The sequence below is a fragment of the Squalius cephalus genome (assembly GCF_949319135.1).
Source record: "Squalius cephalus genome assembly, chromosome: 21".
In the NCBI taxonomy this organism is placed as follows: Eukaryota; Metazoa; Chordata; class Actinopteri; order Cypriniformes; family Leuciscidae; genus Squalius; species Squalius cephalus.
In genome coordinates this window covers 19,120,578-19,183,108 of record NC_137142.1, presented here as the reverse complement: position 1 = coordinate 19,183,108, position 62,531 = coordinate 19,120,578, and the positions used below count along the sequence as shown (strand labels likewise).

At 38.2% G+C, this 62,531-nt stretch overlaps 4 protein-coding genes across 5 annotated transcripts; 3 read left to right on the top strand and 1 right to left on the bottom strand.

The window, feature by feature from the left end:
- Positions 1 to 15,456: 15,456 nt before the first annotated feature.
- gdf10a (growth differentiation factor 10a) lies at positions 15,457 to 19,181 on the top strand. Its single transcript, XM_079856073.1, has 3 exons — positions 15,457 to 15,946; positions 16,687 to 17,594; positions 17,988 to 19,181. Exons 1-3 carry the CDS (start codon positions 15,721 to 15,723, stop codon positions 18,177 to 18,179), a joined length of 1,326 nt encoding a protein of 441 aa, XP_079712199.1. The 5' UTR covers positions 15,457 to 15,720; the 3' UTR covers positions 18,180 to 19,181.
- Positions 19,182 to 23,427: 4,246 nt separating this feature from the next.
- znf488 (zinc finger protein 488) lies at positions 23,428 to 27,206 on the bottom strand. Of its 2 annotated transcripts, XR_013819498.1 has the most exons (5): positions 27,050 to 27,206; positions 26,473 to 26,705; positions 26,005 to 26,236; positions 24,113 to 25,232; positions 23,528 to 24,056 (listed from the first exon to the last, which is right to left on the bottom strand). XR_013819498.1 is itself a non-coding variant. In XM_079854855.1 (4 exons), exons 2-4 carry the CDS (start codon positions 26,686 to 26,688, stop codon positions 24,193 to 24,195), a joined length of 1,488 nt encoding a protein of 495 aa, XP_079710981.1. In that variant the 5' UTR covers positions 26,689 to 26,705; positions 27,050 to 27,206; the 3' UTR covers positions 23,428 to 24,192. The 2 variants fall into 2 exon arrangements, 1 of the variants encoding a protein (XP_079710981.1); XM_079854855.1 differs by having other exon boundaries at positions 23,428 to 25,232.
- Positions 27,207 to 28,082: 876 nt separating this feature from the next.
- antxr1d (ANTXR cell adhesion molecule 1d) lies at positions 28,083 to 60,282 on the top strand. Its single transcript, XM_079855399.1, has 18 exons — positions 28,083 to 28,420; positions 30,876 to 30,947; positions 31,024 to 31,095; positions 31,210 to 31,291; positions 31,383 to 31,413; positions 31,502 to 31,575; positions 31,694 to 31,762; positions 31,883 to 31,963; positions 33,302 to 33,362; positions 45,223 to 45,321; positions 45,504 to 45,573; positions 49,466 to 49,544; positions 49,922 to 50,017; positions 50,984 to 51,022; positions 52,124 to 52,222; positions 52,720 to 52,887; positions 52,991 to 53,071; positions 59,017 to 60,282. Exons 1-18 carry the CDS (start codon positions 28,284 to 28,286, stop codon positions 59,260 to 59,262), a joined length of 1,656 nt encoding a protein of 551 aa, XP_079711525.1. The 5' UTR covers positions 28,083 to 28,283; the 3' UTR covers positions 59,263 to 60,282.
- LOC307149223 (uncharacterized protein) lies at positions 36,884 to 44,244 on the top strand. The gene is made up of 2 exons (XM_079855398.1): positions 36,884 to 36,969; positions 37,410 to 44,244. The coding sequence occupies exon 2, from the start codon at positions 37,671 to 37,673 to the stop codon at positions 43,446 to 43,448; it is 5,778 nt and encodes a 1,925-aa protein (XP_079711524.1). The 5' UTR covers positions 36,884 to 36,969; positions 37,410 to 37,670; the 3' UTR covers positions 43,449 to 44,244.
- Positions 60,283 to 62,531: the final 2,249 nt, after the last annotated feature.

The window sequence follows — 62,531 nt, the reverse complement described above, 5'->3', positions numbered from 1 at the left end:
TTCATCCATTGCTTTAAAAGATATTAGAATTTTTTTAAAGAAAGAAAAAAACAAAGAATTATGCATTTGCTTCTCTTAGGTTCATGAATATATGCAATGAGATCGCAATGTGTAAAAGATGAATGTTGCAGGATATTGCAGCAAACTACAGAACTCGTGATTGCCTTGACCCACAAACAAAAATGTGACAACTGATATAATTCAATGAACTTTTTTTACTTATGCTTTACACATTTCGAGAAAGAAAATGTCCTTCCTCCGCATTTATTCTTCAAATGAGGCCTTATTTCTCGCCTTATAATAGCTTGAGTTGTACACTTTCCAATTTTATGAACTTATGCTTCCCTATTTTCAGCTCCAACCAACTTCTCTAACACCGCAGAAGAATGATCATGATAAAGCTTTCTGACATGTATTGTTTGCAGGAGAGAATTTAAAACGTGGGCCTTTGGCCTCACCTACAGTCTGAGCTGCAACCGCAGCCCTCAGCGGGTGACTGTGACTAATTAGCTAGAGAATGGTATTTATACATGGCAGGGCCATTAGCAATTTTAGCTCATGGGTGGCACAGCGGGGAGAAACGACAGGCATTGTAACCGACCACATCAGCCTTGCTACGTCTTATTCAACCCTAAAGCAAAGTCTGCCATTTCAGAGACCTTAACCATCTTAGTGGGTTAGCAAAACAAGCAACAACAGCCATTACGTGAAGCCGCACTTGTTCTGCTTTGTTTTCAAAAACATCGCTTGGGGAGACAAGAAGTATTAATAGGATAAGAAGCTCTTTTGGTATAGCAATTTTATACAAAACATATTTTAAAATATTTTATTATATCATGATCTTGCTCTACAGTTGAGCCAAACAAAGACTCACCACCATCTCTGAGAAAGGAACTCCACATTTTCAGTGATGGAAACCTGTATTAAATGACTATGACAATATACCCTGCAATGTTATTCCACCTCTACTATGTCTACAACATGACAAATAAAGTGAAGAAACATAAAACAATTCACTATTTTAGTGAATTAAAAACATATAGCGCTATGAGTGTAGCCAGATTTTTGAACGAATGACTCTCGGTTCTTTTAGTGAATCAAAACCATACAGGGCGACCAAAGTAGACAGCTGATTATTAAAGAGCATGTTCTAAAAAGATACAGATTTTATAGTGCGACCACTGTAAAAATGTATAATTAAGTTATGAGAACATATGTTTTTACATTGCTTTAATTGTTTTAATAAAATTATTTTCTTTTTAAAATTGTCACTTTACTTCATTTTTCTTTCCAAATATGTCTTCATCAAAATAATATGGAACCATTAAGGAACCAAAATTCTTAAGAGAAATTGGAAAAGAAATTGGTAAATTTCTTATGATTCCCATAATCATTACAAGCTGTGTTTGCCCCTAACACTCTTAATTGTGTTTAAGCAATTTTATAAGGCACATGTACAGTATAGAATCAAACAAAAGACTGACCACCATCTCTGAGGAAAAAAAAGAAAAAGAAAAGAAAAAACTCCACCTGTCCAGTGATGGAAGCCTAATGGCAGAGTGGTCAGACATGAGTTTTTATGAAAGGTGTAAAAATACCAGACTGGTCCAAGATAAACTCACTGTCCCGAAGCCTGACATTTACCCTGGCCAAAGCCAGAGGGCTTGCACTTACCTGGAGAAAAGCCCCATTGATTTGAGCCATGGTGCAAAACTTCCGCCCCTGTTTGAAGTGTACTGGGCACACTATAGTCTCTGGGAAATACTGGGTTTTTCCATATGCCTCACTTGCAGAAAGTGTGCAATGGGCTACCCTTGTTTGTACAAGTATGGGTGACAACTTTTAAGTGCATGTAGTAAATTACTCATGCTCAATTGGGAATTTGGGAAATCTGTTTTCACATCTGAAAGCTTTCAGATGCACTTTCAGAGCCATTTAAAGAACCTCAGACAGAAGTAGCCCTGGAAGAACAAGATAAATGTTTTTTTTTGTTTTTTTTTTACATGATAAATACTATGACTTAAACAGTAAAATAACACAAGGGAATTCAAATTCTAATGGAGTTTGAAGCATATTAAACAAACCAGATACTAATAGACTGTTGAATACTAAATGCATATGATCACAATGAAAATGGTGCAAAAAAATAACAACTTTCATTCTATTTATTTGCTTTTTGGCCCTCTCAGCATGTGTTACCTCACCCATTGTGTCAGTGTGTTGCTGCAATGAATAGAAAGCACACAGTTCAGGATTTACATGTAAGTCCTGTTTTTTTAGGAGCTGTGCTTTTAGTGGTTAAAACGCAACACCAGAGCAGAGCAGTGACTGAATAAACCTTAAATCCCACTCGTGGATTTCTTTGGCACTTTTTTTTTTTTTTTACTGTGCTTGATGACTTTATCTCCAATTTCAGGTTTATGTATTTATTTTTAATGTCTTTACAGTACCAGACTCCCTGTGGCGTTAAATGGTTTTTCCAGCAATTTAAAAATACCTTGAAATGTTGTTTATCTGGTATAGACTAACAAAGAGCTCCTCCGGGAAATTAAACAGGAACAAACTGGAAACTGTGAAAGTATGTGATCTTCAGTGTTTATTCAGTTACATGTGAGTGCCGTGAAAATCAGGATTCAAAAGTTCAGAAAACGTGCAATTGTGTACGAAACTGAGCACACATACACTACGTTTCAAAACTGTGGGGTTGGTAAGGCTTTTTAAATGTTTTTGAAAGAAGTCTTGTATGCTCACCAAGGCTGCATTTACTTGATCAAAAATACAGTAAAATATTGTGAAATATGATTATTCTTTAGAACTCTTTTCTATTTTAATATAGTTTATAATGTAATTTTATTCATGTGTCGGCAAAGCTAAATTTTCAGCATCATTACTCAAGTCATGATCCTTTAGAAATCATTCTAAAATGCTGATTTGGTGCTCAAGAAACATTTCTTATTATCAATGTTGAATGTTGTTTTGCTTCTAGAAAGTTCAAAAGAACCGCATTTATTTGAATTTGTCAATTTTGTATCATTTTAAATATCTTTTACTGACCATTTTAATCAATTTAATGCATCCTTGCTGAACAAAAGTAAAGAAAAAAGCAAAAAAAGTCAAAAAGTAACACTACTTTAGTTTCTTTTTTCTACTTTTGTGCTTAATTACATGCAACTAACCTAAACCACACCCTAATCCTAATCATAACCCTATAAGTACATATAGTTAATTATTATTACTCAGTACTTAAATGTATAATTACACTGTAACACGGACACCTTAAAATAAAGTGTAACCAAAAAATCATACTACTGACCCCAACTTTCTGAACGATATTGTGTATTGTGTAAATTACTTGTTAAAAAGATCACACTGAAAGAAAACAAATACCATCCACAAACATGAAAAACCAAACCTGAATGTGAGAATAGGACTATAATTCTTCATTTAGACAGATGATTTTCTTTTTAGGGATTAGTACGTGAAGATGAAATATCTTAGAAACATTTGAAGCATCTCTGCCAATTGTTTGCAAAGCATCACAAAGACATGAGAGGATATCCCATGACTGTATCACTGGACACAGCAGGATGAGGTCATGGGTTACAGGAGACCTTGCTTGTGAGGTAAGCGATGAGCCAGCTTTGATCTCACAGGTAAATAGCATTAGACCTGCAGGCAACATCACACCTGCCGCAAAGCCTGCTGTCATTCCCACATCTGATAGCAATTATTCCTCAGTTAATGGCACCACGCTATTAACTTGATGCACAAATCCCAGCAAGGATGACAAGACTCATCAATCTTGTTCTGCCACTTGTCTCAGAGACACTGCTGCGCTGCTAAGTGTTGTTCTTACATCCCAAGAAGCTCTGTGCTGACAGACATGTCTCTGGTTCGCAGGCTCCGCTGACAAGCACTCTTTTATCTTTCAATAATATATGAAACTCTTTTTAGTTCTACATTTACACTCTCACTTTGCTTTGCTTGGAAGTGAGGCCTTTTTTACATCAAGTCTTTCAAAACCTGCTGCAAGGATACCTTTTCAGACGTTTGGCTCTCGTTCTCAAGTGGAGGAGCCCACAACGAGTGTGAAGGAGTCCTTGCGATGTCCCAAGGGCCGTCTCTTGGGTAAGACTCTGACAGAACATGAGGACTGCCATGATTGTACTGGCAGAGACCTTGGTCGTCTCTGTTTTTGCAGAGGCCTTCCCTCTCTCTGCTTCTCATGTCGTGGATGTGTTTTCAGCATGCCCAGCGGGTTCTTGACTGTCCACAAAGGCCTGTTCATTCACAGGCGGAGAATGCCAGCTGGTGTGAGCACTAACCAAATAATGACTCTATCTGCTCCAGCCCACTGACCTGCAGCAACAACACACATGACACCCCGCAATGTTTTGTGGGAAAAAAAAAAAAAAGTTGGATCATGAAGAGAACTAAAAAGGTATTATGACTAAGAAGAACTGGAAGACAGAAGGGCTGGGGGTGTTATAAGGAAGCCAATCAACTGTACACATCCACAAGAACAAAAAGCCAACTCAGCTCAGGGTAAAGCTTATTTTCACTAACCATTTGTGCCAGAGTCATGCTAAATTAAATTAAGATGAAAAACATGACAAGTATTGTCTTTGAAACATTATATAGACATTCCTCAATGAATTCAAAACAGGAAATAAAGAAATATATTATATGATGTTTATATAATGTATTATATTATATATTTTTTACTTTTTGCCTGCTATTTGACTACATTTATACCTATATATTTAATTTTAACATTACGCTTTAAATATTCTGATTAATCTCAGTCACAAATCTATTCACCAAAAGATGAAATAAGGTTTGTTCATTTGAATTCAAGTGAATGTGTGTGCGCGCGCTGCGTGTGTGTGTGTGTGTTTTTACACATATATCTCTGTATAACACATATATTTTTTCTTAAAAACAAAACAATTAATCTTTATTAAATTAAAAACTACACTAAAACTAGGCTATTTTTTATCCCATCATACATTTACATGCGCAACCCATAAGAAACATGACAAAATCATAGTTTCTATGTGTCGTTCCACACTACATTCCCACTCCTCATGTTCCAGTTGATTTAAGAAAACCCATTTGACACGTGAGATTGTTTACACCATCAGTAATGCTGTAAACGCAGACAGCTTAACAGATTTTAGGAGGCAGGGCTTTGCAGGTCAAAGCAGTGTACATGGAGCTTGATGGCCTCACTCACCTTTAAGTGTGAGTACTAAATTACATTGGCCTTTCACCTAGTTAGCTTTACATTATGTAAGGCATTATCAATCATAATATTCACTCAGTCACCTCTGAGGGAGGACTAGTGTAGCTGTCTCTGATTATTTACAACCCGTGTTCGCCTGAGAGAAAAAGCCCACAGGATTACAAGCATTGTAGCCTGTCTTGTCTTGTCTACGAGAAGACTGTTATTGTTCTGAATATTCAGACCTAAATTCAGATCAAAGGCTATATATATATATATATATATATATATATATATATATATATATAAAAAAAATGTAAATGTTGAGCAAGTATGATAAATCCATCTTTTAACCTGTGTTTTTTCTTAACCAGAATCACTACGGTAAGCATGTAATTGTTTATATTTTAGGGTGGGTTTTAGATAGCTTTAGCAATTGTCATTTCATTTCATTCATTACTACTGTAGGTTGTTGTAGTGCTATACTGGATTTGATTTTCAAGAATGGGGTGTGTAAATTATTAATCTAAAGGTTCCCACATTAACAGCATCTTCAGTTGTCTTAGTCAATTTGTGATCCTTTCCATTTACACTGGTTATCTCTTGTTTCCAGTTACTCAAGACAACAGCATAAGAAATGGCACTGCTCAAATGACATGTATTCCATGTATTGCACTTGCAGTTTTGCCAATTACTTTCTTTATTTTTGCTATGCTGTTGAAATTAGTTCCTAATGAATCCAAACAGAATCAAATATTTCGCATCTCAAAGCAACAAACTGTAGCTGTGTTTTGTTCCTAATTGAATAATTGTTTTTTTATTGAATCGGTTGAGTAAATAATTCAATGACTCACTCATAATCAACAGTTTCTTTGCTGATTGAATTAATTGTTATTGAACGATTCTCTGAATGATACAAAGACCCCCTCGATTAGAGACAGTAAATTGTCACCACCTACTGGTGTAACTCCAGAAAGTTAAATGATTAAATATGTTAAATTGCGTAACATGTGACATTCTCAGATCCGCTCAGTGTTCTGTGCTGTATGCTGTTGTGGATAATGTTTGAATGGTTGGTGTAGTATTAGAATACAGTGGATGTGTGTGGATGTGTTTACTGAGGTAGGTGTTGAACATGTATTCTGGAAATGCTCCCAATGTAACACCTCAATAAAATATCCAGCCAACATTAATTCTGGGCCTGGGAAATCTTGCATGGTGGTCCATGGTAAGACCTTTTGAATAAGAGTGGTAAACTGAAATATCACTGAAGATCTATGCATAATTGAATGCTGGTTAATGCATAAACTTCATATTAGGATACCAACATAAAGATTCACAGCAACATTTGGTGTTTTTCAAAATCTATGCAACCAGAGTGAAACTTTTCAAACAGCCAAAGTCCAAACAAAAAAGATCTCTTCCAATTTACAATTTGCGACATTGCCTTATTGCTAGGATATTTTTACTCTAACATGTGCGTTCCATTACTTTTCCAGAACTCCAGCTTGGTGTTGTTTTAGCTGTAAAGCTGATACTGTCTTGATCATGCTAACCGCATTCAAGTTGATCCAGGCAGCAGCCAGTAAGCTGGGATCGGACGTGCCCCTGCGCCACGGCCGATGATTGTATGGCGGGGGGTGACTTTCTGACCTGTTCACATGGCTAATAAAACATTCATAGAGGGAGAGGAATTCCAGTGTATAGTTTTGCCCCGTCTGTGATGTTTGGAATCCTGCAGTGACCCCATAGAGAGCGCCATTCTGTCTGCAGACAAAGGCCTGCTGTTTCTCTCCGTATCATCGTGGACTAGACCAACACTACTGACTGCTCACTGCAAAGCTAATCAAATATTTTTCTTCCACCACAGAATTAGTCTCAATAAATACTTTTTTGCATGATTTTTCACTCTTTTTCCTCGACAAATTCATCATGAACTGCACTGGTGCTATAGTTCATGTAGATGGTCAAGGGAATTTCTTTGTGTGTGTGTGTGTGTGTGTGTGTGTGTGTGTGTGTGTGTGTGTGTGTGTGTGTGTGTGTGTGTGTGTGTGTGTGTGTGTGTGTGTGTGTGTGTGTGTGTGTGTGTGTTTGTGGAGAGAGAGAGAGAGAGAGAGAGAGAGAGAGAGAGAGAGAGAGAGAGATAAGTGGCCTCTTGTGTTAAAGTATAGGGAAAGACTAAACCAAGTTCAATTGCTCTCACAACGACCAGATTTGCCCAAATTGCCTGGCTGATGGGGTGGAAAATTATTCAGCAGATCTCCTTGTTGTTATTTGGTTTTTAATTAGGTTACGACACTGCAATGCTTCACTTTAATTATGCTTCACCTCTGTCAGTGAAGTCCAAAGAGGCTATGAAATATGAATTGCTCTGTCTGTGCACTAGTCCTTAGAGACTGCTTTAAGATGGTTCCCACAATCATTTCTTAATGAAAGAGTCATTCTGAAGTGTGCTAAAGTAATCCACTTGGCACAAGAGGCTGTTCAACAAAACAATTGATGGAGTATTCCTGCTCAATTTATGTCTATCCACTTTCCTGAGCCACAGGCACTTGCCTTCCCTTTTCATCTCACAATAGACACTCTATGTAGCTGTCACTGTCATTGATTTCCATGAATCATTGTGATGGCTATTTTCTTTTTCTTCTGGATAGCATTTAAGTCATCTCTCAGTGTCTCTGAGTCTTACATTTCCCAACAATGAGAAAGGAAAGGACTTCTCATCAAATTCTCTTCATGTTTCGAAGGGAGCCTAATTTTTTCGCCACGCAATCTTTCTGCCACGTGAAAATGGATCAGTTTCCCTCAAATCTATGCTCTGAAATTGGTTTCCTGGAAGAAAAACCTTCCAAAGTTACAGACTTGGTGTTGTATTTACAAAGACGGAGTTATATTCATTAAAGTCTAAGCGGTGTGCTGTCATTTCCTGAACAAGTCCCAGAGGCCCATGACCTTCACCTTCACGGCAAAGTCTTAAACCCCGTGGGTGGCTGCCAGGAAGAAATCACAATCAAAAGAAATCCTTAACTGTTGTGATTTAACAATGGCTTGACAAGGATTATAAAATACATAGAAAGCAATGAGAAGAATAAACTTTTTGTATTTGTAACTTTAATGGTTTGTAAATACAGTTCTTTGGCTTCACGCTGTCGGTCATGGATGGCTTTCATGGAATAATATTTTTACCACCAACAATATTATTTGGTTTTAGAGATTCTTCAAGATTCTTTCAAAGGACAAATAATTTTGTAATTTCAGTTCACATAAACCTTCATTTTTTTTATTTTTGTAACTTGCACTGACAAGGAAAATCCATAATGCCGGGAATTGCTGAGGAGTATTTTTTCAATAATAGAATATTTTGGAATAATATTTGCCTCTTTTGTCAGCTTTCAAGTGGAAAAGTGTGGAGGTGGTTCCAAGCAAAACGTTAATGGAAGTTTTCATCCAACATTTACACTCCATTCAAATTCCAAACTCTCAAGATCCAAATTCTCAATGGCATTGTTTCAACATAATTTGTTGTACTGATCAGCATCTGCTTTTATTTTATTTATTTATTTAATTAATTAATTTTTTTATTCATTCCAAAAATCTCCGTCACTAAATTCCCATCCCATGTGGGAATATCAGGTGTAATTTAAGTCCAATTTTCACCATTACGTTTTTGCAATTTAACCAACCCCATAGTTCATGCTCAACGGTGTTCTGTAGAAATTCCTGGGATTACCATCAAGTGTTTGATCAGTGTGCAACTGTATGAGTGAATTGTGGCCTCTGGCTCACTATGGCTGCCAGCACCCTTATTGCAAACAAACAAATCTGCATTTACCTGGTTATTTTATTCTGCGTAGAGGCCATCAGAGCATTAAAGGATCTGAGTGATATCATTCATATGACATTAAGTCCCCTACATTCAAGGAGGCTTTAAACGGCCACATCATGTTCTCTCTCTGTTAGAGCCATCAACCGCATAGTGTTTAAAGCATTAAAAATAAGGTCTAGCTGATCCTGGGACTCAGAATCATATATACAATAAAAAATGAAAAGGAATTGGCATTGGTTTTTATGCAGGCATAAATAATAAACAGCAGGGCTGGTAAAATGATCCGAAGTCTTGCATTTATCCCCAAGATAGTATTAATTAGATTTATCTGCTGCTCTGGCTCACTCTTCCTGCTACAGACTATATTTTACAAACTCAATGAATCTGAATACCCTGAGGTAGCATTACCCTCTCTCCCCTGGCTCTGTAACCCTGCTAGTCTATATATTTTTATTGGCAAGTGTTTCAAAAGGCCCCACAGAAATGCACACAGGTAAAGAAACGTACTGAATGTGTCTAGACACTCGAGGTCAGGCTGCTTAGTAAGTTAAGATGCTTCGTGCGGCGAGTACAAGCAGATATCTTTTGTGGTATATTGTGTCTGAATGTTTTGGATTGTTTCGAAATTGAGTATTTCAATGGTCGGTGGATTTGGGATTGGTATGTTGCCATATGCAGTATTTAGCCGTGATGTAGACAGTTGTGGAGCTTCTGAACATGATTGCATATGGAGAATGCAGCATGATGTCATGTGAAACTTTGTTCATTATGCTAAATTGAGTTATATCTTCTGGTTAAACAATAAGACATGCGTAGAAAAGGGATTAAGTATAAATAATGGCTTCACAATATCCAATACATCATCTTGACATAGAAAAAATGTGTGCGTGTGATGTTTCTTTCAACAAGCACAATGAAGATATCCCCTTCTCAACCAAATAAATCAATGAATGAATAATATAAAAAGCAGTGTAATAACGTTTAAGACTAACCATTATGTTAAGTCTACAATGGCATTTTAGGAGGCTCAAATTCAGTATTAAAGCTTTTTTTTTCTTTCCTTGGAGCTTTTAAAATATGTATGTCAGCCATGATTTATGCCATATTTTTATGCTCTGATTGGCTTGTAAAGTAAACCTCGGGTTGCACTTGCTCTCCAACAAGAAACACTGTGAAATATATGAGCTTTCTCTTAAAAGGCTGTATCGAATGTCATTTTGACTGAAAGATTTTAGCGATCTGTTTGTGACTCACTCTCTTGCGTCTTACATACACATACAATGCTTAGACTTCATACACTCACCGTTAAGAAAGAATGATAAAAGCGATGAAAAAAACTTGATGTTGACAGAAAGATGAATAGGTGAGTAGAACAGCAGAACGATGACAGTTGCTGGCAGTTGGCAAGGCACTTTTGGAAACAGTCACTCCAAGAAATCAAGTAATTCTAAAACTTCCAATTCACTGTTTTGTTTGGATGCAGATTAAGGTAAGCAAAAAAAAAAAAGAAAGAAAAGAAAAAAAAACAGTAATAATTAAGTAATATCTTAATATGCTGCAATGAGCTGAAGATACATGTTTATAGTATGTTCTTTTCAAACAAATCTGAAGGATAGATATTTCACTAAATATGTTTAACTTTATTAATGTACAATAATATTTTTCAAACCGGTAAGAGTAACTGAGAAAATGTTCAGAGATATGAAGCTTTGAAGTATAAATATGCTTATGGTAGTTGTAAAGGGATTGTAAAAGGCAGAGACGAGCCACTCAATGGTGGAAAAAAGTGTAACACTGAATATAGTGTCTATAGTCTTGCTTCAAAATTAAAAAAGGCAATTTCCTTACTAAGGAGACTCAAAATGGCATCTAGGAAGTTAAAGTCTGCAAGAGTCAGTCATTCATATGCATTTGTGTATTAGCTTAACCAGCCTGATTGTGTGTGTGTGTGTGTGTGTGTGTGTGTGTGTGCCTGACTGCCTGTACAACTATCTTTGTGAGGACCAGTTTGAGTTTTAGACCATTGGAGTGAGGACAAAGAGAGTAAAGTGAGGACATTTTGGCCGGTCCTCACTTTCTGAGACTCATTTAAAGGCCTGTTAGAGGGTCAAGACTTGGTTTTAGGGATATAATTAGGTTAAGGGTAGGTTTAGGGTAAGGGTTCGGATGCAGGTTAGGGTAGTGGCTAGAGATTGCATTGTGTCAATGAATGTCCTCATATAGATAGATGTACAAGAATGTGTGTGTGTGTGTGTGTGTGTGTGTGTGAGAGAGAGAGAGAGAGAGAGAGAGAGAGAGAGAGAGAGAGAGAGAGAGAGAGAGAGAGAGAGAGAGAGAGAGAGAGAGAGAGAGAGAGAGAGAGAGAGAGAGTTTGATTTGAGCTAAACAACAAATAATGTTGTCGGATATTATTATTGCTTTCATAGGAAATATAGTTGCAATACTGGAAATAGCTGGCAACGGGAGTTACGAATCTGGCCGTTGAATGAACTGACAATGCGATTTATGTTGTCAGTTGTGATGGAGGTCTAGAAAAATCATGTGGATGGGCTTTATTGTCATGTCCCATATCCATTTTACACCTAATATAAAAGCTAGATAACTGCTTGTCTTCAGATCACAGCTTAATTATATGATAGAAATGCAGCTCGTACAGCAGCAAAGGAACAGTGGGCTCAGAGGTGACATGTGGCACTCGTGTGAAGCAACTCAAACTCAGCATGTGGCTGTTTTCATGAAGACATAGAGCATAGACAAAGCTGTGCTTGTTCTTAGACAGGACTGTATGGAGTGAGGAGGAGTCGGTATTGAAGGATAACTAATTTTGATTGACAGAGAGTTAAAGATCAAAGCCAGAATGGTCCAGGAGACCTACTGATTCACAGCAGTCAGGAGTGAAATCATGTTAGCTGTAAAGCAACAGCAGTGGGCTTTTGCAAACGGGACAGCATGAGGGAGTTTTATTGCTTCTGGACCAGAACAATGGAAGCATTGCATCTCTTCCCAAAGCCAAGTGATCTCATGCCTTATGCAGGGCCACCATCCAGAACTGGACAGACAGGAGGGAATCTGCCATGTGCATGGGATGCGTACCAGGACCATGGACAGATTCAGATCAGTCTGTTCTGTTCTATTCATCATATTCCTATTTTTTGGGGGAAAAAGATAATATTCCTTTTATTTATTTATTTTTTACAAAACGGTGCTCTGTTTGGTTTAACAAAAATATAGATAGATAGATAGATAGATAGATAGATAGATAGATAGATAGATAGATAGATAGATAGATAGATAGATAGATAGATAGACAATTAGATTATACAATATTTGTTTATTGCAATAATAGCATTTTATCACATTATTACATGATCATTCTCATAAATGCAGAGATTTATTAACCAAAAAAGGTTATAGTTGCCAATAATCTTTTCCATGTCTCTTTGTAAGTGCTTTGCCCTTCAAGAGAGAGACTCAGTCTAACAAACAGTGCTTTTAAAACATTTCAACTCCGTTATTCTGTAAGTATGCTGAAAGCAACTGAAGCCAGGAGAGAACGCACTCTGCCATTAGGTCCATTTGGCGAGATTGGCACATTGATATTGTGCAGATCCAAGAGCACCAGAATTTTGAGAAGTGATTGATCACTCGAGGCACTGCAGGGATAATTGTCATTTCACTTGAGTTGTGAGCCACACATAGCCAACACAAACGGGGGAATAGAAACAACAGAGAGCGGGGAACTACTTTCTTTCTGCCCCTTTCAGAAATCCTGATGCTGACAGATGGCTACTTCAAATGTATTTGTCTTGGTGCCAAAAGACCTGATCCTTCTAATATCAGCAGCCATTTCCTTTTACTGAAGGACTAAAAATAGACAAAAAGAAATTACTCCCTCCATTCATTTTATAAGTGGCAAAGTGAAGAGCTTTTACATGTATGTCAAATAGTAATAAATAATCGTTGTTGAGAAAATGTTCATTGTACTACTTTCATTTTACAGTATAGAATCTTTATTTAAATTGTATTTAGCATAAATTTATTACTACCAGAAACATAGACAAACAGTGATCCTTTAGGGGAGTGAAAGATTAAACTATCAAAATTTCCATTTCCATTCCATTAAAAATGCTAATTTCATGATAATCTAGTATTTGTCACTACAATAAAATTGTAATTAATGCTATTTTTGACAGTTTATTCTTCCCTCATTTGCCTCAGGAAATCAAAGACCCATCTGCCATTTATGAAGCAAACCACATAAACAGTTTAAGTACAGGCAATTGAGTTTAGCAACACTATTTGTTTTTGCCACCCATATTAAATAGCAAATCCATTGAGTTATGAAGGGTTCCCCACAATCAATTTTTATGACAAGCGATTAAAAATGGTATATATCATGATACAATAAGGTTGCAACACAAACATACCTTTAGTTGCGCTTTCTTTCCAAACAATTTCGTCAATAAAAATAAATAATGAAACACAAACATGATGTTTTAAAGTAAAGTTAGTTATGGATGAATTCGATCATAGGAGAACAGCAGGAAAAATATAGATAAATATGGTTAGATTAATCAATAAAGAGAATTATAATTCATTACAGACATTTTTTTGCGTCCTCTATTGCACAGGCATTTCCTACCAATTAACCACTGCTTATTGAACCATGCCTGTAAATTACTTTTAAAGTCCTGCATTAAAATCTAATTGGGATTTAAGCAATGAAATAATAAGAATTTCCAGTAAAACTTCTGCATCAAAGTTTTATCACTCTCATTCACAGAATTCTTCTTTCTTTTTTTTTACCCCTTCCAACCAATGAATGATGTGTTTGGTTTGCAACTAGCCCCATATAAAGCTCATGAATGGGAGGGAAGGGAGGAGGCGAGAAAAATAATACGTGCTTCACAAGACCACAGGACTACTAGCTGTTTCGAAATAAGGGACAAACATATTAAGGGAATTTGTCCTGGAGAGACAAGCCTTTACACAAGACCTTGTGCTTTATTAGCATCGTTCCGTAGTTAGCTTGTTAATTAAAAAATCATTCTCAGTATCCAGACCCAGCAGGATCTGAGACAGAATAGTTTCTCCCAGGTGCTATAGAGAGCAAGTGATGCAGTCATATTGAAGAATCAAAGGTCTCTGTGAACCAGAGTTAATTTGAATTCTTCCTCCCTTGTTCTGTTTTTTATTCATTTTTAAAAGCGGTATAGGATTCTGAAGCTTAATGGCTTCGCCTTCCCACAGTCGGACAATAAAAAGAGGGGTGGAAACAAAGCAGAGCAGAGGTATCTCCTCCTACTCGATTTATTCCGTGAATCACTCAGTAACAGTGTCCTAGTGGGCAGGAACGTCAGATTTTTAATGCAGATTTAAGACACATTCAAGTGTGAAGTAAAAAAGGGGGTCTCCAGTAGGGTCCCCAGGGGCCACAGGAGGTGTTTAATGGCACGCAATGACCCAAACGGCCGGGCTTGTTATGGTCTCTCCACTGGAGCTCCGGGCTTTCACAGAACCAGCATTGTTGGCACGGCACTGCAGACACTCCACACAAAACACAGAGGTGACAGGGCTGTTCCCCCAGTGTGCTTCATGTACTGAATGAAATCACTATAATGAAATCAAGCAAAGGCACTCACAAATTTTCAAAAACCCTTTCTAAGTAGACTTTAAAATGAATGCATTTGCACGTTTTATATTTACTTAGAAAATAAATGCTTATTTGATCAAGAAGGAAAAATGATCTTATCTGTTTTTTAGACTGCATAATTCAACAATCAGTTTTCTTTCCCTCATTTCCATGCGGAATCTTTTGTAAAAAAAAAAAAAAAAAAATTTTTTTTTTTTTTTTTTTTATGGTACTAGATGAGTGACATGAGCTTTGTTGTCAACTTTGTTGTCATCACCAAGACATAAATGGCTGTTGGACTCATATTTTATGGTTGCAGATTATGTATACAACAAAGGTTTTATGGTATATTGAATGCAACACTGAACTATTGAATTACTTTAGAAAGTAAATTAGAACAAAGATGTTTTATTGTTATGATGAGTGTGTAAAATCAAAGTAACTTTATATTTGGGTCATTCAACGCAAAATAAATACATAATGCCTTTATGAAAAATGTGAACCCTGGTATTTATCATCAAGCTTTTACAAAATGCATGACAGCAGCAGTCTGGTTTTATAAAATAAAAAATAATCAACTTTAAAACTAATTTTGAATAAATAAAAAAAAGCTTATTTGAGGGAATGTTGTGAAAAGAAAAAAGCATTTCCAAAAAAAAAAAAAACCTGTGAATGTGCATGTTTTCTGGATTGTCCTCTTGTTGGCCTCCCGCTGGATCGGGTGTAATGTAGCAGCAGCTCCCGTTGGCTGGTGGGCGGATACGTCAGCACCTCACTCCGCTTATGCCTGCTCCCGTGGATTGTGGCGGTCAGAAGAAATAAGTGATGTATCACAGGTTATCCACGAGACTGATAGAACTTCTGAAACCACTTCCTCTCTGCACTGCATTAAAAGGCGAGAAAAGCTTCTATCCAAACCGCATCATTGGAAAACGTCATACTGGAATCCTTTAGTATGTTTTAATATGTGCTAACGCGTTTTTCCCCTTCATCTACACGGAATTCAATCGTCTGGAAACTTTTTTCTTTCTTTGCAACATGACTTTTAAATGTGTCTTTTTGACGCACCTGTTACTGCTTTGGGTTGGATCCGAACCTGGCGCATCTGAAGGTGTTTGGAGAAGGGCGCGCGACAGCACGACGGACGCGCTCGATGCCACAGACGCACTCTCGCAGCATATGTTTAAACTGTATGAGAAGTGCAACATTCAACCTAACCGACTCAAAGAGGGAAATACAGTAAGAAGTTTTAAAGCAAAACCTGGTAAGTAGCCTATGGGAAAAAAACGAAATGTATGATGCAAACGGCATGCTGCCACTGTGTAAAAGCAAACATGGTAGGCTATTTATATTTTAAAAAATCTGCAATTATTACGATTCGCTTAATTGTATATCTTCTAAATGGCTTAATTTTTATGTTCGCTTAAAAATGACAAGAATTACGCTACTTAATGACTTTCTAATGACAATCATTTCTGTCAGTAGGCTAAGTTTTCGCTCTGTTGAGGTTTGTCTCGTGCAATGCAAATGTCTTGTTACACCCCTAGCACATTTGTTTGTACTACCTAAATCTAGTCAAGTGATAAATAATGACAGGATATGATTTGTAGATGTACCGTGCGATATCGGAAGTGTTGCGGAACCACCGCAGACGATCCGCCACGTTTTTTGTGAACTCTCCTTGTTAATGAAACGTTGTTTGAAAACAGCTGTTAAACCGGAACATTAAAATAACATTTGTCACACTCTCACGAAACAATACAGTCTTTTTTTCTGCAGTCTGCTAAAGCATTTAATCAGTGCCGATTAAAAGACTGACATTGTTGCAGGTTCTAACTCTTAAGGGAACCTAAATAAATATTTCCATATGTCTGCTCTAGGAGTAACATGTCTCCTCACTTCCTTGTGCTTTCTTCAACCCCATACACAGAACAAAAAGCCTGTTGTTTGAGCCCATATTCATAATTAATATGTAACTCAGCAGTTTCTCTCGTATCTTTGCAGAGAATGTGGAGCAGAGGGCCTCATACTGGCTGAATCTTACTTCCCTTCAGGGGTCCGAGGTGATTCTCACATCTACGTTTCACTTCTTTTTTGACAAACGGCCACGCCAGAGGTCCTGGTTCTGCAAGCGCTTCAAGAACCCCTCTTGTCGCATCCCGAACTTCCAACTGCTCCCCTCTGTCCGTCTTCTTTTCCGGGCTCCCTCCTTCAGCTCAGACCCAGGATCGCTGCTCGGAAACATCACCGTAGTTCCTCACAGACGTGGGACCTGGCAGAGCAAGGATGTGTCTGTCATTATAAAGGAGGCCCAAGATAAGAATCACCTTTTGATCACTGTGGAGTTTGACTATGGAGAGCAGTATCAAAGGTATCATGATCAGCAATCACCTTCCAGTCTTCCATACTTGCTGGTTTATGCTAATGACTTGGCCATTTCAGAGCCCAACAGTGTGGCTGTGAGCCTACAGAGATATGACCCTTTCATTGCAGACCAGCAGCCAACTCAATCTCCAGACTCCTCGCTCGACATACGTGTGAAGCGGGAACTGGAATCGGACTTCTCTGATCCCATTGAGAACAACGAGCTCCCGGAGGTGGAGTACAACAGCTTCAAACAGCACGATTTGTGGGAAAGTGCTTACTTTGCGCTCAAGCCAAAGCCCTTCAAAAAAGAACATCGGAGGAAAGGCCAGGAGCACGCTGATGGATTCGACAAGTCTCAGGTTCTCCGGTTTGATGAGAAAACCATGAAGAAGGCCCGGAGGAGACAGTGGAAAGAACCTCGCAGCTGTTCCAGAAGGTACCTGAAGGTGGACTTTGCAGACATCGGCTGGAACGAATGGATCTTGTCTCCCAAGTCTTTCGATGCCTTCTACTGCGCAGGAACGTGTGAATTCCCCATTCCAAAGGTCAGAGAACCTCACAGCGAGAATCAGCGTATGCGAATGTGAATCATTTAGACATGTTGAAATATTTAAAAATGACTATGGTTAATACTGCCTCTCTAGCCAGAGATTTTTAAACAAAGAATCCCTTCAGAAAATGTTTCGGTTCCAGCGCAACTAAAGCACACCATCTTTATGTGCAATTACAGTCAAATAGTTGTACGCTTAATGGGGGTTTTAAGCACATTTTGGACACATTCTCTTTTGAAAAGAGCCAGTTTTAAAGTTCCTCTGTTCTGAATAATAGAAGGGTGTTGTAAGACATAATTTCCTCTGCTCCATTAAAGAAAGCAAAACAAAAGTTGCATATCTAAACGCTACCATACCTCATTATCCTCTCTTTTCTGCTCTTTTCAGGTGGTCCGCCCCTCCAACCATGCAACCATCCAGAGCATAGTCAAGGCCGTTGGGATAATTCCAGGTATCCCAGAGCCCTGCTGTGTCCCAGAGAAGATGAAACCACTCAGTGTACTGTTTATGGATGAGAGCAAAAACATCGTATTGAAGATCTACCCCAACATGTCCGTGGAGACGTGCGCTTGTAGATAGACTTTCTGCTCAGAGGGAAAAAAAGACAAATGGGCATTGTTGTGGTTTTGAAACCGAATTTACCTTGAAGAGGCATATTGTCTTTAGTTTGCACTTCTTAGAAAGTGCATACATTTTTAAGGACTGCATTTCATATTTTATGAATGCTTATCTACGTTATTTTCATTTCCTCTGTTTATTCATGAGGGATCTGTCGTAAACCTTTTTCATTGAGTAACATGAGCACTTACTCTTAAACTTATTGCTTAAATTGTCGGCTTTTCAGCTCCATGACATAAGTGGCTGTTGGAATAATACTTGTAGATTACTGGATATACGAATAAGGCATACTGAATATAACATAAACCCTTTCTTTTGGCAGAGCTGCTGAAATACATTGGAAAGTAAATTAGAATAAATAATTATTTTGTTATTGAGATGAATGTTGGATGTAGTGGCAGGTTAAGTTAACGTCTTTGTGTATATTAAAAATGTAAGTGTAACTTGATATTTGGGACATTTAAAACCATACATGATGAAGTAGCCTACATGTGAAAATGTGAACTCTTAATCTTTTTCATCAAGCATTTACATCAAACAGTTAGCATGTAAGTAACATGCTCATAGTAAGTAATCTGAGCTTATTTTTATATATTCAAAAGTCTGGTCTGTTAGAAAACTAAGAAACAAAATTTTAAAGGGGGGGGGGGGGGGGTATTCCCAAATGGTGCTGTTGCTAATCACTAAGGTCATTGATAGCTAGTGTTGACTAGTTTTTCCTGTGCATTTGTTTTATTTTAAGAGAAGTTACACAATGTTCCTCTTTCCTTATTCAGACATGTTTGACGATCTTGGTGTGGTGCCATATGTAAGGAGTATTTGGGCCAAATGTGTCTGTGTGTATAAACAATTGTTCATTTGGATTCAATATATTATATTTTAGAGAATGTATTTTTGTAAATGTGTGTTTTAAATTATGACAACTAGCCTTATAAGTAGAATAAAATATATGTTAAACCACCATTTTCTGCTGCATAAATGCATTTTTTCTGCATTAAATGTGTTCCTATTCTTTACTAAACTAAGAAAATGAATAAAAGTATAAGAATGTCAACTAGATTTGACATCAGAAACCTGCTTGGTACATTATTTTTTGACCTAGACATCAAAGACATCTCTAACCCACAGTTCCCACCTTCAACCCACTTCAAGAGCATCAGGTCACAAAGTGCAGGAAGTTCCAGCTCTTACTTCAACAGATGATGTCACTAATTCGATGTAAACCCTTTTAATCCCACTAGCCCATGAATGAAAACGAGAAGTGTGTTCTCAGAGAACAGAACCCAATTACTGTCTGATGTCTTTCCTTTGCATAACAAGGTGCGTTGAATGTCTTCTCTGTGCAGTCAGTGTGTGAAGAGACGACACTTGAAGATGTCAGTTGTATAGGTTAAAGAGTTGTGAATGTGTTTGCTGCTTTTACTGCTGTTTAGCACTAAAAACACGAATACAAAAACAGTCACAAATGAATATTTTGTGTGTTGAAAAATGTAATTATATATAAAATTATTATAATTAATACAAATATTTTGCTGAAAATAGAAACTAGTTTAAACTAGTCTCCCAGTCTTACCAGCTTACAAACCCTTCTAAAACCATGTGGCTAAAGACCAGTAGATTTATCAACCTTTGACTAATTTATTAGCATATATATTCGGTGGCAACAAACTAATGAGATGATAAATGTATGGCCTCCAATGTAATCAAAAGTTGTTTTCACCTCTCAGGCTAGTTTTGACAGTGTCAACATGTAATTGTCTCCCACTAGAATGTGAGAATGTAATGCCAACATCCACTGAAGCCACAATGAGGGTTACTATCCGGTGAATCCCCTCTAGAAATGATCACTTTAATATTTAAATCAGTTGTATAAAGGACACCAGCAAAATGTGTGTGGCCCACCTCAGAGCCTTACCCTTGCTTCAATTCTGGCCCAGTTCTGGCTGGGTCCTCGGCCCAAAACTGGCCCACACACTGAAAACAGATACAAACATTTTCCTCTGGCCCAGATGTGGCTCACACCCTGTAAAATGACTCTAATTTATTGATATGGCCCAGGTCTGGCCCAGGCACTGTAAAACAGATCTGGCTGAGAGTCGGCTGGTACCCCGGGCCAGATGTGGCCCAGAAACTGACATTGAAACACAAATTCAACCATTTACAAAGATTAAGGGTTTTAAAATGAACAAATACACTTTAATTTAAACATGTATTAAAAATGAACAAATACACTATGATAATAACATTTATTAACAACACACTTTTTAAATCGCAAAATAACAAGTAAATTAAATTTACTCTATTAAAAGAAAAACATCATTCTCTTTCACACAAATAAACTCTCTTTCACTCTCTATAATACTAAATAATTCCCTTTTGCAAATGTCAAGTCACTATAATATAATATAGCACTATATAGCACCTTTACAGGGATAAACTGATCAATGATACAAACAGAGTTCAATTTGGCTGTAAAGCTGCTCTAAAAAGAAAATAGTGTCATTGTTCAGCTGAATTCAGTGTTGATTCAGTTCTGTTCAATAACTGTATAAAGTATATCAATTCTAAAAAGAGTACATTCAACTATTGAGCAGCTCTGGAGATAACAGTTATGTCATCGTCCAGCTCAGTTCAGTTCTCACATAATGGTGTCGATGCAGGCAGATCAATAATATTAAGAATGCATGTGATGTGAATTTGCGAACTTGTACAATAAATATTTGTAATTGTATGCTAAAATTTACACTCACAGCTCCAATGTGAAAACCTGTTGAATGTTGAGATTTGCACTCACAGATAATAGTCACAAACCTGTATTCTGAAATTGAAGCTGCAGACAAGTAGTCACAAATGTTAAAATGCCATTCAGACATTCACTGTACAGCCTCAATTAGGCATTTGCAACTTCTTTTTACTTAAAATGAATCGCTACTTTTTCAAAATTAATCGATACTTTTCTTAAAATGAATCGCTACTTTTTCAAACTGAATCAATACTTTTCTTAAAATTAATCGCTATTTTTTCTAAAATGAATCGCTAATTTTCTTAGAAAGAATCGCTAATTTTCCTTAAAGTGAATCGATACTTTTCCTTAAAGTGAATCGATACTTGGCTAAAATTAATCTACACTTTTTCTAAATGAATCGCTACTTTTCTTAAGAAGAACTTTTCCTCAAAGTGAATAGATAATTTTTCTTAAAGTGAATAAATTAATTTCTTAAAATGAATCGCTACTTTTCATAAAGTGAATTGCTACTTTTCTTAAAATGAATCGATACTTTTTCAAAAAGAATTTTTTCATTTCTTAAAATGAATCGCTAATTTTCTTAAAATGAATCGATACTTTTTCAAAGTGAATCGATACTTTTCTAAAAATGAATCGCTACTTTTCCTTAAAGTGAATCAATACCTTTCCTTAAAGTGAATCGATACTTTTACTAAAATGAATCACTACTTTTTCAAAAAGAATTGATTCATTTCTTAAAATGATTCGCTACTTTTCTTCAAATGAATCGCTACTTTTCCTTAAAGTGAATCAATACTTTTCCTTAAAGTGAATTGATACTTTTACTAAAATGAATCGATACTTTTTCAAAAAGAATCGTTCATTTCTTACAATGAACCGCTACTTTTCTTAAAATGAATCGCTACTTTTTCAAAATGAATCGCTACTTTTCTAAATGAATCCCTGACTTTTCCTAAAGTGAATCGATACTTTTTCAAAATTAATCGATACTTTCCCTAAAATGAATTGATACTTTTCCTAAAAAGAATCGATATTTTTCTTGAAATGAATCTATACTTTTTCAAAAAGAATCAATATTTTTCTTAAGATGAATCGCTACCTTTTCAAAATGAATTGCTACTTTCCTTAAAATTAATCGATACCTTTCCTAAAATGAATAGCTACTTTTCCTTAAATTAAATTGCTAATTTCCCTAAATAGCATCAATACTTTTCCTTAAAATTAATTGCTACTTTTCCTAAAAATAATCGATACTTTCTTAAAATGAATCGATCTGCATTTAGAAGTCTGAACCGCTAGGCTATATTGTTTACAGTCATTGAATGTGCAATAAGATGATCCGTACGCCTTTCATTTCACTAAGCTACTACAAGGAGTTTAAAATGGGATGTGGTCAGGTATGAAAATCATTGTGTGTATGTGTAAAAACTGAATCGCTTTTAGGTAGATGGCTATCAGCAGATGTATTTGGAAATGAAAGCAATGTGGCACGTGTCAACGTTTTCACACGTTTCCACAATAGCACAACTTGTGACAAACAGCACGCCTGTGACAGTTTCAACGCGCAGAAGTGATGGGCCTGCCCTGCATCTTTCTAACAGGCCTAAATACTCAACAGTTACTGAAAACCAAAGTCAATATTTAGTTTTCCAAATGAGGCCTGATCGATTAATGGCAGCGATGAAAGATGCTCTTTAGAGCGAACAGAGGATTTTCTGTGTATGAAGGAGCGACCGCTGGGCTTCTAATTGCACCAATTCTAGGCCAGTGTATACACATCTTTTCATTCAATATGTCTTCAGAAGTTCTGTATTTACTTTCTTGAATGAGCAGAATGTTTGATTTTCTAGCTAAATGCAGACGGGTGTCCCTTTGAACTTCGCAGTGAGGTCAAAACGTTGACTTTTTGGTGAACTTTCTCAGTTGTTGAGTATCCCCTGCCTATAGCCTAATTAAAGGGAGATTAAAAATTAAACTTTTTCGGAATTGTGCATATGGCGAAGATCAACCTGAACACAACGCCATCCTCACATTTTCCACATAACAGCTAATTTTGTGAGTGATGATGAGACCTTCAAGGACTTAATAATTGTTAGACAGGGCACTCTACTGGTCACTCAGTGTTAGTGCATGTGTGTCAAACGAGTGCTTCAATTAGTGTAAACTTTTTTTTAAAATAAATGAGCATGTTTATGACGTTATAAGGAAAAAAGAGTTTACTTTATGCAGTTCCACCATATTCACAAATCTAGAACAATATAACACATGTGTGAGATATTATTGACTGCTAAATGTAAGGACATTTACCACATATTAGTTACTTGCCTAGTCCTAAATACTTGCTTCTTGAAATGAATTTAAAATGACATAATAAATATCAATGTGTGTGCACACAAAGAAAATGGTACTTTATATGTTCCATATTTCCAGATGGCTAAAATCAGAGGCAAACACACAGGGAATATGTTCAAAATCTTTAATGAAATACAATGACTGTACTTATCTAAAAATAAAATTAAAATAAAAAAAGAACAAGACAATATTTAAATAAATACATCCTCCTTGTCGTTGTGCTGATAAAAAATGTTTTTTAAAAAAGTAGACATCTGAAAAGAACATTGTAACATAAAGATTTGGCATTCTGATGGGATGGATTTTTCAAATATAAAATATCTTTTCAAAACAATGTTACTCTAAACTTAAAATACTTTAGTCAGCTGTTAGCAAACCTAAAAATGCTGGAGCATTTCACTCCGCTTCTCAATAGCATTTACATGTAGCCTAATCCTGACATTTGTAAGGCACTATTAGGTTGAAAATGATCAGGCAATTCAACAGTATTAGTCAACTAAATGGTACAGCTATTTATAAAGAGAAAGTTATGCAGTTTATAGCCACCTAGTGGCGATGTAGGCCTACCTTGAACTGCACGGCCAAAGCTCACACTACATGGCTAAAATGACAATGACCGGTGGAGAAAATGACGACGCTTTACTGTTGATAAATGGTTGAAAGGTTCAAGTTTTTACCACGTCTGTAACGTATTGCTATTTGCTACAGCAATATACCTCCTCTGTCCAATAGCAGCCTAACTACAAATGTCCATCATAGAGTATGCACAATTTATGGTCCATCATAGAGTATGCACAATTTATGGTCCATCATAGAGTATGCACAATTTATGGTCAATGCATAATAACATATTAAAGTGCGCCAGAGTTTTTCTTCTTAATTATGTGATGTCATGTGACGTGAGAGGTGGTGACGCTCTCGAAAGTACTCGTGACAGATGGGGCAGGTGAGTTTCTCCTCTCTCCTCCGCCTCACCTGAGCCTCTGCGGCGAACTCTTTCTTATGATGGGACCTCATGTGAAACACCAAGTCAGAGGTCATTCTGAATGAGAGGTTGCATTTGGCGCACCAGTTCTGCACTGAAACACCCATTGGAGTGAAAGTAGGGGGAAGAAGTGTCAACGAAGATGTAGACTGCAGCTGGCCACCTATAGCTCTGGTCCAATGCTCGGGTGCGTAATAGAAGGATCCTCCTGTAGCCAGAGGAGCGGACATCACTCCACCTGCATGAGTGCCTGGCAAGTCAGCGTGAAACAGGTGCGAAGCCAGTACATTTCTGTATCCTAGAGAAGGTTTTGATTTGAAAGAGTCTGAGATAGTATCCGAATCGGGTGGTGAAGTGTTCTGAAATTCCGTGATGGTGCGTTTGCTGGGTTCACAGAACGCGCTCTTCTGTTCCGAGTGCGCGCTCTTGGGTACAACGAACGAGAACGCGCTGCAGTCGGATTGTAGGCCTACGTCAGGTCCCAATACATCTCGTGATGACTGTTCAGGGTTTGACTGCTCTGATGGTTTTCTAACCTCGGTAAATGCGCTGTTTTTATTTCTTTTTGACGAAAGGTTGTCAGTAGATTCTGACGAATCCTGAAAAGGCGGATAGTCTTTGTTGGCGTTGGCGTGATTAGTGATGTTGGTTCTCTCCAGTAAAACTGTTTTTCTGTTCCTGGGGCTTAAGGAAGCCTCTTGTTTTCTTTTTCGAGGTATGGCCATGTCTTCGGAAGAATCGTTCCTTTTGTGCTCCAGATCTCTTGCAATGTTGTGAAAATCTATGACTTTGCGTTGTCGCTTGACTTCTTGTTTCTGTTCGTTGGTTGGCCGGATAATATCTACTTTTTCCTGCGCACATAAAAAACGACAGTGGGCAAGGAAAGGGTTTTCGTTCTTGAAGGCCTGGCCGCATTTCGTACATGTGTAGTCTGCATATGAAGAGAAACAAACGCTGTCAGAGCATGATGATAACAAGAACATGCAATTTTACGTAAACACAGTTGGCAATTTAAATGTGATATTTGTAGGCTATCCATATTGTTTTCGCCCATTTCTAAAAACCTTAATCTATCTATCTATCTATCTATCTATCTATCTATCTATCTATCTATCTATCTATCTATCTATGTATCTATCTATCTATCTCCTATCTATCTATCTATCTTTTTTTTTTTTAATTATGAATAATAAGTTTCCTTAGTTAAACCATTTGATCTGAACAAAACGTGCCTGACCTCGTCAAACATTCATAAAGAGTGGATTTCTTGTCACATGAAAACAAAATGGCTTCCTGCATTTTGGTTATAGGACCATTGCTTTGGTGGACAAATATTAATAATATTTCACAAAATACATATAATGCTTAAAGAAATAATGGAATATTATGCCAAACTACTATATGTGAATTTTTTTTTTCAAGAATGTCTGCATTTTAATGACTTTTTACTTTTTACATATATTTTTACTTCAAGACCTAAAAAAAAATAGAAGTTGAAAGAGGTGTACAAGTTATTTTTGTGTAGAATATATTTGTGTTTGTATTTTTTCCTTAATTTCTTAAGTCAAAAATACAACCATTGACCTATGAACATTCCATGACATTTTGAATGGTTTAACATGATTTGAACATTCATTAATGCATTTATGCCATAAATAATGAAAAAAATGTTGTTTTTTTTTTTTTTAAAAGCTGCTACTCACCATCTGTCAGGGCTTTTGTCTTAATGTCTCCAAACCCCAAAAGATGAGACAACTCCTCGTCGTACCAAACAAGCAGTTCCTCCCCTTGTTTCACATCTCGAATAGTCCGAAAGTGCAGCTGTCCTCCTTTCAAGTAGGCCTCAGTATTCTGTTCTTCTGTGCTCACTGCAGCCTGTACTAACCGGAGCCAAGGAACTACAAATGGAGAGCCTTTCATCGCCTCAGGATCTACCTGTTGATAGAGGGACATAGGCTATTTGCCATTCGAGGAGATCTAAAACTGAAAACTTTTTTTCTTTACAAGAAAAGTCACCATTTGACCTTTTGCGCTGCATAGTGTAATACAAATTAAATATCTGGAATACGCATGTTTCATTTACTAACACAGCACAAAAGAGCAATTATTGTAAAGTGCAGTCTAAAATAAAAACCTTTTGGTAATGTGTGAGTGAATGCTAAATTACTCACCCTAAATACATATGATTTATTCCGTTTGTCAAAGGATTTCAGTGCAATGAATGCTATAGTGTCATAAAAGTTATTATGGAGAACACATGGTCCGAATGATGTTCCGGCTGGTACATCCTGTGTAACTTGTACACTAGTGAAGAAATCCGGGACGTGGTGATGGAGAAATTTGCTGTCATTAGTCCACAAGGTGCGAGGCATAAAACTCTGCTCCATGTTTTATTCCTGAAAATCTGAATAAAAATAATGGGAAGTTAAAAAGAGGAAGACATGTAAATTATGTTTTCATGCTTAAATATAATTAATGGAACAATCTTACAGCCATATAAATATTTTTTATTATTATTAAATATATTGACATGGATTCATTCATTCAGTTCTACTGTGACTGAATTAATCGGTGTGTGTATTATGCGAAATTGATTGTTGAATCAGAACTTTACAGTTTTTCTTTTCTTTTTTCTTTTGTTTGATGGTCTTTAGACTGTATAGCCTATATTGACGTTTAAATAATCAGCCGGCATTTTTGTATAAAATGTAAAATCTTAAAATGATATGCAGTAAAATCGCAACTTACCTAAATCACGCTAAGGTTGAGGATGTTCAGGAACAGGTGCACAAGCCAAGGAGACGTGATTTGAAATGATCCACCGAGAGCTCGCGATCACGACTGTCTCCTGATCCTGACAGTCTCTGGACTGTCTCTCGCGCTGTGCAGTCACGCACTTATCCACGCTGAGGACGCGGAGCTGATGCGCCTCATTTCTCCCCAAACCCCCCAGGTGGCGTTTTGATTGGTGCTCCACCAGCTTTGAAGGCGTGTTAATTAGAAGCGAGGGTAATCAATGACAGAAGTCAGAGACCGTTAGATTGTAATAAGTAGGCTACCTACCACAAAAGACTGTATGCTCAGTAGCCTATGTATGCCCATTTAAAACGGGTCTCTGAGTTATCAAAATCCAACTGTTAGATTTTGTGATGATTCTCCAATTATGGAAACGTTTCTGTCTCTTCTTGTGGTCCATAATTTTTAACAGTGCTTATTTAATTGATTATATATAAAATATAAATGGTTTCTTATCTGATTATTTTATATCTGAAAAAATATATAGGCTAGTAGGCTACTTTCAAAGATTAATTGACTTTTTTTTTTTTACTTTGCGCATAGCCTAATGCTTGAGTGGTTCGAATAACAGCCGAATTAGTGCTGTCAAATCGATTAATCGCGATTACATCTAACATAAAAGTTTGTTTACATAATATGTGTGAGTAAATATATTTTTATATTTATATAGCCTATACATATTATATAGGCTAGGCCTATATGTAACTGTGTGTAGGCCTATGCATGTGAGAAGTCTGGCTTCAACGAAATTTCTTAAACACTATTTTAATTGTTTAGTGCTATGTTTAGTGATATATATTTATATATATATATATATATATATATATATATATATATATATATATATATATATAATCACTAAACAAAATATAGCACTAAACATAAATAGCAAAATAGTAGGCCTATTTAAGAAATTTCGTTGAAGCCTGAAGTCTCCCTCTCCCGGAAAGAGGAAGTTTTATTTGCTGTTGCCTGCTCGCTGTCCGGTCTTGTGGTCGCTCCTCCAAACATTTCTCCTTGAGGAGGAGCTTTCTATGTTTTGAAAGCGGACTCAGATGATTGCCGAAAATAACACAGTGACAAGACATTCAATAAATTTTATGGAAAAGAGCAGTTTTCATTTTTTGCAGGATTAATATGAAAAGCAGTTCTATCCCAGTGCTTTTGGATAGATTCAACTGATGAAATGGCACGTTCTCTGATTCTTGTGGGTATTTTAGTGATTTTGATGCCTGGTCTTCATACTGGAAAAGCTGAGCCTTATTTTGAGGAAGAGAAGAGGTCTTGTCAAGGTGCTTTCGACTTGTATTTTGTCCTCGACAAGTAAGTGGCCTTTATATTTAATGGTATCTTATTCTCTTCTCACCGCGCACTGCTGCGCGACGCCTCTCGACGCCCTCAGACGCGCGTGGACCGCTATTATAACAAAAGTCATTCGTTTAGACAGCCGAATAACTGCTGAATTGATCCAAATGTTTTGATGTCCAAACAAGTTGTTGATATTTTTAAAATGATAGTAATTTGTAGGAATAGCTACTAGCAGGAAACGTCCGGTGAGATCTGGAGCTATTCCCAAAGGAGACCATGGCAGGATAAGAGAACAATGTCTCATGGAACTGACATGAAGTTTGAACAAAATTCCAAACAAAATAAAAACACTGAACCATTCACTGCCTGCACAAAATTAACATGGAATGTTGCTTATGGTTTTCCTAATTATGGATTCCTAAAAAAAATTCTATTGTCAAATGGCTTTAGACGCAGCAGGAGGACAGGACTCTTTGCCTCAGGCGACGCTTTAACAAGCATGATTTTCTCTCACCTGGTGCTGTTCACATGCGCATTTGTGCATCATTATCTCAGGGGCGTCTCACTCATAAAAGGCAAAGAAATATACCTCATGATATAAGATCATGCACTATTATACATATCTAATACAAATACCCAGTTGTAAAAAAGTATCATGTCATGTCAAGATAAATTAAAACTTACAACTGCATCCAATTGTTTACATGTAAATGTTTGCATAATGCAAACAGTTCTTAATATTTAAGTGTGTAATGAGCTCGTAGTGAGTGTAAGCGAGGGGTATGTGGCACCCTTCTCATACTATAGCACCTTGGAGTGAATACTCAAACAAGCTTAAACATGCTGGAGCATTCTGTATGTCGGTTATAAAACGAAGCGTTTTGTGGCCATCAGATTTTAGTCAAATCTGAACTAAAGGCTCAAGAGCAACATTGCATTGTCTGTAGACAATAATTTTGTTCATATAGTGACATCTGTGTGAAATCTGAAGGAATTCCAGTCTGAGTTCAGGTAACAAGAATTTAGATCAATATAAAAACATAGTCAGTTCTTCCAACGATAATCCTTTGTTGCACTGTTTGTAGTGCACATGCATATTAGTTACACTTCACAGTTAGCGCTTCTGTTTGTAAAGTTTTCTGAATGCCTTTAGAGACCTATGGGATTGCATGCATCATCAAGCTTTTGCCACACTTCCACACTTTTAATCAGCTGAATGGTTTTGGCTGAAGTTTTGGGGCCTTAAATGCCACTCAGTGACCCTACACTAATTGTAAATATCAGGCCATAGGTTCAGAGAGTTTTTGGAAAGAAAACAGCCGCAGTGCTTTTCAGAGAGAATTAGTTTTAAGTCACTATATAGGACTCCTTTTAATTTAGGGCTCCTTTTTAATAATAATAATAAATAATAAAAACAGACTTTGCAAACAGAGCTGATGTTTCTAATATAACAACATTCAGAGTCAGTGGTTTGCTGAAGATTGACCTTAGTTCACAGGAAAAGAGATAAAACCAAGATTAAACTGCATCAAAGGAAACCAGCACAGTCTTGTTATTCTAGACTGCTGCACCACTGTGTATTCAATGTAATTATTTATTTCAGTGGCCCTAAACTGTATTTGTACACACTTAAAAAAGGTCTGAATGTCTTTGCATTAGATAACAAAATATCGAATATATGTATCATCTGCCACTTTTTAACAGATTTTTAGTGAATGCAATACCAGTGGAGTCAATTCAGTTTACGTGTCCTAGCAGAGTAACCAGCAGGTGTAGTTCATCCCATTAACTATGGACATTTTCCACTAACATTTGACAGCCAGAAAGTGTCCCAAAGCTTTGTTGTTTTATCATTTAAAAGCTGTCAAACATCTTTTTGAGAAACTTTCTTTTGGTGCTTGTTTTGTGTTTCCTTAAAATATATGGCACTTGGTTTCATATGTTCTAATCTAATGCAGTACCATTCATACATTATAAGTGTGGCCCAAGTGTTAATTCTGCAGGTGTGTTTAGAACTGAAGTCAGATTAGCATTGATTGCTCCACATGTCCAGTTTTATGTTTCCTGACCCCTATCAGAGATGGAGCTGTGAGCCTTTTTGGATGCTGATGTAGATGCCAGCTCTGTTTTAGGTCCTCAACCTGTTACACTCAACCATTGCCATCTGTTCCCATTCAAATGGCTGGCTTCAGGAGGAAGGGGTGTTGCTCTCTGCTAGCAGGAGGCAGATTCATCTGGCACAAAGGCAATTAGCTCTTGTTGGGAGCGCTTTGGGGCCTTTAATTAATTAGTGGCATGTGCGCATTTTATAGAGTACTTAAGGACCTGCTACTCTCAGATAGTATAAGAAAAGGTGGTAATTGATATGTAATTGTGTTTAAGGTAGCCATTATAATGCACAGAAGAGATATTAGCCTCTGACTCTTTGAAGCATGTTGTTTTTCAACACACATGTTTGATTTTGTTATAGATCAGGAAGTGTCCAAAACCACTGGATTGAAATTTACTCTTTTGTGGAGCATCTTGCGGAGAAATTTATAAGGTAAAGTGCTTTCGTTTTTGATGCACTATTGTCCTGTAATCCCTTTAAGGAATAATATGTGAATCTTTATTTACAGCCCAATGTTACGAATGTCTTTCATTGTCTTTTCAACTCGTGGAACCACGATTATGAGACTCACAGAGAATAGGTATGACCAAACACGCATCCAGGTCCTCTATGGTCCAAAACACCATTAATGTTGCACACAAATACACATTTTTGTCTGCATTGTAATAACATTTCTCCAACATTTGTAATTCAGAGATGATATTACCAGAGGCTTAAATATGTTGAGGAGACAAATACCAGGAGGTGATACATATATGAATCTTGGATTGGAAGAGGTATATTTTTCTTTTTGAAACAACTGAATCAATTTAAATCCTCTACTATGGTTAAAATTCCTGCATTAATGCTGTAAACATCAAATTGCAGGCAAATCAGCAGATATATCATGGAAATTATGGTAAGCGTCACCTTGAATTACCATGCAATTCATTCACACTTTTACTATGGGAAAATCAAGCCTCAATGAGATGATGTTTATTTCACAGGGACAGCCAGTGTGATTATAGCACTGACGGACGGGGAGTTAAACGACTATCAGTTTGTCACAGCACAGCAAGAGGCAAGTACACAAACCAGTGATGTCGTAACGGATGTGGCGTGTTCTCTGGCAGATGTGTAATTGACAGTGGCATTTGCTTAGTAATAGAGCTGACTGTGTTTTCCCCGTCTATGTGCAGGCGCAGAGAGCTCGGTCTTTGGGAGCCATTGTATACTGTGTGGGTGTAAAAGACTTTAATCAGACACAGGTAACACAACAACATTGTACAATGAGTTGCTTTTGTGCCTCAGATTTGAACCATAATAACTTTTCCGTTCTGGGGTAGTCTCAGTTAACCTGTATTGACTATATTGTATTGCTTGTTTAGCTGGCCACAATTGCAGACACCATAGAGCATGTGTTCCCAGTTATTGGAGGATTCCAGGCCCTTGAAGGAATGATAGACTCTGTAAGTGTCTCTATTTCTCTGTCTCTGTCCATGAGGGAGTGAATCACCTAAATTATCCCTTTGCGTGTGTACGGAATACAGCAGTCACTTTTAAAATGGCAAGAGTTGGCATTTCGTGGCTGTTATCAACAAACATGGATGCCATGCCAACCGTTTAACTCAGTTGGAGTCAGATATTTTTGTCAAAAGAAATATAAGGGACCAGGACGGAAGCCACCTCAGTGTGGAATTAAAAAAGTAAAGTGAAAAATTTAAAATATGAAATAAAGTTGCATTGTTAATGTAAAGTCACACTGTTAAATATAGTCACATTGTGAGTTAAACAGTCAAGTTGCTAGATAAAGTCACGTTGTGAGACAATAGGTGTGTTCGACTTGAAGCGACTGTGCAGGCCGGTCGGTGTATGACATCAAAGTACCGCCAGAGCAGCTCTGAATGCTTTCGAATCGCTCTCGCGGTAATTTGATGTCATACACCGATTGGTCTGTGCAGCGCCGCTTCAGGTCGAACACACCTACTGTCAACTTATTCTATGAACCCTAACCCTAACATAACAGTCTACTACTACTGAGAGATAGTTGACATGTAGTTGCAAATTTATGAAAGTTAGTTGACATGTAGTTGCAAAGTTACTTATAGTTAGTACAATGTATAAAGTGGACTACCAAAATAAAGTGTTACCTATGAAGTCACATCACAAGAATTTAGTAACATTGCAAGATATAAAGTCACATTGCGAGATATAATGTTGCAATTTGGAGATATCCCAAGTCACATGGGTCACATGGGTAAATTTATTTATTGTATAAATAAATAAGCTTTCCATTGATGTATGGTTTGTTAGGATAGGACAATATTTGGCTGAGATACAACTATTTGAAAATCTGGAATCTGAGGTTGCAAAAAAATCGACACATTGAGAAAAATGCCTTTAAAGTTGTCCATTTATGTTCGCGATTGTGCTGCATTCACTCACAAAAATAAAAGTTTTATATATTTACGGAAGGAAATTTACAAAATATCTTCATGGAACATGATCTTTACTTAATATCCTAATGATTTTTGGCATAAAAGAAAAATCGATAATTTTGACCCATAACAATGTATTGTTGGCTATTGCCACAAATATACCCGTGCTACTTGTGACTGGATTTGTGATCCAGAGTCTGGATCTGACGTCACAGAGAGTAATGTTACAGCATTACCAGTTAGTAGGTCAGTTTGCATCTGGGAGTGAATTTGGTTGAAGAATGTGAATGCTCCTTTAAATGGCTAAGGTCTGTCTGACTATTAATCACCCAAGCACTGTTTTTTTTTTTTTTGTCATTCTTCTTGTAGATCATCAAGAAATCCTGCATTGAAATTTTAGCAGCTGAGCCGTCAAGTGTATGCGCTGGTGGTAAGAGTCACCTCTGCACTTGCCATGTTCATTTTTTTTTTTTTTAATAATTACAAATAAATGTGATTTACACCTTGGTTTTTACATTAAATCAGGCTGTTAATAAAAGAATATGAGAGGACAGTGCACAAACATTAACACACAAAAAGCTGTGCTAATTTTGTGAAAGCCCTAAGCGTTGTAATGATGGCTCACGAGTTGCGGTCTCTTGCACTCACCAGAAAATGAAAATTGATCATGTCTGGGCAGAGCTAATCCGCCTGTTCGCATCACCAAGGAGACGGCGCTGTAAGTGCACTCTCGCGCAGTAAGTGCATGCTAATAAGGTCATGTCAAGCCACATCCATCCTCTCTGGCCTACACACCAGTGCTCAATGTGGCAGGCCTGTCTGCTGAGCAGCAGCCAATTAAACAAATGGGCATTTCACTGGTAAAGGCGGAGCGGAACTGCACCGCAGTTATTCGGCAGCACTTCGGCTAGACAACAGATCCGATGTGGCAAACTAGGCCAGGAAGAACCAGCCAGGCAAAAAACACAGCTCTCTTATTTCACTTGAGCATTCCTAACAATAAGTTCTCTGTCATGTTGTGGGACATCAAACCTTGAAGCACACGGAGGGAGAGAGAGAGAGAGAGAGAGGGCATGCAGTGACCACTGGCAAACGATGATGGTTAAAACAACAATACCCCTGCAGTTTGACCACACACTCACACTGTTTCGTCGGCAACACCTTACAATAAGCTTTCATTTGTAAAATAAACTAATGAAACATATGTGTACAGCATTTATTAATCTTAGTTAATGTTAATTTCTACATCTACTAATACATTTTTAAAATATAAATTTGGGTCTGTTAACATTAGGTACTGCACTGTGAACTAACATGAACACTATGAACAACTGTATCTAACTAACATTATAAAGGTTAATAAATGCTGTAAAAATGTATTGCACTTCATAGTTCGTTAATGTTAACAAATGAGACCTTATTTTAAAGTGTTACCTTTGCATAAGATTTTAATTGAGTTAATTTAAATCTAAATTATCTCTTTCAGTCATTATTTGTCAGTCATTAGTCATTAACACTACAATAAGGTTTCATTAGTTAACATTAACATTCTTGAATTAAGAATGAACAATACTTCTACAACATTTATTGATCTTAATGTTAGACTAAATAATGTTAAATACATTATGGAAATCAAATGTTGTATTTGTTAACATTAGTTAATGAACTGTGAACTAGCATGAATCAATGAACAGCTGGATTTTTATTAACTAACATTGACAAAGATTAACAAATACAGTTACAAATGTATTGCTCATGATTAGTTCATGTTAGTTATACATTAACTAATGTTAACAAATGAGACCTTATTGTATAGTGTTACCCATTATTTGTATTAGATTAGATTTAAAGGGATAGTTCTCTCAAAAAATGTTCAAATGTTGTTACAAACCTGTATGAATTTCTTTTTCTGCAGACCATAAAAAAAAAATATTTTGAAAAATGTGTCTACACAATGAAAGTCAGTGGAGACAAAACAACATTGGACCCCATTGACTTCCATTATATGGACAGAAAATACTGAGAGATTGTTTTTTTTAAAAAAAATATCTTCTTTTGAGTTCTACAGAAAAAAATGAATACATTCAGGTTTAGAACAACATGACAGTGAGTAAATCATTGGGTGAATTATCTCTATATCAAATATCTTTTGTTATTTATTTTGTTGATGACCCCAAACCACATAGATAGACTAATACATAGATTAATGAACATAATCCTTAATGGAAACATTGCATGACAATGATTGTCATAATTAATGAAACATATTGTTGTGTAATTAAATCAATCCTTGAAGTAATGCACTGTGAAAATTGCTATTAGCCGTAAGTGTGCTATATTCCTCGAAATATCACAGTTTAGCCGAAGATTCATTAGATGCACGGGACTCATTTGATCGTGGTTAGTGGTTTGTTTTGGTTTAGTGTGCTGTGGAGGCAGTTCCAGTGTCTGACAGACTCAGCGATCAAACTGATGAGAAGTGACCAGCCCGTGCAGCCTGCAAACAGGCCATCACTCGCTGTTTTGAGAGGAGGCCCAGCCATCAAACGTGACAGCAATCGTTGCTTTGATTAACCCTTGTGATTCTGCCGCACCCCACCCCCCATTCGGGCAGTGATTGAAGTGTCCGTGCTCGGACGTGGCACCTCTGCTCTAAACAGCCCGAGCCATCAAGCTCTCAGGTGTGGATGGGAAGCGTCAGCTCTCCCGTGCAGCACAACGGGCGTGAGCCGACAGCGTACCAGCCCCTGCCCACCATCTCGCTGCCAGCGCTGCCCGCTGCCAAGCCAGTGTTGACCTTTTTACCCCTGCGCTGTCCTGTCAGAACCCGACACACCATGTCTGACAGTAACGCGGGAAGAAAAGGACATGGATGTTGATGCCCGGCCTCCAAAATTAAAGGGAATTAGCCATTTCAGTTGTATGGACGTCACATTAAGCAGGCATGAGCAAGGGAGCTGGGCAAATTTAGACGCAGAGGTGGGGTGGAGAGGGGCTTCTGCATGGCAGACGGGATTAGTATAATTAGGGAGGAAATGACAGGTTAATTGGAACGGATGGGAGTGGAATTTGTTTTGGTAGATCCATGATGAGACAAGAGACATGCTGAGAATTCTTTTCACTCAGATTTTCCCGTGACCAGCCTTTTCGTTAATCGCCAGGTCTCATGTAGATATACTGGATGAAGGACCTTTACAGTCAACATGATATTTAAATGAATTCAGTTTACATTGTAAATGCACACTCCTGGTCTTGTGATCTATTCTTAGATGCATGATATTGCAAAGAATAAAATTGTCTTTATAATCCTAAATCGGCATGAAATGAAAATTCATCCAATCTATTTCATCTATTTGCATGATCTTATTGTGAACGTTTCATCTGTGCATGTTTAATTTGTTTTGTTTAATTTACCTCATAATTTTCAATCTTTTGGTGAAACGACAGACTTCTCCCTGATGATGTATCATTTAGTCTGCTTAAAACACACTACTCTATTACAATCAACTTCAAAATCACATTCAGCCTGTCCTGCCTCAATCCAATCAGCTACTGATGGACAGAAGACAAAATATATATATTTTTTTGTTAATCCGTTTCATTCAAATGTACGCCACAATACGGAAAAAGATCTACATCACAACTTTAATGAAAATTCAATAACTCTTTCTCTGAAATGGGTTAGCTTACTACTGAAATAGTCACTTCAGGCTATTGAATAATGGTAGCCAATAGCTTATTTAGGCTTTATTTTAGCAAACTCTCATTCAGAGTTGGTTACATCTTGATATGTAATGGCCACTTTACACAATCCAATCGATTCCTGATTAATAAAGTCGTATTTCTTAACATATCTGTTGAATATCCTCATTTTACGAAAGTGCAGTGAGTTGTGAATGGCAAGTGTTCCGCCCTTTGGCGTTTAGTTTGTTTCCTAGTCGGACCCGTTTTAGTGACGGACCTAGTGTTCGCCGAGCAATAGCGCTGAAATCACCCACGAGTCTGCGTCATTACAGAGTTTGGTCAAATCTTTGTCTGTAAGTAATTTTTCGTCAGAATTGTGGTTTCTGTATGATGTATATGTTTACATTAAGTAATGTGTGTTATTACGTTCGTGACTCTTATCATTTTTATTGCATATGCTCTAGATTGAAGCCTTTGTTTTCTGACTCACTGATTTATCCGCTCAGCAACGAGCCTCGGCGCTTCGCCTCAGATTAATAGTTGATTTATTTACATCTGTTGATTCATATAGATTATTCATGTAACAGTCTAGCAGATAGTTTGGTGTTACTGAGGATGTTTGTTTAATTTCTATGCAGTAAGAACATATGCAGTTTATTGTGTAAAGTGTTGACATAGAGAATAGCCTACTGTTTATCCATATTGAGTTACTGGGTAACTTTATATTTGATTGTGTAAAAAAGACAACAGACTTTACACTTTTGTAATGTTTATTTTCTGTTTACTCTTTCAGTCTTACAGACTTAAATGGGGAAAAACTTGAGAAATAAAACTGAGGAAGAAAAGAGAACAAAAGATAGAACATAAATCCTCAACAAGACTTCTGGAGTTTCTCTTCATTGCTGTTAACTATCTGTCTAGCTGTACAAATCAGACGTCGTACATGCGAGGGCAGAATAGTAAGAAGACAGTAATACACCAAGTTCAACACGAAGCAGTTCAACACTCAATACTGATTCAGCGTTGCTGACCCTTCGTCATCCAAGCAACCAGGATGGATGAACGGAGTAACAACGAAGAAATGTATCAGTCCTTGGTGACTAGATCCATCGCCCAATCAAGTAGAAAATCATCAACAACAAGCTCTGCTGCAATCAGAGCTCGAGCCAGAGCCGAAGCTGCCCGTATGCAGGTTTCATTCGCTCAGAAAGAAGCAGAGATGATGGTCGAAGAAGCAACATTAAAGGCAAAAATGCACATTCTGAAGATAGAAAAGGAGGCAGCTACAGCTACCGCAGAAGAAGCAGTGTTTGTGGCTGCTGTGGAAAATGCAGATATAGATTCTCGTCATGACATTGACTTACCACTCTCGCCATCCAATGCTGCGCAACGGACAAGTGAGTACGTTTTGCAACACAGCAGTAGTGCATCAGAACCCATACCTATGCACACATCTTCACAACCTGCAGTAGAGACAGTCAAACAAGAAATGAGTAATCTCAGAATCGACAATGAAGATACTCACCCACAAATAGCTCCTAAAAATGTGAAATCTCAACCATCAGTGAGCACCACACAGCATACTCCTGGAAATGTTCCTTCCGTGCAGACACAGAAAAAGAGACATTTAGATCCATGTGTAGATGCAACTTACCCAAGACAGCCTGCACAGCAGAGGTGGGACTCTGACAACTCTGTAAAGCATACAGCAACCACGCCAGATGTCGCAAAATACCTAATGCGAAGAGAAGTGGTTACATCTGGTTTAATGGAGTTCGATGACCACCCGGAAAGCTATTGGGCGTGGAAAACTTCCTTTGAAAGCGTCATTGAGGAACTCACCTTAACTCCAAGAGAAGAGTTAGACCTCCTGATTAAATGGCTCGGGCCAGCGTCTAAGGAACAAGCAAAAAGAATCCGAGCCATACACAGCCACAACTCAGCTGCAGGGCTAAACATGGTTTGGCAAAGACTAGAGGAGACCTATGGAACCCCAGAGGCAGTTGAACATTCACTCCTGAAGAGGATAGAGGAATTTCCTAGAATCTCGAACAGAGACAATGTGAGATTAAGAGAGCTTGGAGACCTTTTGCTTGAACTCGAATATGCAAAAGAAGGAGGATACCTCCCTGGTCTAGCTTATCTTGATACGTCACGTGGAGTGAACCCCATTTTAGAAAAGCTCCCATTTAGTCTCCAAGAAAAGTGGATTTCCCAAGGGTCAAAGTACAAAGAAAACTATCATGTCTCATATCCACCTTTCGCCTTCTTTTCACAATTCATTCGTTCTGAAGCCAAAACTAGAAACGACCCTAGCTTCATGATATCTCAAGCTCTCTACTCAGGTCCAACAAAGTCAGAGAGACCCACAAAATACAACAACAAAGTACCAGTGTCTGTGAGGAAGACTGGCGTGTTTCCTGAAGCCAAAGCAGCTCCTACCGGTTCTGTTGAAAAAGGAGCTACAGATCCAGATCGACTATGCCCCTTGCATAACAAACCTCACGCACTCAGAAAATGCCGTACCTTCCGCAGCAAGCCAATAGAGGAGCGTAAAACCTACCTCAGGGAGAAGAACATCTGCTTCAGGTGCTGTAGTTCGACCAAACATAGAGCAAAAGACTGTGATAAAGAAATAGTATGCCGAGAATGTGGCAGCAAGACTCACACATCAGCTTTACATCCTGGTCCAGCACCCTGGTTCTCAGAAGTTCCAGCAGATCAAGGCGAGGAGGAAGAGACTCACGAGACTCCTCCTGGAACTCTCCCTGCAGTAACGTCAAAATGTACAGAGGTTTGTGGGGGAAACACCAACGCCAAATCCTGCTGTAAAATATGTTTGGTTAAAGTCTACCCAGAAGATCGTCCAGGAAAGGTAATTCAGACCTATGCAGTGTTAGATGACCAGAGCAATCGCTCACTTGCTCGCCCTGAGTTCTTCAACCACTTTGGCCTCTATGAAAAAGCATCTCCCTATACATTAAAAACTTGCTCTGGTGTTATGGAAACCTCAGGGAGGAGAGCAACGAACTTTGTGGTGGAATCATATGATGGAAAGATCCAAATCAAGCTTCCAACTCTCATTGAGTGTGAAATGATGCCAGACGACCGAACTGAAATTCCCACACCCGAAATTGCTCGCTGTTTTCCCCATCTGAGACATGTAGCAGATAAGATACCACCACTCAATGAAAATGCTCAGATCCTTATCCTGCTAGGAAGAGATATTTTGCGAGTGCATAAAGTGAGGCAGCAGTATAACGGAGACCATGAAGACCCCTACGCTCAACGTCTTGATCTCGGGTGGGTTATCGTAGGAGATGTTTGTCTAGACCGGGCTCACAAACCACCCAGTGTCAGAGTGTACAAGACACACACACTGCCTAATGGACGGACATCCATGTTAAGTCCCTGTCCTAACAAAATTCAAGTGAAAGAGACACTTAACAGAAAAAACACTCACCAACCAAGAAGTCTGGACTGCGCATTCCAAGGTGAGGAGTCAGAAAAACTTGGAGCCACAGTCTTCGACAGCCACCCTGATGATGAAAAAGTAGCTCTGTCTGTAGACGATCAAACATTCCTGGACATCATGGACAAAGAGGTTTATGTGGATCAGGCGAACAGTTGGGTAGCACCGCTGCCGTTCTGCAAACCCCGTCGTCGTCTTCCAAACAACAGAGAGATGGCTCTGCGACGACTCGTATCTCTCCGACGAACTCTAGACAGACGCACAGACATGAAAGAACACTTCCTGGAGTTCATGAAAAAGGTATTTGAGAATGACCACGCAGAACTAGCACCCGAGATCGAGGAACATCAAGAAAGGTGGTACTTGCCTCTGTTCGGGGTCTATCATCCTCAAAAACCAAATCAAATAAGAGTTGTTTTTGATTCAAGTGCCAAACATGACGGTGTGTCGCTGAATGACGTGCTGCTCAGTGGGCCAGACTTAAACAATGCCCTGCTGGGTGTCTTAATCCGCTTCAGGAAAGAGAACATCGCAGTCACCGCTGATATTCAGCAGATGTTCTACGCGTTTGTTGTTCGAGAGGATCATCGTGATTATTTGCGGTTCCTTTGGTACAAGGATAACGACTTAAGCAATAACATCACTGAATACAGAATGAAGGTGCACATATTTGGCAACAGCCCCTCACCATCAGTTGCCATCTATGGTCTAAGGAGAGCTGCACAAGAGCATCAGGATGAGTACGGCACAGACAGCAAGGAGTTCGTCATGAGGAACTTCTACGTGGACGACGGATTGACGTCGGTTCCGACAGAAGAGGAAGCTATTGATCTTCTACAGAGGACTCAAAAAATGTTAGCAGCATCGAACTTAAAACTCCACAAAATCGCTTCCAATAGCAGCAAAGTCATGACAGCATTTGCCTCCGAGGACCTTGCAAAAGACTTAAAAGACCTCGACTTTAGTGCAGATCCTCTCCCACTTCAGCGGAGCCTTGGACTGATATGGAATCTGGAGAGTGACAGTTTCGGTTTCCAAGTATCCCACGAAGAGAAACCGTTCACAAAAAGAGGCATCTTGTCAACAGTTCAGAGCCTCTATGATCCACTGGGCTTCGTGGCTCCCATTACTGTTCAAGGAAAAGCTCTCGTCAGAGAACTGTCGTCCAAAGAATATGATTGGGATGATCCTCTCCCATCAGACAAACAAGTGTCCTGGAAGTTGTGGAAAGAGTCTCTTCTGAAACTAGAGAAGCTAAGCATCAAGAGAAGGTATGTGCCTATCCCTCTTGTCTCATCTCAAAGTCGAGAACTCTGTTTATTCTCTGATGCTTCCACTCAGGCTATCGCAGCAGTAGCCTACCTGCGTGTCACCAATGATGAAAAACAGTGCCACGTAGGATTCATTATGGGCAAAGCGAAGTTGGCGCCGCATCCAGCCCATACAGTTCCACGTTTAGAGTTGTGTGCCGCTGTCCTGGCAGCCGAAATGGCGGACACAATCTGCAGTGAGATGGACATTGAGATGCATGCCGTGAGATTTTTCACTGATAGCAGGATTGTTCTCGGGTACATCCATAACACCTCCAGAAGATTTCATGTGTATGTTGCCAACCGAGTCAATCGCATCAGGAAATCAAGTCATTCACAACAATGGCAGTATGTTGCCACTGAACAGAATCCAGCAGATCACGCCACCAGACCCACGTCTGTAGACATCCTCAGAGCCTCTAACTGGTTCTCAGGCCCTGAATTCTTGAAAAGCAGCAGTGAGCCTCCACAAAGCGAGAGCTTTGATCTTGTTGACCCAGAACTTGATGTTGAAGTTCGAGCCCAAGTTGCTGTCAACTACACCAAAGCTACAGAAGGTCAGTTCAGCTCAGCACGCTTTGAACGTTTTTCTAGCTGGACGAGACTACTGCAAGCCATCACAAAACTTATTCAAGTAACAAGAACATACTCCAAGACTCAAAAAGTGGACGCAGTTGATGCACGTTGGCAAGCTAAAACAGTCGTCATTCGTTGTGTCCAGCAAGAGTTCTATGGAGAAGAGTTAAAATGTTTGGGAGATGGGATTCAGCTCTCAAAAAAGAGTCCACTGAGAAAGTTAAATCCCTTCATCGACGAGGATGGACTCCTTCGGATTGGAGGACGCCTTACCAACGCTGACTTACCCAGAGACGAGAGACATCCTGTCATACTGCCCAAAACTCATCACATCGCAACTCTAATAGTGAGGCATTACCATGAGGATGTTTTCCATCAAGGTCGTCATTTGACTGAAGGTGCCGTCCGGTCAGCAGGAGTGTGGATAGTGGGAAGTAAGCGGCTGGTGTCAAGTGTCATCTATAACTGTGTGACCTGCAAAAAACTGAGAGGGAGGTTTATGGAGCAGAAAATGGCACCACTACCAGCTGACAGACTCACTTCAGAACCCCCTTTTACCCATGTCGGTCTGGATGTCTTCGGACCATGGAGCATTGTCACTCGGCGCACTCGTGGAGGTAGTGCTGAAAGTAAGCGATGGGCAGTGTTATTCACATGCATGAGTACAAGAGCAACACACATTGAAGTGTTAGAATCCATGTCCACTTCAAGTTTTATAAATGCCTTACGCCGATTCTTTGCTATCCGTGGGTCATCCAAACAGCTTCGCTCCGACAGAGGCACAAACTTTATAGGAGCGTGCAAAGAGTTAAAATTCAACACCAGTGATCCAGAACTGACAAGTTTCCTTGACAAGCAGGGATGCTCGTGGACTTTCAACTCCCCCCATTCGTCCCATATGGGAGGTTGTTGGGAAAGACTGATAGGAGTAGCGCGTCGCATTCTGGAAGGGATGTTGCTGCGGTCTGATACGAAACACCTCACACATGAAGTGTTGACGACTCTGATGGCAGAAGTTATGGCCATTCTTAATGCCAGGCCATTGATTCCAGTGTCAACTGACCCTGACAATCCTTCAATATTGACACCTGCAATGATTCTCACTCAAAAGATAACTCCAGTGACAGCGCCTCCAGGTGACTTTGATCATAAGGATCTTCACAAAAATCAGTGGAAACAAGTGCAGTGTCTGGCAGAGAGCTTCTGGAAACGTTGGAGACAGGAGTATCTGGTGACTCTCCAGAAACGTCACAAGTGGACTGATGACAAGCCAAACATACAAGTAGATGATGTAGTTCTGATGAAAGACAGTCAGGCTAAACGGAACGACTGGCCAATTGGACTTGTGGTAAAGACATTGCCTAGCAAAGACAACAAAGTCCGCAAGGTTGAAGTTAAAGTTGTGAGGCAAGGAACAACAAAAACTTACATCAGACCCATCTCAGAGCTTGTTTTTCTTATGTCTAAGAACTGATAAAATGATGGACATTCTGATACGTAATAATACTGTTCATAAATGTAATTAGTGATTGATTGTATATTTGTTTGGTTGATTAATCTTCGAGTTATTAAGATCTTGATAGTGGTATAATAATATACCAGGCGAGGAGTGTTCCGCCCTTTGGCGTTTAGTTTGTTTCCTAGTCGGACCCGTTTTAGTGACGGACCTAGTGTTCGCCGAGCAATAGCGCTGAAATCACCCACGAGTCTGCGTCATTACAGAGTTTGGTCAAATCTTTGTCTGTAAGTAATTTTTCGTCAGAATTGTGGTTTCTGTATGATGTATATGTTTACATTAAGTAATGTGTGTTATTACGTTCGTGACTCTTATCATTTTTATTGCATATGCTCTAGATTGAAGCCTTTGTTTTCTGACTCACTGATTTATCCGCTCAGCAACGAGCCTCGGCGCTTCGCCTCAGATTAATAGTTGATTTATTTACATCTGTTGATTCATATAGATTATTCATGTAACAGTCTAGCAGATAGTTTGGTGTTACTGAGGATGTTTGTTTAATTTCTATGCAGTAAGAACATATGCAGTTTATTGTGTAAAGTGTTGACATAGAGAATAGCCTACTGTTTATCCATATTGAGTTACTGGGTAACTTTATATTTGATTGTGTAAAAAAGACAACAGACTTTACACTTTTGTAATGTTTATTTTCTGTTTACTCTTTCAGTCTTACAGACTTAAATGGGGAAAAACTTGAGAAATAAAACTGAGGAAGAAAAGAGAACAAAAGATAGAACATAAATCCTCAACAAGACTTCTGGAGTTTCTCTTCATTGCTGTTAACTATCTGTCTAGCTGTACAAATCAGACGTCGTACATGCGAGGGCAGAATAGCAAGTTAAATTGACTTCAAGGCTTTTTAAAAAGATTTTTTAGGTGTCTATTGGAGGTAAAATAAAAATCTACTATAGGATTTGATACTTTAAATGCTGGTGTAAAAACTGTCAGAAGAGAACTGAGACTAGTGTTATTTCTCACAGCAGTGATATTCTCCTGACCTTTCCTTACCACTATCTTTCCTTATGGCACACTGCACAGAATGCTTTTCATCCTGTGAACTTTACACACTTAAATGTTAAAGGTTTACAACCAGAGCATTTTCTAAAAGTGTAGCATTATTCAGAGATGAATCAGTACAAATCCACTCAAATCTCCCTCAGCGCCACGAGTAAGGTCACATCCGCTCTGCATCCTTTGACGCCCGCTGAGACAGGTTCTAAGTGAGGGTGTTTTTCTCTCTAACATATGCTGCTTAGCAGCCGTCAGAGGGTCTACAGCATCGCCCGGGGGGTCTCAAAGGTCAGCCAGCCAGCTTTGTCGGCCACCAACGTAGCACCCCCAGCTACACGACTCCAAGAGATTTGTGAACCTCTTCACTTTTATTATTAGCACCACTGGAGCATATGCATTTGCCCAGTTGAGTTGAGTGTTCCTGAAAGGTTAAGGGTGGAAAAAAAATATAAGAAAACCTGCCCTCTGGCTGAGCACACTTTATAATTTCACAGTATGCCATTTTTTTTTTAAAGGTCTTCATGAGACAAAGATCTAAAAAACAGGCACCGCCTTGTGTAGGAATTTTTTTCATACTATATTTCAGTATAAATAGTACATAAAAACAGTATTTAGTCTACTTTTTGGTTACCTTTTTTTCTGGAAAAGAAGCAGAGGAATTTCACTATGTAGTAAAGGGACTTAGCTAAATGTTTATTATTATTATTTGTGTTTTTTTAAGATTCTTTCCAAGTGGTTGTGAGGGGAAATGGATTTTTGCATGCCAGAAACATCAATCAGGTTCTGTGCAGTTTCAGAGTCAATGACACAGTTACACTGAGTAAGTAATATTACATTACTTTTCCCTTAAAGTTTCCAATGACACATTTTTTAAGACTTAACAAAACACAAAAATAATGTATGCAACACTATGCACTCTATGTATATGCCTGTTTCTTTTATAGCAATAAAAAAAGTGTCATCAAAATATACCTTTTTCTTTTTCTTGCAATTAACTTTCAGATGAAAGACCTGTCAGTGTTGAAGATACGCTCCTTCTTTGTCCTGCGCCAATCATAAATGAGGCTGGAAAGTAGGTGCTCTTCATCCTGTCACTTTATTTTTTAATGCATTTGTACCCTTGAAAAATTTGGGTCAATGTCATTTGGAATTATTCTTATCAGTCAATCTCCACGCACCCTAACACATAGAGACAACAGGCATGTGGTATAATACATAAAATGAGCGTATAATTAGCCTCTCTGAGAGATTAGTCACCATGGGCTTGACCTGCATGAGAAGTTTCTAGTGAGTGTGCATGTTAGCCCAAAGCTCCGGTGGTTTTCTGAGCTGAGAAAGAAAAGAACAGACAGTTAAAACACAGAGCCGACCGTATCCACATCAGCCGGAGCCGAGCCCCGGAGACTGACTACAGGTTACTTTTCAGGCCTTCTACAACAAATGAGCTGCTGCTGGCGGCTCATTTCCCTGCGAGCCCTCCAAATAATTATGTGTACCGGCGGCTCTAGACACCTTGAGGATTTCATCTGTCTTGTTCTTGTCAGGAAAATTCCTTGAGATGCCAATGAAGGAGCGTCTCATGCCACCTTAAGCAAAACAGGGATTTTTTTTTTTATCTTGGTCAGCCTAATACATCACTACACACACTATATGGCAGCTGATGTTGACATATCAATATTCAGCGTTTTACATTCATTCAAAACTATTGTGACTGATTGATGTGTTCTTGGCCATATTTGTTGTAAACTTTATAATAATGCACATTTGTGGAGTAATAACAACATTGCCCAAGATTATGTAATGCATTGTTTTTTATTTATTTATTACAATTCTCTAGAATACTGATTTCTGATTGGTCAATTGCACCATCCAACATCCGCCAAATATTTCTTAATTTTCACAATCGTCCATGGCAACACTGTACTGTTTATCAGTCCACTCATCCGGATACTGAAACCAGCACTATTTTTATTTCTTTCGTTTCACACGAAAGACTCACTCTCTCTTTTCAGACAAAACGATATTTTGAATTAGCTTTTATTTTTATATTTTTCAGCTTTAACTTATATTCATTTCAGTTTATTTTTCTAATTATAGTTCTCCAACCTAAACTTATATTTTTTAAGTTTTTCATCTAATATTTATATTGTATTATTCATATTGTTAAGATGATGTTTATTTCGCGAATGACGTCTGCATACCATTATTTGGTTTCAGAGATCTCGTAGAGTCTGGGTCTCTCAAAAGTCAGCCAGATGTGGTATGTATTCTTATAAGGGAAAAACAGAGATGAAACATTCCATTATAATCCAGTTACAAGGAAGGGTGGGGTTATTTAGGCTAATTAGAGCCAATGTAGCGTTTCTTGAAATTAAACATATTTCCATCCTGTTATGCAAACTTTGATGTTGGGAGTAATAAGTAATAGTAATAACACAGTAATAAGACCAACCATTGAGTCAAATAATGTATAAACTGATTCAATTGTAAAAAGCCATTTGAGTTTTTGAGGGGTATAAAAAGGCAATTTTAGGGCAAAGTCTGCCCTCTCCTACTCCTCTGCATCCACGTCTTTTGAGACGAAGCTGTCAGTGCTGTCACCTAAACGCGTGGTGACTGAGTGGCCTCCTGAAGACGTGCTCAAAAAGAGCCAGCCGCTTCCTGATTGATGGAAAATGAGATGGATCTGTCACTGGACCTCCCTCCACACAAACCCCCCTCTCCTTTATCCTGTTGTGCCCCCTTTGAGCCCATCCCCCATCCTGCCAACAGAGTGGCACTAGAATTGGTGTGCAGGATCGACAGAGAGGAGTTGGGGCAATACCCCTGTAGTAACTTATATTCAGCTCCGTCTTCTCCCCCACCAATACAGAGGAAGAGGGGTCGCCTAAATCAAGAAAGCTGAGACTTTTTCCACTGTACCAGCACTGTGAATGCCCATGGTAGAGCCAAACATCTCTGATATTGGGAGAAATTCCATTTTTGAGAAAGTTGTCAGGGGGAACTGGACGTGGCATTGTCAGTTTTGATGTCCATAGACAAGTCTTCATAGATTGTCAGTCAGTCACATGACAAACACTTCTTTTTCATCTCTTTCTTATCACATGATTATAAATCTTAAAATAAGACTTAATATCTTAAAATAAGACACTATATATTATTAACATTATGTAAAACATTTACTCTTCCATTCAAAAAGTTTGTGGTCTTTAAAAAAAAAAAAAATTATTTCACAAGGACACCATTTATGATATAATTTTCTATACATCAAATAAACTTGAAAATGAATCAAGGTTTCCTCGAAATTAAACAGCACAACTGTTTTCAACATTCATAATAATGTTTGAGCACAAAATCAGCATATGAGTGATTTCTAAAGGATCATGTGATACTGAAGACTGGAGTAATGCTGCTGAAAATACAGCTTTGCCATTAGGAATAAATACGAATAAGACGAAAGACGCCCAGAGACGACAGCCCAAGGTTGAGTCGAGGGAGGAGCCAAGGTGGCGTGGAGGCTGACGTCAACTGGGGGACCGACGGAGGCGGAGCCGATGGATCCCAGGGCGCAGATGGAGAAGAGTGCCATCGCTGACACAGGAGGCCTGGGCGATGCCCGAGGACTGAGGCAATACCGGTGTGATGGAGGACCGAGCCATACCCGAAGGGAAAGAGGAGCCTGCTGCAGTCGTAGGGTGGAGGAATGGAGCGTAGCGGAATGTCCGCAAGACCAGGACGAAGTGACGACTGACCAAGGGGAAGCCGGTGGGATGAGGGGACCTGGTGAAGAAGTAAGGCCGAGGGTGTCTGGTGGAGCTGAAGGTGGAAGGAGCCAAGGTGGAGCCGACAGGCCGAGACATTCTAAGGCGGAGCCACTGGATTTATCCGCTCAGGCGCTGATGGTGGTTGTAGAACCTGAGGCTCGACGTGAGTGCTTGGCATCACAGGAGATGAAGGGCTGACAACCTCCAGCAGAGGGCTGGAGAACTGGAGAAATGGCCCTGTCCCAAATGGAACTCTAAGCACTCGCGGTCTTCCTTTGAGTCTGCACTTTCGTGACATAATGCCGCTTTGACTGTCGGGAAGAAGTCTGCTGCGGACCCTGCATCAGTGCGGGCTCGGCAAAAGTGCGCATCAAGGGTGCAAATCGACCACATGGGGGCGCTCGTGAGCACCCTTCTGAGATCTAAAAATGGCAAATGGGACACACTGCGGTCTCACGGACTTAATGGATACGGGCACACGGCAGCCATTGTAAGTCCACAAGACCGAAAGTGCACATGAAGTGTGCCATTTGGGACATTCAACTAAAGATTAATGAGTCCAGATAACTATGACAGTATTGTAATAATATTTTACAGTATTACTATTTTTATTTATTTAATCAAACAAATGCAGCCTTTAGACTTTAGATCAAACACATGTGACATTATTAAGGGCCTTTCATCGGAAGAAAATCCTGAGAAGGAGAAGATTTAAGCAAAAGTCTCAATTTGATTCCCATTGAATCTCATTTGTGACTTTGAGAACATAGATGATAGATGAACATAGATGAACATGGATGATTGAGATCAATTTTAAAGCCTGCCTAATCAGTTTTTCCAGTCCCTTTGGCTTGTTGTTTGTATTCCGGGATATAAAAATGCATAGTTGATCTACTTTAGATAGCACTTATCAGTCAAGTTCCTGTTCCCTACATGATTTCAGCCTGCTTGGTCATTGAGTGTTTAGTTGGTATCCATCCAAGAGGAATGCATTGGAAGTCATTTAGGCAGCTGTGTGAAACATACATTAACCACTCTTTTTTTAAATCCTGGCTCCAGATTACACATTTAAACAAGAAAATGCTGATCTTAACGACTTTAATAATAACCACATAACAAGCTCACACATGTCCATCATAGGAATGCAATGAATGTGCCTTTTTCAGCAGGTGTGATTGAGGTGTTTTTGTTGTGTTTCAGGGTGATATATCTGCAGGTTAGCATGAATGAGGGATTGTCCTACATCACAAGTTCAGTGCACATCACTACTGCTGAATGTGTAAGTACATCTGTCTTCCTTTGACAAAACCACTTCTGCCTGTAAAAACATGAATGGCTGATTGGCGTGACAATGATTCAACCTCCCTGAATGTCTTCTCAAAGACTATTTGACATTGTTGTTTGCTGTCTACATCTTGTTTGGTTCCTTTTCCCTTCTCTCTTACCCTTTCTTTTTCTCTTATGAGGTCTCCTCTGCTTTCTTTCATCAGAGGAGTCTGGTTTTGTCACGTAAGTTAAAATTAGCAGCAGTAAAAAAACAAAAAACAAATTCCATCTCTTGGAGCAGCCATTTGCCCTGTTCTTCATTCTCCTTACTATTTGTGTATACCAGTAAATAACTCATGAAGATGTATGTTTGTATCTCTCTGAGTGCAGTTTGATGGGACTATCCTGCTCATCTCATTACTGGCTGTTTTCCTGTTGTTGGGTCTGGTTCTGATGTGGTGGTTCTGGCCTCTGTGCTGTACAGTGGTACGTCTGTACGTCTCACAGGTCGAAGCTGTACATAATTAACATTTACAGTGGTAAACAAAAGTGTTTTGACAATTAAAACACAATTTAAAATGTATGAATGTCATAACACAAAACATCACATATGTTAAAGACTCACAATCACACTTGCAGCCATAGCAAAAAATGTATGCAAGCAGTTTAATTTTTATTATTGTTATTTATAAATCATGCATTTATTTGTTATTCACACAAAATAAAAAAAATTGTCATCATTTACTTTCCCTCAAGTTGGTCCAAACCTGAACGATTTTCTTTCTTCTGTTGAACACAAAAGAAGATATATATATACGGTCAACCGTCTGGTTACCAACATTCTTCAAAATATCTTCTTTTGTGTTCAGCAGAAGAAAGAAACTAATACAGGTTTGGAACTACTTGAGGGTGAGTAAATTCTTCCTTGTTATTAATAATAGTCAGGCGTTTATTTGTTATTCACACACTTAAACATGCATTTAACATTGTCAGTATATATTATTGTTATTCAAGTCAAGTCAAGTCGCCTTCATTTATATAGCGCTTTTAACAAGATTGTTTCAAAGCAGCTTTGCAGTGATAATAGGAAATTAATAATATTAATAATTAATAATATAATATATTAATAACAAATTGTTTTGGCTTTACAGCAGCTCTAGATATTATATAGATCATGCATTAATTTGTGTTATTCACACATTTAAACAGTGATTTGACAATATTGGTATATTAATTATTATTATTATTATTATGCTTTATGTGTTATTAATACTAAAAACAATGATTTACAAAAACATTCCCCTAGTGACATTAACGATGATTATGCTTCATGCAATCATTGCAATGTAATGCTGTTATTCTTTATAATATACTATTTATAGTGTTTCTGTTTGTACTGTACTGCTCTTTGCTTAGATTACATTCTTTCACTGAGAATTATTTTTCTTTCAGGTCATCAAGGAAGTGCCTCCACCCCCTCCCCCTGTGCCTGTGAGTCTAACTCCCTCTAACCTCATTTTGTGCTCATGTTTGTGTATGTGTGTATTTAGGCACAGCATACACTCAAGTGTACCATGGAAATTTAGAGCCGATATGAATCAGGAGTCAGGACAATTTAAAAAAAATAAATTGTACATGATAAAATGACTCTCATAAGCTGAATCCAGTGCATTCCAGAAATGCCATCATTTCTTGTAAACCACATTCCCTAACACTGCCAATATCAGCTACTAAATATGAGTGCAACTGCTTTGAAAAGCTGTCCGTCACCATTTAAGGGCATTTTCTATGGCACAGCCGTGTAAATAAAGACAAGTGAGCAGTGTAAGTGGACACAGTGCGAATCACAGGCTCAACCGCAGGATGACTGAATGGCAAAATTCAGGGAAAAGGGCTCATAATGATCCTCTTGTGTTTGCTTTGTTTCCAGAGGTCAAAGGCAAGCAGTCACTGAGGCTGATAGGAAATAAAAGAGCTTTGTGGAAATGGCTTTAGTGTGTGCATCTGTGCTTCTTACCACTGAAAGTGCAAACAAGGAGCTCTGTCTCTAAGGCTTCTCTTTGATTTGGAGACACAATGTGGTTGCTACTTTTTTAACTAACATTATTTGACAGTGTCTTTGTGTTTATTCTGTCTGTGTAGGCTAATGTGTTGAGTTTGCTAACGGTGAATTTAAAGGGATAGTTCACCCAAAAATGACAATTCTGTCATCATTTACTCACCCTCAAGTTGTTCTAAACCTGTATGAATTTCTCTCTGCTGCTGAACACAAAAGAATATCGGTAACCAAACAGTTGATTGACCCCATTGACTTCCCTAGTATTTTTCCCTAGTGTTCCCTTATAAGTCAGTTGGGCCCTGCAGCTGTTTGGTTACCATTATTCTTCAAAATTTATTCTTTTGTGTTCCATAGAAGAATGAAATTCAGCTTGAGGGTGAGTAAATGATGACAGAATTTTCATTTTTGGGTGAACTATCCCTTCCAACAAAACAAACAGAAAAGGAATGTTTATATGACTTTGAATCATAGTCATTTTGCAAATTTTTTACTAGTGTGATATTAGATTTACATAAGTTTTGTGTGCTCAACAGGAGTCCGATGATGAAGATGGCATGGGCAAAAAGAAATGGCCTACAGTAGATGCATCCTACTATGGAGGAAGAGGAGTTGGGGGAATCAAAAGAATGGAGGTGATGCATATTTTTGTACACGATATGGCTTTATATAGGGTGTCATTTGATCATAGCTTAACACAGGCTACAGGGGGATGAAGACCACACGTGACGAGTGATGTTATGAACCCTCAAGGAACTAGAACACATCACTGTGACCTTAAATGCTCCCTGTCTGCCTCGTGCCAAAACTACATCATGTGACATCATAAGACATGCTGATGCCTGTAGATTTACTCCTGTAATTTGCAAAGGTAGCAATATTGGACATATTCATTATTGTTCTTTGTAAAATACACAACTTTTTTTACAGCTATAGTACCTAAGTGCACTTCTTAAACACAGTAGTGTTAATGCAAGCTTGCGTGAAATGTCTTTTGCTCTCAGGATCATTGAAACATGCAAGCCTTTCCACTGCTGCAAATACGGCTTCTTAATATTGTTTTCATGTGGAAACAGCAATTTTTCCATAGTTTGTGTGGTTCATAAGTGGACTGTGTTCCATTGGTCTTTAGGTGCGCTGGGGGGATAAGGGCTCCACGGAGGAAGGAGCTAAACTGGAGAAGCCAAAGAACGCAGTGGTGAAAATGCCTGAAGAGGAATTCGAGCCCTATGAACCAAAACTCAGAAAGCCTTATGGGCACAGACCTGCCCATCACAGAAAGTGGTACAGTCCTATTCAGGTACAGGAGTTTTTCCCATAAAATGTAATATGAAATCACCTGTCTAATCTTTGAAATGTTTTAAGGTCAAAAGGTTTTAATAGAACAATTCTATGTGTAATAGGGGAAACTGGATGCTTTGTGTGCCCTTTTCCGCCGAGGATACGACCAGGTGTCACTCATGAGACCCCAGCCCGGAGATCAGGTACAACCATGAACACTTTCAATTTACAGACCCAATTCCTTCTCAGAATAGTGGCCTGGCAATTTGGCTTGAATATTTCATAATACGGTATTCCTCATAAACAGGATCTACTGAGCTTCATACTGCTTTGTTTATCTTATTTTCTCTAAGAATAAGCGGCGCTTTTGAATGACTGAATCCACCTTCTGTGTCATCAAAGTATTTATGTTTAAAAAAAAAAATAATTTTAAATTGTTGTTGTTGTTGTTTTTTATCTCAGAGCAAGTGTTTTATGTGGATTTTAGAAAAAATTGGTTTAAAGTAACTTTTCTATGAAATGATGAATGGCATTTCTCAAGTATTCACATGCCATGTTTACCTTGTGAACATCCTCCATAGGCAGCATTTTATCATAGATATGATTGTGATGGCTGCTCCAAATGCCAGGCAACTTGATTATGCCGGCTCTCAAGATATCGAAATATGGCATAATGCATCATTTGTATGCTTTTCAGAGACGCCAATCCCAAAATGCATTGCAGCAAGCTTTAAGCATTGGTTACCATTATCACTAACGCTTATGGACGCATTAAAATGATCAAAAATGGCAGTAAAGACATTTATAATGTCACAAAATATTCCTATTTCAAAAAATCTGTTCTTTTGAACTTTCTTTTCATCAAAGAATGGTAAAAAATTTATCACGGTTTACACAAAAATATTAAGCACCACAACTGTTTTCAACATTAGTAACAATAATAATAATAAGAATTTTTCTTGAGTACCAAGTCAGCATAAATTTCTGAAGGATCATGCGACACTGAAGACTGGAGTAATGGCTACTGAAATATAAAAATACACTTTTCCATCACAGGAATACATTACATACATTTATTTTTAAATAGAAAATAGTTATAATAAATTGTATTCATATTTTGAAATATTGCTGTTTTTACAAACAGTAAATGCTGGCTTGGTGAGCATCAGAGACTCATTTAAAATAATAATAATTGATTCCATAGTGAAATGTATCAATATAAATAGATTGATTAAAAAATGAATATGTGATCCACAATTTGTGTGTTCTGGGATGCTGCTATAGAAGGAAGTGAGGTAGTTCTCTTGTGTTTGGAACAGAGCTGTTGTGAAACTGAGCATGCTCAGTAGCCGGGACAGGAAATAGCAGTGTAATTACATTGCTCTTAATTCCTCCTCACATGGAGCAGTCGTGTGGCCGAGCACAATCTCTCATTCTCTTGTGCCTTTTGTAAGAGACGTCCCTCAGTGTCTGAGGCCTGCTCTTTGCACCCCGCATTATTCCATCAGCACAAGCTGTGTCATGGCAACACATCTGTGCTTCTGTGAAAGGCATCTTTCATGTGGACCGCAGTGCCGCAGGCCGTACAGTATGATCCCATTGACATGGGCAGACTATAGGTCCGTTCCCACACTGTAGATGGACCGATCTGATTTACTTTAGGTTTATTCTTCACTGCTCCATAATGGGCCACTTGTCTGAGGGACCGGCAATGTCCAGCTGCTCAATGTACTTTGCATGAGCTTTAGATGGTGCTGGTAAAGGCAGCAGACTCTGTAAAGGGCGAGGTTTGGATGGAAACAGCTGTGCCATTCAGGGAGATTTGGGGCGTAGTTGTGTGTTTCATGCCCACCTGCAGCCCACTAGACGGCAGACACAAACAACTCGCTGTGCCCAAACAAGACCTCTGCTCAGCTACAGACGGCCTAATCTCTATATTAGTCCACGTCTTTCTCTTTATAACTCTGTGCATTCCCTAGCTGTGACTGATCCTCTGTCTGTCTCTTTCTGTCTCTGTCTCCTCTTTGTCTTTTCTTCTGTTTTCTATTCCTAGCAAAGGGCCTCTTATGTGCATGGCTCTAGTCTTGAGGAGTTCAAAGATGGATTGCAACTAAACAGACTATCATTATACTGCTTGTAAAGCAGCACTGTATTGATATTTGTCAAACACATTGGTTTGGTATTTGCTCTAAATTAGTTCACATTTTTCTCCGTTTATAACACATACTTCAAAATCCCAAGCGTAAGTATTGAACTTTTGCAGTTAATTCAGCATTGAATTATTTTAAACATTTATTATGAGGATATTTTTAGCCTGTCAAGTTTTATATTTTTTACATTTATACTTTACATTTATATATATATATATATATATATATATATATATTTTTTTTTTTTTTTTTTTTTTACATTTTACAAGATTACTTTTTGAAAATCTCCCATTTATTTACACTGATATGATGCTTGTGCATTCAAAGTGTAACAGCAATGATGTCATGGCATTTATTTGCATTCTGGATTGCGATTGGTCATGTTTCTTACACCTATTGCATACGGAATTGTTCTTTTTCGATTGGTCAACTTATCCACAGTTACCTATAAAATACCACAGTTACTACAGTAAAACTGGGGTAATTTGGATTAGCCATTATTGTCAATAAAAAATAGGGATTTTACTTCTTCTGAACACAAAAGAAGATATTTTGAAGAATGTGGGTAACCAAACAGGCCCTTTTGACTTCCATAGTAGGAAAAAAAAAATACTATGGAAGTCAATGGTTGCCGTCAACGGTCTGGTTACCCATATTATTCAAAATATCTTCTTTTGTGCTCAACAGAAGAAAGAAACTCATACAGGTTTGCAACTACTTGAGGGTGAGTAAATGATGACAATTTTCATTTTTGGGTGAACTGTCCCTTTATAAATTAACAAGTATAACCTGAGATAATGTAGATGAGTCCTAGGTCAAACTTTTTACCCATTGGCTTCAGTGCACTCATTGTGATGCAAAGGTGACAGCTTTGCTTTATTACTCACTTATAGTTGTTGTGTAAAGAAAGAAGCTCTTGTTGTTGAAAGTCTTTGTCTGGCCAGTTTACAAGCTTCACCTCACATGCTCAGTATCTGCCCCCTCACGTCTGAGTGCCATCTACAATCGAGACAAAGAAACTCTGTGGAACAGAGAGTGTTTTTGTTTTGTTTTTCCTAATGACCCACAGGAATATAAAAGTTGTGTCAAGAAAGACTCTGGTTAACAGAAGGAGATACATAATTTACGAGTCAAGGTGAATGACATGCTCCTCCGACTGTTCTCGAGGATTCTCCTCTCATGTGCGGATCTTTAACCCTCACGTAGCCAATGCTTGGTGGTCTGATTTAACAGCTTATTAAACAGAGAGCCCTATAACATGACATGGGGCCCATTTGGCAAAGGGGGAGCTGAGTATTATTGTGATAGGCTATTGTCAGGTTGGTGGGGGGTGGTGGTGATTGATTCACGTCTGTCTGGCTGGGGGGTAAAGCCATCACTTTGCCGGTCTTGTGCAGCGAAAAGGACAATTTGGCGAGCAGCACAGCAACAGGCCTGCACAAGGGTGAGCATATGGGCCCAATGAGAATGGAGACTCATGAATATTGTGCAGATGTGGGTGGAGGGAGTGGGGAAGAGAAATCTGTCCATATGGTGTTTTAACTACTGTGGATGACCCCCAGCAGGCTACAAGATTCTACTGGCTTTAGATCAGAGGTCTCAAACTCAAATTACCTGCGGGACACTAGCAAGGCGCTGCTTTCCATCAGGGGCCATTGGAACAGTTACAACCTATACAGGTGTTTTACAGCCTATTTTTTTTTTAAATAAATCATTTAAAAGATTTAAATGTAATACATTTATATCAGGTATTAAGATAATAATACCAGTAATTTGTGATCTTGTGGGGACATTTTTTATTTATTTTTTGTTCCCATGAGGAAAACAGCTTATAAATGTAAAATGCCGGATGTTAATTAATGGGGAGGTTTAGGGTTAGGGGATAGAATACACACTTTGTACAGTATAAAACAATGGTCTATGGAAAGTCAAGTCCCCATAAAACATGGAAACCCAACATAACAATCCTTAATAGAATCAAACCAAAACCGATCATTTAGTGCTCTCTATATGACAGGTGGTTAGAGGGAAAAGGGTTAAAAATGACAGGGCTTGGTGAGGTTAACCAAAAGTGAAAGTTGTTTCAGAGGTGGAGCAAGTTGTTACATTTTGATTAAATATTATGAAGTTAAACTTTTTTTTCTTTAAAAAAAATCACTAGCATGTTGCTATTAAAAGGTAAATGGTATCTTATTTGCAAGCAATATGTTGACTTGTGTCACAACTTGTGACAGTTTTCAATCTGTATGTGAAGATTGAACAGCTAAAGAGAAAGATACATGAACTGACAGCTTTGCTTGCCAATCTCACGTGTATTTAAACCAACACTTTCAGACAACGATTATAGAAAACAGACACCCCCTTACATGGAGTCCCTCTCTGTCCGTCTGTTTCATATTTACTGTTACTGTTTCACTCCTGCATAGTCAGTGATTTGAGACCACCCTTTTTATAACACAATAAAAAGGCGTATCCTGACTCAGTCCTCTAAGACCCTTGAACAAAAGAGAGGGAATCTTTCCTGTGACAATTTAGCTAGTGGCCTTTAAACTGTCCATCTGTTTGTCTGAGCTCAAACAGCATGGCAGAGACTGACTCCCCCCTAACCGCTCTCCTTTCCACTCGAGTGAAAGTAATTCGAGTTCAGCAAGATCAGAGTAGGAGAGAACATATTAGTTCACACTGTGCTTTTTTTTTATTGAAGGTGATAGTATCAATTGCTGTGGTGTTTGTGATTTATTAGCCATGGCTGGCATGCATTTCTAGCTAATATTTGATTGTTTACCATTCATTCTTTTAATAAGCATATTGAATATTGTCTTAAAGTATTTTATTATCATACAATATACTACCATTCACAAGTTCCTTTTCAGCAAGTAAGCATTAAATTGATGACATGACATTTATAATGTTACAAAAGATGTTCTTGTTTCAGGTAAATGCTGTTCTTTTGAACATTCTATTCATTAAACAATCCTGAAAAAAATACATCATGGTTTCCTCAAAAATATTAAGTAACTGTTTTCAGCATTGATAATAATAATAAATGTATCTTGAGCACCAAACCACCACATTAGAATGATTTCTGAAGGATCATGTGACACCGAAGACTGTAGTAATGATGATGAAAATTCATCACAGGAATAAATTACATTTTAAAATATATTAAATAGAAAATAGTATAAATAGTAATATTTCTCAACATTGCTGTTTTTATAGAAGGCCTATTTTTGATCAAATAAATGCATCCACTTCTTTCAGAAACATACTTTTTAAAAGTTCAAGCAATTGTGTTTATCACTTCGATTTCAAAATGTTTTATTGCGTGTAGCCACGTATACTGTGTTTGAGAGGAAGAAGATTTAAAGCTTTGCCTCCATTCATGCACTTGCATATGAATACGTCACTTTTATTTAGGCCCGACAAAAGTGGTTCCTGAGTCATCCAGAGTTTCATTTTATGCACTTAATGAAGCGTAAAGTGGGTTTTGAATGGCTTTGGTCAGTCAGTCCCAAAGTTTGAACCCTCTCTGAATGTTGTGAATTCACAACAATGAATCACTTCATCTTTAAGAATGTAAGTTTTCTCAGAGACCAGTGTCTTGTTCCAACACCGTTTTCACAAATAGCTATTATTCCTTAAGCACAGCGTTGCAACTCTTCAACCCCACCCCCATGATTTTAGGGACAGAATTGCAGTTGACAGCTGAGTTTCTGAATGTCTGAAGTGCTGTGGGTTCATCTCCTGGGCATTTTCGAGCGAAAGCAAGCAAGAGAACTCAGCTTAGGATCAGCTGCACCAGCGCTTGAGCTTTTGTTTTTGAATCCCACGCGTTTCGTGTTGAACTTGTCACCTCAGGAGTTAAAAATACAATGTATCCATACAAAATATGTAAAGAGTTTGGGTTTCGTTTTATCCCCAGAAGTTATAGCTTCTGATAGCAATGAAATTTCAGCTTTGAACTGACAGTGATCCCACCATCTGTCTTGTGTCCATAGGGGCGATGCATCAACTTTACCCGGGTGAAAGCAGAGGAGCCAAGGTCACCGCCACGCAGCCACCTTCCACCTCCGCCGCCCCCTTCAGACCATGAGCCACTTATGCAGCCCCCGCCCAAAAGACCACCATCCCGGGGACCCTCCATCAACCGCTCACCCCCAAGACCTCCACCAGCCCGGGCCCCCCCAGGCCCCCATGGACCCCCTCCTTCACGACCTCCACCCTGCCCTGGGAACAGGCATTGAGAACAATGGAGGGCCTTCACAGCTACCCTAAAATCTCTCATTCAAATTTGTGATATTTACTAAAGCCACTGGTTTGCCACAGTTTCAGATACATGAGTTTGATGTTGATTTGGAGTGAATGAAATGTGGAGTATGTGTCTGTGGAACACTCTTAAAAATAAAGGTGCTTTATTGGAATATATAGTTGCATGAAGAACCTTTATCATCCACAACCTTTCCATTCTGGGGTCTTTATAATTTAAAAAGGTTCTTTAGATTTTTTTTTTTTTAAATGCTCTTCACATTTAGAAGAAAAAAAAATATTTTAAGAACTGTTCACTGAAAGGTTCTTTGGGGAACCCGAAATTGTTATTTTCTGGCATCACTGCGAAAACCCTTTTTTGGAACCTTTACTTTTAAGAGTGTGTGTTCTTACTATAGGCAATGAAAGAGGGACTGCATCAATGCATGAGATTATTACACATGCAAAATTAATGCACTTAGGAATGTTGAATGTTGACTTGGGGTATTTGTATTTCAGATTTTGCATGACGTTAGTGTGTCAGTATGAATACATGTTTAAGGATAGTGGAGTGAATATGGTATACATTATGCCCTGTTTTAATTTGTATAATATTAACTGGTCACATCTTTAAAAAGAAAATTTGACTTGCTGTGACTGCGGGGCAGTACAAACCTCTAATTTATTTAGCCTTGAGTTCCTGGTAGGCACTTGAATATAAAATGACAGGGTGTCCATCACTGGTACTGGACACTTAGCATGATATTTCATATAATATATTTTGTGTTTTGCTTTGTGGATCATGGTCATTAATAGTAGTCCTATGCAGCAAGAAAATGTTAATGTTATAAATAATATGGACATGGGTTGGATTTTTGTTTCTTTTTTTTTTCTGTACCCATTATTAATTTTTTTATATAAATTAGTTTTTCTCCTATGATATGAGAATAAGAACAATATTATCCCCATTTTATGTAAATTTATAAAAGATAGGAATAAATATCCGGTTCTAAAATTGTTTGAACTTGTGTTGAACACGCTTTATAGTCAATCACAGTTGTTCAGTGAAATGTGCAAAAGCCTAAGGTCTATAGTTTATTCAAGCCTGTTTGCTCTTCTTTGAACACCTTTAACTCTACAGATTATTTAAATTTGTGCAAATCTTACAAATACAGCCGAGCAAGCAACACAGCCAGCTTATGCGTACACCAAAACATGATTATTATTATTTATTTTCAGTGAAGTCATCCTCAAAGATTGGTCAGTTTCCAAGATTGCATCATCTTTAAACATTTTGCATGAAGGATTGGTCAGCTTACCGTCTTTGTTGTGTATCATTTTTTCAATCAGATAAATGTGGGAGTGTAAAAGTAACAAAAATCCTTGTATGATGTGAATATCCATACTAATGCTTAGCCAGATTCTATAGATAATGAGTTAGAATGAGAAACTAGGAACTGCATGGTTTAGCTTTATTTTTCTGACTCCATTTATTTCCACACATAACTTACAGTTCACCTCATTCCGCTCTGTAAGGAATTAATACTCAGCAGGAGCTTGATTCACATCATGTAACATGACATGATTCATATGGTCTGATGACTGCAGCTCCTTTGGCTGGGTGCACCGAACACTCATGAGAAACATCAATGTGTTGACAGTGGCCACAAAACGTGGAGCCCTGTGGCAGCACTGAGGATGTTCCCATTACAGGCACTGACAGCCACACATTGTGACTAATATCCCTCTGCCTGCTGTGCTGTGCTGTGACAGCATTTTGTACCAAAGGAGACTCGTTCAGTGACCACACACTTAAACCTGCACCTGTAAAATACAGTCTATATTCCCCATATCAGATTCAATCTTAAAAAGTATGAATGTAAATTATTTTAGCATGCATCTGAATCAATGCATTTACACAAACATTCTCCTAAGCTCCAAGAATGAATTCCACGTCCTTGACGTCTCACCTTCTTGTTAAGTGAAACAGTGCCCTCTCTTGGCCAGAATCACTCCAGTACATCAGGAGTCTACGACATTTTAATATTATTACAACCTGGCTGGCTTTAATTCGTCGTGATGATAATACGAAGACCATAACTACCTTCAATGTGACGTCAAAGTTTCATTGTACATATTATATTTGACTAAAAGTTTTAAAAAAATTCCATAAAATGGTAATTTTATGACTAAAAGTTAGTGAAAAGAAGTCACCCCACTCACTATCAGTTCGTTATTGAAAAGAAAACAAGATCTCACAGGACGTCTTGTTCATTTCAAACCTTTCGTAAAAGCCTCTCTAAATCACGATTTGCATTAAAATGCTAAATGTTGGTGTTTATACCTTAAGACACAGAATAACACTGCTAAACTGATTCAGATAAAGCTACATGAAAAACGCCAGTGTTTAGGCTACTTCAGAAAGACCTTCTGCACTTAACTGGTTTAGATGTCTTAAAGGAGTCTGAACTGAGGTGGCTATAAATGTTTTGCAGAACACAGAAGCCGATTTCAGCCAATGAATCATGGTGAATCATAAGTATAAGATTAAAAAGTTATAATTATGATATAAACCAATGACCAATATCATAATTTTAATTAAATTATTTAGATTAAAAAGTAGAAGTTGACATACTGTCATTATGAGGGAAAAGGTCCAAATTGATATACTGTCATAATTAGGCCTAGAATTATGAGAAAAAAAGGCATTACAGTCAATTAGCCTATGAACTAAAAGTCAAAATGATTTACTAAATCGTAAGAGATCATATGCATCCATATGCCATGCATTGTGAATGTCAATATAGAAGCAAAACTATGAAAGCCCATTTCTGTCAAAAAGTAAATAAATAAAAATAATAATAATAATCAACATAATTATTTGGTAAATTATAATTTGTTAATGTCAGCTTTATGATTATCGTTTTATCAAAAAAGTCAAAATTATGAGATACCAGGTCATAATTATGACAGTCAAAATTTTGATTTTGACTGTCATAATTGTAACTCAGTATGTCAAATTTTAACTTTTTGCCATTATTATGATTACATTTGTCAATGTCCGCTTTTTATGTCATGAAATCAATGTTGTTTTTGTATGTAGCAGAATGGGCTTCCATAGTTTTGGTCTATGTAGGTGTACATTCACAATGCATAAAAAAAACCTTAATAGGCTTTTGTCATGGATTGTCATTGAAAGATGGCTCTCAAAACCAGCTGTAGTGGCTAAAGCCAGCAGACGCCACCATAAACATGAGCCGGTATCACT

What these genes read in the sequence shown, in the direction of transcription:
- gdf10a (XM_079856073.1), top strand. Translation starts at nt 15,721, where the DNA reads ATGACTTTTAAATGTGTCTTTTTGACGCACCTGTTACTGCTTTGGGTT. An exon ending in AAGTTTTAAAGCAAAACCTG is followed by an intron (nt 15,947 to 16,686) that starts GTAAGTAGCCTA and finishes GTATCTTTGCAG; the next exon opens with AGAATGTGGAGCAGAGGGCC. An exon ending in GTGAATTCCCCATTCCAAAG is followed by an intron (nt 17,595 to 17,987) that starts GTCAGAGAACCT and finishes TGCTCTTTTCAG; the next exon opens with GTGGTCCGCCCCTCCAACCA.
- znf488 (XM_079854855.1), bottom strand. Translation starts at nt 26,688, where the DNA reads ATGGAGCAGAGTTTTATGCCTCGCACCTTGTGGACTAATGACAGCAAA. An exon ending in ATAAATCATATGTATTTAGG is followed by an intron (nt 26,237 to 26,472) that starts GTGAGTAATTTA and finishes CTCTATCAACAG; the next exon opens with GTAGATCCTGAGGCGATGAA. An exon ending in GACAAAAGCCCTGACAGATG is followed by an intron (nt 25,233 to 26,004) that starts GTGAGTAGCAGC and finishes CTTCATATGCAG; the next exon opens with ACTACACATGTACGAAATGC.
- antxr1d (XM_079855399.1), top strand. Translation starts at nt 28,284, where the DNA reads ATGGCACGTTCTCTGATTCTTGTGGGTATTTTAGTGATTTTGATGCCT. An exon ending in ATGAGACTCACAGAGAATAG is followed by an intron (nt 31,096 to 31,209) that starts GTATGACCAAAC and finishes TTTGTAATTCAG; the next exon opens with AGATGATATTACCAGAGGCT. An exon ending in AAGACTTTAATCAGACACAG is followed by an intron (nt 31,763 to 31,882) that starts GTAACACAACAA and finishes TTGCTTGTTTAG; the next exon opens with CTGGCCACAATTGCAGACAC.
- LOC307149223 (XM_079855398.1), top strand. Translation starts at nt 37,671, where the DNA reads ATGGATGAACGGAGTAACAACGAAGAAATGTATCAGTCCTTGGTGACT.